General features: G+C 39.4%; 1 protein-coding gene across 2 annotated transcripts; it reads right to left on the minus strand.

Annotated features, from left to right (window-relative positions):
* Positions 1–20,786: 20,786 nt before the first annotated feature.
* Positions 20,787–47,821, minus strand: LOC148646978 (interferon-induced protein 44-like). 2 transcript variants are annotated; one of them, XM_088608528.1, is made up of 8 exons: positions 47,762–47,821; positions 47,210–47,238; positions 44,923–44,962; positions 43,428–43,623; positions 42,104–42,256; positions 28,170–28,341; positions 22,815–22,915; positions 20,788–21,120 (listed from the first exon to the last, which is right to left on the minus strand). In XM_088608528.1, the coding sequence occupies exons 2-8, from the start codon at positions 47,229–47,231 to the stop codon at positions 20,941–20,943; spliced, it is 864 nt and encodes a 287-aa protein (XP_088464654.1). In that variant the 5' UTR covers positions 47,232–47,238; positions 47,762–47,821; the 3' UTR covers positions 20,788–20,940. The 2 variants fall into 2 exon arrangements, with proteins under 2 accessions (XP_088464655.1, XP_088464654.1); XM_088608529.1 differs by lacking the exon at positions 42,104–42,256 and having other exon boundaries at positions 20,787–21,120.
* Between the last annotated feature and the right edge of the window lie 22,392 nt (positions 47,822–70,213).

Here is a 70,213-nt window from a genome sequence, read left to right on the forward strand (position 1 = left end):
GTATAGGTATATAGTCTACTTCTCAAATCATGCTTGGTACATGGATGCTGCACATTGGTGGTGTGGAGGGGAGTCCCCATTACCTATAAAGTGCTTTGAATGGAGTGTCCAGAAAAGCACTATATAAGTGTAAGGAATTATTATTATTATTATTATTACATTGCTAGTTACTATAGTACTGTAGAGATTTGCCCTAGGGACTGAACCAGCAGTACTGCCACTCTGACCCCCTCTGCTCCACCACTCCTCCCTCTCCTTCACTAGAAAAAGAGGGCTGGGCATTTTGTGACTTTAGTCATTAGTGGTGGCTCAAGCTAATAAATGCTATAATTTTTAATACCTTCTGTGACAAAAAACTTTTGTTTTCATGAACATTTAAACCAGCTTTTCTTCCCCACTTCTATCGAAAGGGACATTTGCCTTTTATAAATTTGGGGTTTTACGATTGGGCTCTTAACCCCTGTGTCCTGGTCAAATGCCTCCCTGGCCTTTACCGGTCATGGCCTCCTAATAATCCCCATCTCTGAATTGGTTCCATCACTCTGAGAGCTGGTATGTGGTGGTGTGAGAGCTAGGCGGGGCTGCACACTGGATAAACCATGTCAGTTTATGCATGAGCTTTGCTTTTTTCATGTACAGCACTTTATCGTTGATCATACCTTTTGAGTTGGAAATGGTGTTATGTCATTCGCATCACGCCCCCGGAGGTCTCATCGCCCTCAATCAACTCCATCACATTCTAGTGCAGTCTCTAATTAAATAATCAGACACACCCTCTCTACTTCAACCAGCCTGACATACCACTCCTTGCTCAGTATTATGTTTTTCCTAGCCAGAGGTACATCGTTTCTGTGCTTCTCTACAAGACTCCTAGTTTTATGGATTCTGACCTCAGCTTGTTTACTGACTACTGTAAGTCTCTTAGTTCTTGATTTGATTGTAGTGTATTTTTCTGCCTTTTGACTCTGGCCTGCATTTTGGACTCACGAATTTGGATTTGTGTCTACAACAAAATTTACGTTCAGAGGATTCTGCATAGGGTCCTTAGACACTAGATCGTTACAGATGGTGCAGTTTTCAAGAGCTGCTAAGGCTGTTCCTACTAACCCTCTTCACCCTTGAATTGAAATACAATCGCATTGTTTTTTAACTCGATACATTCTTAAATTACAGTGAAACACCTGTGTTAAATGTGTAGATAATGTGGGGTTTTGAAATTGAAATACATCCAGAAATTGTAATAGTACATTGTGAGAACACTTGACAACTTTTATGAATCAATCAAACATTATAATTTACAATCTTGCACATAGATTCTAAATATATGACAAATAACAATGTAATAGACTATATTTGTGAAACAATCTGCTGTCTGCAATAGCTGATTCTAAACCTTGTTTAGAAGGGCTTTTGCTTAACTGGCTCTGTTTATACCCCTTTGTTCCAACTTTTCGCCTTTTGGTTTCATTTATATATACATCCTAAATATAGTTGAACATAATATATGGAATGTGTCTAACTTAACTTTTTATTTGAAGGATTATTAAACACTTTGTTCGTAGGTCAGCCATCTTCAAACTCACACTAGCTTACTCTAGGGAGTGTCTCACAATTTCTAGACTAACTAGAGCACAAGGGAGTGTGTTAAAATTACCTATCATGACACATCTGTATTCAGTAACCCCATCTACTGTCTCCTCTGCTGTGTATTTTCATATGGTTGAAGTGCATTCTAAAAGGGCAGAGCAGCAGTGGTCTAATGCTAAACTGCTCATCCTGCTCTGTCATAACACACAGCACCAAGTCTGTGTTACAGGTGCTGCTGAACCCAGGAAGACAATTTGCATAGAAGAGACACTTTGCATTGGCAGCACATGCTTCAGTGCTCTGGGAGTGTTTATAGCCCTGTGAGTTTAACATTTCATGACCGAGAGCTGCCCTTCATAGCAACAAAACCCACAGCAACAATGACCTTCATCACCATCTTCATCTGGACTCTCTTCATCTCTGCTCAGGGTACAATTGAATACTTGGTTGGATGTTGACCTAAAAATGTTTTTTTAATTAATGAAGGAGGATATGGCTTTTAGCATATTATGTTAAGAAGCTTTACAGAAAAGTATAAAATAGCTGAAAGAAACTGAAGAAAGATGTGAAGTCGGGGGTTTGAATTTAATCCTTTCTGTAGGGGGTTTAGACTTCTAAGTCACAAGCTGGGGTTTATGGCAGGAAAGGGGGTTAACTGATAAGGATTGCAGATGCAAGCTAGGAACCCCCCTGGGTTTAATCTTAAACTGACCATTTGTCCAGAACATCGTAAACTGGCCAAATACCATGAACCCCCCTCTTTACCATCAGACTGAGTGACGTCAGAAACGGAGAAGAAGACACTATATAACCCAAAAGTTTGTAACAGTACGGGGAACAATACTTCTGTTTTGTTGTTTCTTGCGGGAAACAAGACTTCGGCTTTATTGTTCCTTGCATGCAATAAACTAATCTGTTTTACTTCATCTCGGGATCAAGAACCTTATCCGTTCTGTTACAACAAAACTAAAGCATTCACATGATTAAATTCCTGCATTTCCTGTATTCTGTCTTATTTTCAGAAGCAAGTGGACAGGTTACTGTAACTCAGACTCCAGCAGTGAAATCTGTTCTCTCTGGACAGACAGTCACTGTGAGCTGTAAGACCAGTCCTGCAGTGTATAATAACGACTTCCTAGCCTGGTACCAACAGAAAGCTGGAGAAGCTCCTAAGCTCCTGATCTATAGAGCAACTACCCGTCAGACTGGGATCCCAGAGCGTTTCAGTGGCAGTGGATCTGGGACTGACTTCACTCTGACCATCACAGGAGTCCAGGCTGAAGATGCTGCAGATTATTACTGTCAGAGTGGTCACTACCTCAGCAGTAACTGGGTGTCCACACAGTGTTACACAGCCGTACAAAAACCTCCCTCAGCAGGGATGTACAGTAACTGTACTGCAGGTGCACTTACATGTTTATTTTGCTTTTATAAGAGATCATTTAACACAGTCACAGTATACAAAGAACTGTGATTAAGTTATTTCTCATTACAATCATACTGACTGCGAGACAGGACAGAGAGATAACAATCACATATGCCACCATATTCAACCAAAAAGTCCATCCGTCCATTTTCTTGCCACTGTATCCAGTACAGGGGCGCAAAGTCAAAGTAAATCTTATTGCCATTTTTGGGGTTTTGAGGAATTTTTGTGGTGTGCTTGAAATAACAGAGATACAAAAAAAGATAAAAGAAAATAAAGAAATTCATAAATTGCACATACTGTACATAGATAATACAATATACAGTACAGTGGGCTCACGTCTTATGTGAGTTTGAAATATGTTTTTTTAAAACAATATACCCTTAAGTATATTTTTGTTTGAATTATGTAGTGCGAGTCAAAATAACGAGCACCGCATAGTTACTCCATTGGCTGCCCGATGCGAGTGTCTCATTGGTGCATTGGGAATGCTGGTACACAGTGATGCTATTGTTGAGAATTTTTTTCTCTCTCGCATTTTCTCTCACTCTCTCTCAAATTCCCTTTACAGTAATCATAACTGATGCTTACTAATATTTTCAATTTGGTTTGTCCCAGCTACAGCCCGTAACTGAACATGTTTAGATATTCAGAATGCTGACAAAGAGTCCAACTTTCACAGTTTCAATGATCAGTCAAAATAAAATTGGTTCATGAAATAGAAGATTTAGTTTGTTGCAGTAACAATATCTCGGGCAGAATTCAGTTCTTCACCGACTCACTCTCTGGGTCTGGCATGTTAACAAAGTAAAGCCTTGATTTGGACTGCTTGCAGTCACCTGGTTGGTAAAGTCAGAATTGCCAAGTTAGTTGGAGAGAGAAGGTAAGCCAGTGAATTTACCAATGAAATAATCTAGGTGCTAACCGTTAAGGTACAAAATCACAGCTGAGGATTGATTAGGATGTTATCAGGTCCATCAGTGAATGATCATGCTGAGGTGTCTGAATGTCTTGGGCAGAAGGGCAATAGCAAACTGAGGGGAGCCCGGATGTGATAGAGCTCTAATGTCAGAATACCGATCTAGCAGTACATTCACTACAGATGCAGCCATTCAAAGTGCGTGGTACAGACACGTACCGCAGGTAATTGGCTGCGGTGTCGCGTATCATGACGCAAGATGACGTTGGGTATCGCGGTACGTGACTGTAAACGTCTTTACTGTGCCCGTTGTAGATATTGAATTTTACCACTGAAGGGAAATCTTAGTAGCTGAGCATAAAAAGAATAGGAGCATACTGTAACGCGTGTGAAGGCCATAAACGATATTAATTTTGGAACATAAACATACAGTATATAGCTGGTCTTGGTACTTTAAAGAAAAAAATACACACCAGTATTCCATTTCTCCCTAAACATTTTAAGCATCGAAGTCTTTAACTAACGTGATACCGGAGTCAACAAGCATACTTTTAGAATTTGATTAATAGGGAATATAATATGGAATCGCGTATCTAAAGAATTTAATAACGGTATGATTATATTCGTGTACTGCGATAGGGCTGTGTAGGGCTGTTTTGCCTCCCTGTTCATGCGAGCTCTCTTGTAGCTTACCGGTCTACGTGCCTGACTAACAACTGGCAGGTTGTGTGTCCGAATCCAGCTGGTGCTGGACTTTTCTTTTAACAAACATTTCTTCGAAAAAATAGAATAGCGATATTATTTCAAAATATCGCAACATGATCGATTCTAAGTCATTTTTGATAACAATGAATAGTCACCTTCTTCCCTTCTGACAACGGTCCCTGCTTCTGCTTCCTGCTTCTATTGTGTGTGTGTGTGTGCAACAGAGTAAATTTTTATAGAGAAATGGAGGCTGGACAGTATGCGTTACAATATAAACATTTATATTGATTTAAATCGTGTTCTGATTTAAATCGCAAATGCGTGTTTAATTATATGTGTTTTTTAATCATAATCAGGCTAATGCAACATAAATTGATACAGTATCTTTGTCTTCTAAGTATCTTAATAAACTTTCAGCATAGCTTTCTACCAGTCAAGATTTATATTTCTTGGGATTTTGGGATCAAACGTGGAAGGATTAGATTGTAATCGTTTTTATTTGTCAAATACGTGATTGTATTTCTGAATGTTATGTGACACCTACAGTAGTTCACTGCTTTAAATACATCGAATTAAGAAAGTTATGTGTAGCACTTTAGATCTTTTTTCTGAACCAGGGAAAATCTGATCATGTTTCTCTATAACAATAATAAAAAACTTTATTTTACATATCGCCTTTAAAAGTGGCATCTCAAAGCAATACAGTAGACCAAATTAAATACCAGACAATCGTAAACGCGTTTTCAATAAAATTATTTTATTCATTCAGCAGTCTAACAGGAATGTTTTGTTTGCGGACAGACTGTTAGAGGAAGAGGAAAGGACCGCCTCCTCCTACGAAGCATTAATCGCGTATCTAAGGAAAATTGCAGTATACCTTTGTTCATGCACATCATTATACAGTATCTCATTTTGTATTTCGATAAAAAAAATCGTTTGCCCAGCCACTATTGTTGTTATTGTTTTTATGTTGTTATGTTACATTATAAGTTGGGTGTCTCCTCTTGCCAGAAAGCTCTAAATTGCAACGTAAATTGCAAAATGCACTTGGAATCTGTCCAAGCCCTCCTACGAAAATTATTTAAACTGCGACACTGATCATTCATCTCTTAATAAACTTTATTTTATATAGCGTTTTAAGCGAATAGGTAATTAGATTGCTCATAAACCTAATTGCTTTTTCTACATAAACACAGCGTGATTGCTCTCTGAAAATGCTTTTCCTTTATATTTAGGCTCAGATTTCAACTATAGATCGTATTATTATTAACTTTCTTGGAAAAATGTATTTTATGTAAACCATGTTTGCTATTAATTCATTTAGGGCTAAAATACGTTCATTGTCTTCCAATTGAGTCAAGTTGACATTGGAAGCTTGCCACTCCCGGACTGTTAAACCAACGCATTAGCATGTTAAAGCGATTCTATTGAGGGAGGAACCCAGCTACCACTTAACACTGTACTTCCTACTTTGAAAATACCTGTAAAACCGGTTTAATTCGTCACAGCCAGCACTCCGGCAGAGAGGGGGTTGAGTAAAGTGGAAGCAGGCGAGATTTCCAGCGAAAGACACCTCCCCCCCCCCAAAAAAAAACCCCAGTAAGCAGTAATGCTTTAAGTTGAAAATCGAGGTAGATTTTGAGGATGATAAAGAGGATAAACTGGGATGTGAGGAGGGTTTGGTTTTGCATAAGGGGCGGGATTATGATAATTGGAGGAATTTGCGAGAGTATAATGGTTTAATATATTTGATTTTGTATTGTGGTCGTTATCTATGTTTTTGGTTGGTATTATGTTTATATGGTTGTTTTTGTTGGTTGGTTGTTATTATGGTTATTAATAATACGATCTATAGTTGAAATCTGAGCCTAAATAAAAAGAAAAAGCAAGTGATTAGGTTTATGAGCAATCTAATTACTTATTCGTTTAAAACGCTATATAAAATAAAGTTTATTATTAATTTGCTAGACAGAGCGGTGAACATTATTATGCATAAGAAAAAGATGACGAAATCTGTGTACGCTGTAAGGTTTTTACTTCTTAAACTTTTAAAATACACGTTTCGAACAGAAACAAATCCTCTTCCTGGTACAGTACTGTATGTATAGCAAACCAGCACGTCTTTTTTCTCCAATCAGAGGGGTGTCAGATGGTGTCAGCCAATCACCGTTCTGAAGCCCTACCATAATCTCTGGTATGGGGAGACTCCAGAATTCTGTCCCATAGTTTAGACAGATGATAGATACTTTTATTGATCCCGTGAGGGAAATAAAGTAAATCATTTTCATTTTAGGAAATTATTAAACGCTCGGTTAAAAGCAAAGGAGATTGTCTGTTATAGTGGACATAAAAACAAGAGTTCGCTGGCATTATATCCTTGAAGACACAGACCAGGAGAATACCCACAGCGTAAAAGAAAATGCCTGATGAACTAGGGATTGGACAGTTTCCAAGTGCTTGTACAATCGATGGAAATGTTCAAATAAATGTGCAAAAGAAATAAACAAAACAATCATTTATTTCTTTATCATATTGGCTAGCTAATGTCCTCTCTTTGTTAGTTAGTGGCTGTGTTTCTGCGTTGGGTAGCAACGGGTGACTGTTCTCAGGCGGAAGATGTAAACAGCTTAATTTTCGTGTTAAATAATTTTTAAAAATTAAAATTCATTCTATACAACAATCACATATTTGGGTACCGTTTCATAAAACTTTCATGCTTAAAATGTTTAGGGAGAAATGGAAGACTGGTGTGTATTTTTTCTTTAAACTATCAAGACCAGCCATACACAGTACAGTTTATGTACATACAGTAATGTTTATGTTCCTAAATTAATATCGTTTATGACCTTCAGATGCGTTATGCTACTCTTCTTTTTATGCTCAGCTACTAAAATTTCCCTTTAGTGGTAAAATTCCATATAAATATTCAAAACTAAGCGGATTAAAATGTGCACAGTAAAGACATTAAATGATTAAATCTTTTCACTACCAACCAATGCACCACGAGTGCCCCTGTCGGTCATTTTGGCCAGCCAATCACTTACCGCAGTGCCCTGCGGGTAGGTTACTGTACCGCGGGTTTTTACCGCGCATTTTGAATGGCTGCATCTGTACGCTAAGAAGTAGTCTTTAAAATTTCTTTATCACACAGTAAAAAGTCAAAATTCCTGGATGTGCGTATATCATAGAATATGGCACGGCAAGTGTGTCAGCCAATCAGATTTCAGGACCAGAATTATCCATTTTATAATATGGAATATAATATGGAATCACGTATCTAAAGAAATCAATAATTATATTAATTTAAGGATCTAAATATCTTAATATATGTATCTGTATAGCTGGTAGTATTACTGTATTCCACTTTCTTTCTAAACACATTTTATTAATCGCAGCAGGTGAGAGACAGAAAAAAGTGGATTTTGTTTTTTGTTATGGTCTGTAGCTCAAATCCTGCTTAACTAAAAATTAGACACAAGAAGAGTATTATCGTACAATGTTGTGAGGCTCTGGCGGAATTTTTCTGTAAACTGAAGAGTTATAGAGGAGACGTTGTGTATCGCCTCTTTTTACACTTGTAACATTCCAGTTTATGTTGTGTTTGTACTTGCAAGAATAGTGATTACAAACATTAAAAAACATATTTGCTTTATACTGTCCAACTAAGCAATCTTGCTTTTATAAAATATACAGACGTTTTTATGTTTAATGTGTAAGATGCTGTAATACAGTTTAAAATTATTAAAAGTCTAAACAGTATCAACTTACAGTATCTATTGCATATCTATATCTCTATTAATATGACTATCAAGTAGTATTAAATAAATACAGCTTTTTAGAATAGATGACACTTTTCTAAAGGTTATTTAAAAAATAAAAACAATTACAATCTAATCTTTCAATGTTTGATCCCAAGAGGAGGTACAATACGCTCCTGCTTTGTTTACCGATGGTATGAAAAATAAATCTAAATGGTGAGAAAGCTATGCTTAAAGTTAATTAAAATACTTAAAAGACAAAGATAACGATTTACATTGCATTGTCAAATTGTGAATCAATAAAGGTATTTAAACACGCATTTGTGATTTGACATGTTCCTTGTAACTACACTGCTGTCAATATTGTAGCAATAGACAAAATGAAACACTTGGAAACTTGGATTTCTATACGTCTTTATCTAGTGGTTTCATTAGTGACAAAGGCTAAACCGACCTGCCTGCCACACACACACATGCCACAGGACGATGATTTCACTGCCTTTCATATGAATCCTTTCATATGGAAACATTTTGACACTATGCCTAAGAATCTTAGGAAGATCACAAAACAAGCCTGTTAGCCTGGTTTTTGCCTAAAAAAATCACTCCCGAGAAAGTAAGGTAGCATTAACTAGCAAAGGTAATTCAGGCTTTATGAACTTAACTTATGAATTAATAATCCTAATTAATCGAATCCCAGGTGTGAGTTCATAAAGCCTGAATTACGTACTATGCCTACGTATGCGAAACACCTGATCATCTACTCTAAAGATTTCAGTGCTTTGTGTATATTCTAATCGCAGTGGGGGCAGGGTGTGTAGTGACAGGTTTAGGCTGAAATTGCATTGGGGATCTGTATTCTTCACACCTGAAACATTATTCTCTGAAAGCGTTTTCTTCCCAGTTTAGCTGATCTTTTGCTGCTTACGCATGCTTAAACAGCTCCCTAGGTAAATTATCATACTTGACTGAGAAAGCTTTAGAGAACTTAACATTTTTATTATCAACAAATTGTAAATACGACGTTTACATTGGCGTTATTAATTTTTCACTTGAGTGTATGGGGGAGTGTCATCTGTCAATGAGAGCAGACACCCCCCTTAGGCTGGGCAAATGATTTTTTTAATATTTAAAAAAGAAATAAAAAATTTGATATAACGATGTGTTCCCACTTAACTTAGACACTGTATGACTTTAAAAGCTATAAAAGCAAGTTTCGATAGTTAATAACCACTTCTTATGTGCAAAAAACGGGTGATTTTTCTTCCTCTTTTTTGGAAAAATGTCTTTTATGTGTTGTAAAAAACTGACTTGCCTTCACAAAATATATTTACAAATCCTTTCGCCTGGCAATCTACCTGAATGCCCAACTATCTGAGAGGCCCTTCGTGACTCCGTTCGTTATCAGAGTAAACAAAAGCATACTTTTAAAATTTGATTAATAGGGAATGTAATATATATATAATATAATATATAATATATTGTAGTATTTTCGGGTTCAGCGAGGACGGGCACAGTGATTCAGACACTACTTCTCGTGTCTAATCTTTAGTTTAGCAGAATTTGCACGATAAGCACATTGTTTAATGGGGATGACATTACCCACGTCTATTATCACCATACAGCACTGTAACGCGACTTGATAGTAGTGAGAAGGATCCGATGCAGATGCAGGAGTCCTTAGGAGGTGAGTAACCAAACAGAGCAAAACCAGGAGCTAAGTCGTAGTCCGAAGGCGTAAGGTAGGTCAAGATCCGGTAAAGGCACTGGTGGCGAACAATCCAGAATGTAAGATAGGTTTGTGGTCAAAACAAAAGCGGCAGGGTCAATTCCAAAAATAGACACAGGTAGCAAACAATCCAAGGGGCGAGACAAGAACCGAAGTCCGAAGGCAAAAGGTGAAGTCAGAATTCCAGTAAGGTGAAAGGAAAAGAAACGCTAGGTAGAGCAATAAGAAGTGAACTCAATACCGAACAGCGATACGCGGGTAAGGGAGGCTTAAATAATGCAGCCTGCCGCACGATAAGGCGTCTGATGAGAAATTGACACGTGCGGCAGCGTTTTTAATTACCACCCTGCTGCTGGAACTGATTAGTCCTATTGGGAGCTGGTCTGGGCCGGTTAGTGGTCGTGACAAGCACTTGAGTCAGAGTGTCTGTTAATAAAACAGAGCGTCTTGCAATACATTTACTGCAATACATTTACTTTGGTGGGTAGCTGCGTCAGCCTGCGTAGTCTGCAAAGGAACAAGTAATAGGTTTAGTCTATGCTGAAAAGAGAAGAGAGAAAACTTAACGTTTCAGCTGTGAATCCTTCTTCAGGTGTAAAGGTCTTCAGCTCAAAATGAAACGCTTGGAGTTTGTAATGTAGGGCGCTCTGAACGAGTTAAACTTTGATGCAGGAAAAATGTATTTCCTATAAGCTATACAGATTCTCTCCAATGCGGTGCAGTTAAAAATATATCTCTTTTGCTGTTCCTAAATTAATATTGTTTATGACCTACAAACGCTTTATGCCCCTTTCTGTTTTCAATGGATTGAACAGGGAGAGGCATTTCATGATGTACTTTTCAATGAAGAAACAAGTGGCTCTGGAACAGTTTTCAACCATGTCGTTTTATAAAAAAGGGAAATATGTGAACAAGCAAAACCCAAAACATCCACTGAAGGTTCATGTCTGGGGGGTATATCTAGAAGAGGACCACTTCTAATTTTAAAAGGAATTATGGATCGTGAATTCTTCGAGGAAGTCGTGGTCAAACAGCATGCTGTCCCATACATCGGGAGCACTTTGGATCAAGGCACCGTTTCTTTCAGGACAATGATCCGAAACACACAGCAGCAAAGGCACGGCTTAAAGCAGAGGGAGTGAACTGGCTGAAAACTCCAGCTGAATCACCAGATTTAAATCCAATAGAGATGGTATGGCATTCCCTGAAAGACTATATTCGGAAAACGGCTAAACCTAGCACAAAGCAAGAACTGATCAATGCAATTTACAAGTTCTGGGAGGAAGAACTGACAGAACAAAATTGCAACAATTTTATCAACAGCCTGTTTCGTGTTCTTCCTAAGATTGTTGAAAAGAGGTGTGTGGGGGGGGGGGGGGCATTTGGGAATGTGAGTTCGGTGAGTCAGATTGTGAATAGAAAAAAGCATTTTATTAAAAACGCGTTTGCGATTTTAATCAAGATGGGGGTAATGGGGACTTTATTATATTGTAGCACATTCACCTTGCGCTGCGGCTGAAGAGCGCCTGGCTAGGGAACGCATCGAGGGGCAGGACGGGAGTAGTAGTGGTCAGGGCGAGGACTAGGAGAGCCGCTGCACCATTGCAAAATGGCATACAGTTTGGTGAGATTGCCTGGATTATATTTGTACCCCTGTTGTACTTGTACCTAATTGCCACCCTATCCCTGTGTAGCTACCTGAATAGACCTCTGTGTGCTCCTCTCTCTCTCGCTCTCACTCTCTCAGTTCAATTCAATTCAAGGTGCTTTATTAGCGTGACTGATGGGTACAATCAGCTTAACTTTTTTTATAAGTTATAAAAGCAGCTTTCGATAGTTAATAACCACTTTTTATGTGCTAAAAACGGTTGATTTTTCTTCCTCGTCATCAGATCTTTCTTGGAAAATTGTCTTTTATGTGTTCCACTTTCTCCCTAAACATTTTAAGCAACAAAGTCTTACATGTGGTTATTTTGGAAACGTTTTTACGTGCTCCTTCTCACCATATTAAGTTTAAGTGCCAGGGCACTTTTCCTGTCCGTGGCGGGAAGGGGGACTGTCTTTTATTGGAAGGTTAGCTTATTCTACTCTGAGAATGTAGAGGGGGAGGAAAAGTGCCTGCAGTCATTTAATTAGTATTAAAATTCGCACTGATTCCCTTCCGAAGATATGGACATAAGAATATTCATGCGTGGTCCAAAAAATGACATAAAAATGACAAAGTGAAGGCTGTAAAAACATTCATAATGTACTTTATACACAAAGTAAGTGTTCTAACAACTCTAGGAAGTTTCATGAAAATGCTACAGGCGTGCCAAAATCCTTTTATGAACTTCAATCTAACTTTACCCTGGTTTGCATTGTCAGATTGTGAATCAAAAAAGACATTTAATGAAACACGCGTTTGCGATTTTAATCAAAATGGGGTTAGACCATTAGACATGCAATACACTTCGTTATCGTTATCATCTTAGAATCTTTGTGTAAGCTTTATGTTTTTTTTAACTTTTTAATAATACACTTTAAACACTTTAATTTTGTAAACGCAACACACATTCAGTACAGATACAGTACAATCACATTCTCTTGTCTTCCCATGGTGTAAAACGAATTAGCAGGTGATTGAGATAACAATGCATCGCCCACCCACTGAGTGGAATGTTCTCATTTACAAGTGTAAAAAGAGAAGGTTTTTACACTTGATGAGATATGGAGATATGTGTCTCCTCTATAGCTCTTCGGTTTACAGAGAAATTCCGGCAGACCCTCACAACATTGTTCAATAATACTGTAGCGCATTCGCCTGGCGCTAATGCCGAAGAGTGCCTGGCTGGGGTATGCGGCGGGTGGCAGGAGGGGAGTAGTAGTGGTCAGGGGGGGGGCAAGGAAAGCCACTGACCAGTGCAGCTGACCCACTGCGAAACGGGCGTACAGTGTGATGAGATCGCCCTCATTCTTGTAAATAGTTCCCTGGTTTCACACCCCTGTTATACTTGTATCCAATTGCCATCCTATCCCTGTGTAGCTACCAGAATAGATCCCAGTTTGTTACTCTCTCTTGTCTCACTCTGGCACTTGCTCGTTCTCTCTCATTTTCAGTCTCTCTTATTCTCTGCTGGCGTGCGGGCGCATGAATGCTATGCTAGCTGTACTGAAGTTCAATAAAAGCGCTGTTTTCTTTACTCCACAAGTGTCTGAGTCCATCCTAGCCGAACCCGAAACTAATACAATACTCTTCTTGTGTCTAATTTTTAGTTTAGCAGGATTTGTGTGATAAGCAAATTGTTTAATGGGGATGACATTATCCACGTCTATTATCACTGTACAACACTTGAGTCGGAGTGTCAATAAACAGAGCGCCTTGCAATACATTTACTTTGGTGGGTAGCCACGTCAGCCTGCATAGTCTGCAAAGGAACAAGTAATAGGTTTATTCCATGCTGAAAAAAGAAGAGAGAAAATGCAACTTTTCAGCTGTTAATCCTTCTTCAGGTGTGAGGGTCTTCAGCTCAAAATGAAACGCTTGGAGTTTGTAATTTAGGGTGCTCTGAATGAGTTAGGCTTTGATGCAGGAAAACTGTGAGTCCTAAATTGTTTGGAGCAGTGAGGGCACAGGTATGCCAAGCTCCTTCCTGTATACAAATCCTGTCACAGAGTTAGAAAAGGCTTGAGCTGGAAGAACAGGTGCAATCTGTCAGGGTTTGGCTATTTACTTTAATGTGTGTTGCATTCAAAGCTCAATTAATTAGTGCTCTAAAGCAGTACTATTAACAGTTTGTCCCTAAATCACTTAAAAGCTTGAACATTCTTACACTTTACTAAGTTTTCTGTATATAGCATTCAAGCAAGTATTTGACGTGGAATCCTCTTTTTTTTAAAAAGTAGATTTACTCATTTTAAACTCACTTCAGTTATGAAGTGTAAAGTTGAGATGAGCACATCCTTGTGGCCATTGTTGTGTCCTGGAAGCCAGCAGGGTCTCTGGACTCTCAGGGTTCTGTGAGATCTGGAGGCTCTTTTTTTTTTTCTCTGGATTTCTTTGGAGCTCATTTATACAAATTGCACCTGTGCTAATGACACACCTGTTTAAATATCAAATAAGTAGTTTTACAAAGGAATGTGTTTTAAACCTCTAGCTCTTACAGATCACACACTGAAGCAGTTCCCTACTCGAACATTTATTATTCCTGACTGGGATACTGAACCCACAATGCTTGGGATATTGCCTGGGATACTGAACCCACAAAACTGTAGCCGACTATGCCACCTAGCAATTAAAGGTGCCTCATCCTCACACAGGCTGTCAGATCTTCCAGAGTCAACAGTGTAGCACAGACAGCACAGGATTCAATACAGAATATTTATTCTTCAATCTCCCTCTCGATTACTAGAGAGTGATCACAGCTCACTACTCTGTACAGCAAGTAAGGCTCTGAATAAAGTCAACAAGACACTGGTGAGTAAATCAGCTCTCGGGAACAGGCTGAAGCATGAGTGCATCACAAGGATGTAGGTGATGTCAACTGTTCTGGATGATTGTGTCCACTGGTGATTCTTAGTAATGTTAACACCTTTAGTCTTTGAGTCTGAACAGCAGATGTTGATGTGTTGGACACGGACAGATAGATTTTACAGCTGGTCATCCTCTTGGAGAGCTACAGTATCAGAGACCAGGTTGTTGTTTTTTTTTTCAGCACTGGGGTATTCAAATAATTGCTATTGTATGTCACCAAAGAAGTGCATTTAAAACTCTTTAGGAAATATATTTTACACTGTAATATAGATACAAAATGTCAAGTTTATGTTGCATTTGTACTATGTATTATTGATTTCCTAATTAACCCAACAGTGTTCAGTTCACCTGTAGCAGCTTAGTGGCTGTTCTCAACCTCAGTCATCTGTGGATCCTATTGATGAAAAAGAGCAGCTCCTGTAGGTGTTTTTTGTGCAGATGTGTGTCACTGTGTTATGAGATGCTACTCTGCCGACACTAATAATCTCCTGCATCTTCAGTCTGGACTCCAGTGATTGTCAGTATAAAGGCTGTTCCAGACCCACTGCCAGTAAATCGATCAGGAACTCCAGGATACCGGTTTTTTGTGTAATAAACCAGGAGCTGTGGAGCCTGACCTGGTTTCTGCAGGTACCAGTGCAAGAGGTTGATACTGCCAATAGTATGAGAGGTGCTGGTTGTACAGCTGATAGAGACAGTTTCTCCTGGGAGAACAGTCTGAGCTGGAGACTGAGTCAACAGCTCCCCACTGGACTCTGGAGGTGAAATAGCAACAGTAATGAATTAATTCTTCCTGTACACATTCGTGTAGTGAATTGCCTGAGAAAACACATTTGATACATTTCTGCTTATTTCATTTTTTTTAATTTACCAATTGTGATTAAGATTTATGTTAGTATTAAGATAGTAGAACTAAAGTCAAACAATGTTAGATTGATTTTTTGTTTCAATGCTTCATTGATCAAATTGCCCCAGTGTCTCCAGCAGTAGAATCAGTGACATCTGTCACGATCGTAAGCCTCTCCTCTTAAGGGCACTCCAGCTCTGTCTTGTTTCTGTTCCTTTTTTTGCACCTGCCTCCTGTTCCAGCCCCTCCGTATAAAAGCCAGACACTCCTACCATTCTTGGCTGCCGGAAGCGTGATACTCTCCACTGGAGGAGGCGGAGACCCACCCCCTCTCCCTCCCTCAGTCTATCTGATTGAGCGGAAGGGTTCCTGCCTGGATGAGGTCAGCCACTCCCAAGCGAGTGCTGACTCCACCCCTGAAGTCACAGAGCAGGCAGTAAAACACAGAGGAAAAGCAAGAAGCTTTTACCTCAAGACTGCCATGGGAGATGTCTTACAAAGTGAGACACTGATTAACATTGATGTTGAGAGGTGTTTGAGGTCACATGGCGAGCTCAAACGGGTAGAAAAAGAAAAGGGCATGCAACTCAGAGAGGAACCTTTGGTGGATCGCCCACCTGGCGATGAAAAGGAGCTTTCCCTGTGCACCCTGGCACCCAAGAGGGGTCAGGACCACCACCCCGCAGTGGTGGAAGGGATCCAGATGGCAGGAGAGCAGGTTGGTGATGTAGCCCTCACCTTAGCCCTGAGAGGTCCTCTATTAGTGAAGATCTGCTTGAGCAGAAGTCACAGGGCCACTGCCAGGAGCCCCTGGTGCAACATTCACAGGTTAGACAGGAGGTCCAGCTGGACACTGGGACTACTGCGCTGTGGACACACCTGATCCCAGATGCCGATTCCCTCTGCAGTCCTCTGCAGACTGCAGTCTCCAGGGAAACTGCAGTCAGGTAACCTTATTTCTCACAACTACCAAGTAGTGAGTGAGATTGACCTGATTGTTCCTGCCTCAACCGCAGGGATTCCAACACACCCAGTCCCCAAGAAGGCCACCAGGTCAGTCTGTCAGTCTGAGTCTGACCAAAAGTGGTTCAGCCAGACTGGAGCTGGATGGTCAAGCCACCTGCCTGTTAGTGCAGAACATGGAAAAGGGGGGTGTCAGAATCCCCGCCTGCACTGACATGGGCCTGGTGAGTGATAGCGAGTTCAAAGTCTGTGAACTAGCTATCCCAGTGATGGGGCAGCTCCCTGAACCCCTAGCGAGAGAAGGGGGGAACGAGCAGGTGTCCTACACCCATACCCAGCGAATGATTGTAAACATGCCGATAGAGGGATTCCTCAATCAAGAAGTGCGCAGGGTGGACCTGAACAGTGAGAATGGGGTAACAATCCCAGATCACTCAGGTGCTCCAGATGACCACTCAGCCGAGGGTCAGGCATGCTCCACTGCTGCACCGCCCCCTGGAGGGTTCCTAGAGCACAGGCATGAAAAAATTGAAAAAGTAGATGCCCTGGAAATGGAGGAACAACATCAGCAGCTGCGCCAGATCTCCCCAGATTTCCAGGATGTTGTTGCCCAGGATGCGACATGGCATACTGAGAAAGACACCATGTACACGCTGCGCCAGCTTAGAAAGGTGACAGTCACTCAGAAGGAGATGACTGGGATCAGCCACCCTAAAAGACTTTTGGGAGGACTGATTGCCACCACCACTGTTGTGCATTTGCTATTTTTGGTAGGTTTGTTTGCTACTGGCACTCTCACCGTGACTGCCACAAGAAGGCAGGTGTCAGAGAGGCCAGAGGGTAGTGACAGACTGTATCAACAGCAGCAAAAGTTGGAAAGCCTAGGGAAAATCCTACAGGCAACTTCCTATGCAACAGGGTTAAACTTTATCCCCCAACCAGTGAACATGATTGTCGGTGTTATACAGTGGGTTTATGCTTGTGTGCAACAGGCCAGAATGTTGACACAAGACCTGTTAAGGGAGCTTAGTGCCACTGTAGCCAGTCTAGCCATGGCACAATTCCCAACCCACTTGATTCCACTTTTCTCAGTAGAGGAGTATGTGACGTTAACCACCCCATTGCTCGTAGCTCACCCAGAAGGCGATCCAAGATTGAATTTGTTTCTAAATCTTGAGATGGGTATGGCTACCAAAGCTATCCGTTGGCTGTGTCTAAATGATCCACCAATGAAGGGTGTATGGCTACTAACGAGCAGAGGGAGGTTAATGAACCCCATGGAGAGCAGGTGGGAAGTAAATGGCTGGTCAGCACACCACATTTAACTGTCACTATGACTTATGACAGGCATGATACAGCTACTATAATGTAGCTGCCTAATCAAACAGTTTTCCTGCAAGTTCCCAAGGAGGCCATAGTACAGCTTGGTGACTTAACACTGTACTGTCTAGAACCAGACACATAAGACCAAACTTGAGGTCGTGGATGCCTTCAGGTGCCACACTATTGAATTGGATAGAAATCCAAGGAACAGTAAGCCCTGAAGAGGTACAGGTAGTGAGTTTGCTTTTAATGGAACAAACCTCCAAACCACCCTGACAGGTGCCCAACACAGTGTTGTGGTTCATCAGGGGGGGCTGGGAAAAGGAACCGCTGTTAGTGTAACACTGCTGCTGGGTAGCTCGATCATGACTGGCAGAGTACTCTGGATGCTGTACTCTCATTCAGGATGTACTCCAGGTAGCATGAATGAGTCAAAGGTGGCATGTCAAAAGAAAGGAAGTGAACTCTTCCCAAATATCTGCCTACTACAGAGGTATCAGATATTGACAGTGAACTTCCTGATGTGTAATGCCTAGACTGAGATGATGTATCGTACATTGTTTATACATACTCCAGATGTTGTTCATCATGTTTGTATCCAATGCTGGTTCCATTATGAATTCTTGAGAAGTAATGTGGACATTTAAGGTTAATGTTCTAATGACAAGGGACATCACTTAACACAGTTTTGGTTTGAAGACAACAACGTCTCAGGACCTCGTGCCCTTCAAAAAAGGGGGAATATTTAGCGGCGAGGCTTATTAAAATACAGGAAATAAGTTTTCTGTTCCCTTGCCAGTCCTTCTCTCCTTCATCTCAGTGGTGCTGGGTACAGAGAGGCCATTCCAAAAAGTTTTTTTCTAGCTGATGGAGTGTCCTGATAAGGAGCAACTCCCAAAAGCTGAGACGGCAAATGTTCAGTTTCTGACGCCTAAAAATCTGGGATTCCAAGGGGGAGCCTCATCTCAAGTGGTTTACAACCCCAAGGTCAGAGTGCATGGTTACTCATCATCAGCCAATCAGGAACTGGTAGGGCAGAGTAACTCACATGGGTCTCCGATGCCCATTAAACTTTCAACCAATGAGTGACCTGCAGTCTCTCCAGCTAAAACAGACAACACTGAGCCCCTCGGCGCCTGCTAGACTATTCAAACAGTTCACAACTGCTGGACATTCAGACTCAGAGCACTTCCTGACAATCCTCTGACTCAGCCCGGACCACCACGTAACGGCCAGTGTGTCCGAGTGCAAGACTTTCCTTTGTTCTAAGAGTCGAGAGCAGAGGTTGCCAGCGCGTAACCAGAGGATCCACACGAGGTTAGCACCAGCAGCAGGCCTCGTGAACAGGTCGGAACTGTGGACAGCTGAACCAGTATTCAGAACTAGCTTCATCAGAACAAACCGGTCTTCTGCCTGACCTGCTTGGACCCGCAGTTACTTTTCTCCTGTACACAAACTCTGCTAGTTAGAGCCAACACTAACTAGCTGGACTTCAGAGCGCATCAGCAGCAGAAGTCCCTCTCCCACACCGCCAGCCGCACCAGCCACTGCTTGGCACTGGGCCAGAGGACGCTGATTGGATGCAGCAGCCTGCCACCGCTGTTTGTGTCTGCAGGAGATCTGAATCCCCACAGATGGATGAGTATTCAACATTCTGCATTACCGTTCGAGAATTCAATTGTTACCTCAACCCAAGTTGATATCAATTTAATTCCTAAGAGTGATGTACTTGTTTGAGTGTTTAGTGTAGAAGTTGTAACCAAGTTAATTTACGAAACGGTATAAATGAATGATATACTGAATGTATGTCCCTCTTGGTATTTGTAACTCTTCGTGATTGAATATATACCTTTTGTATTCTGCTAACCCTCACTATAAGATCTGTTATGTTTATATGCACATTTAATGTATTAATAAATGTATTCTCGTGTATTGAATCCACGTGTGTGCGTGTGTGTTGGTTGTTCTGACGATTGATTGTCTAAAAGCCATGACAAACCACCTTGTGATTACGGCCACAATTAAAAATTGGCTCAGTAAAATAACAAAAGCCACTACGCTGTCAACAAGAGAATCCCCATTCTTCACAGGGCAGAGGGAGGGGCAGGTGGCACAGGTTTACAGATAGAGCTGCTCCGGCCCCAGGCAGAGAAATCAGAGATCGTGGAAGAGAGTGAAGGAATGGAGAATGCATGTGATCTGTGTTAAGGCAGCCAGAATAGAAATAAGGGATATTAACAATAGCATTTGAATAAGAATCTGATGTAATATGGTGGTGAGTTTCCCAAAATGCATCTGTTTGGGGGGGGCTTTATGTTAAGTTTTGAAGTAGCCTCAGGAGACAAGTTACACTGGAATTATAAAGGAATTGTAAAGACCTGAGCACCACCGATGTAAGTATTATAAGTGGAATGTTATGAAAAGATCTTGAACACTGACGAAATGGGTACTTTTTTTTAATCACATGGGACCCTAATTAATGTTTTCAAGGGGTACATGGTTCCAAGGGGTCAAATTCTGACCTCCTCCATTTCAGTGTGCGAATAACATAATTGCTTTTACATTACATGCAGTAATTAATACAGTGAGGGGGTGCCAGTAGGCTCACCACACACCAGCTCTCAGTGGGGAGGAGAGCAGAGTGATAAAGCCAGTTAAGAGATTGGGGTTATTAGGAGGCCATGATTAGTAAAGGCCAGGGGGAAATTTGGACAGGACCTCAGTTTTACATCTCTTTTGAATGATAGTGCCTTTCTACAGTGTAGTAAAAAAACATTGTGCACATCACTGTACTGGGGCATTAGGACCCACATAGACTGCAGGAACAATGCTCTCTACTGGTCCCATTAACACCTCTTCCAGCAGCAGCCATAGCTTTCTGAGATCCAGGTACTGGCCAGGCCAGCTTCAGTGGACTGCTTAATATAGTGATATACAGTATCTGCTACTTCATATCTTGCAATAAAGCAGAACCTAATAAAAGATTTAATTTGAATTATTATTCTTATTTATTATTCATATTTTTATAAAGATACATTTTTAGCTTACATTGTCAAATTTCTAATCAATATATGAGAATATCAGATAAACAAGAAACAAAATTGAATTAATTAAGCTGTTCAGATATGTCTCAGTGAAATGTTAAAATGTAATCCATAGTTATTAGTATTTTACAACTCTCCCTTATTTTTCTTTTGAATCAAGTAGCCATTAGCAAATCTGAGTATCTGCAGCAGTGCTGTCAGGGCCAGGACATCAATGTCATCATTCAGGCTGATTTCCTCACTGTAGTTCTTCACGGGAAGAATGTAGCTTTTAGGAATGCCCAATATCTGATGAAACCTCTCTATCTAAAATATAAAGACAGGGTAGATTAATGAAAAATAAATATAATGTCCAAGTCAAAGGAATTTCACTTTATTTTAAACATTGTCAAGACTAATGGCCTGTCTAATGATAATGTGAATAAAACCATTTACATTAAAATCATGAAAACGTGAAAGAAATAACAAATATCTATATTTTCTTTTTTATCTATTTCCTGTCTCAGTGAATGACAGATATTCAGATCTCTTGATATGCAGGGTGATTAGTAAGTTCCGTGAAGTTGCCCCACCCTACAAACAGCACATATGCTAAAACCCACCTCATTCGTTAGTACTGCGTTTGTGCCGGTTTGTGCCGTTGAAAGTAGCATTTGTGCTGTTTTCTTTACAAAGACATAGCGCCTTGTTTTTCAGGGGATCACGTGACCATGCATGGTGACCTTGACCTCCAGTGACTCTGTCTGCCAAGTTCCAGCACTCTGTTACTGGTGCAAGAGTAACAATTCTGCAATGTTGTTTCTCTGTTTGCCCGGGTGGGGGGTGGTGGTGGAGTTTGCATTTAATACCAGTATCTTCTGTGTGTTTGTGTGAACAGGAAAATTAAATTTGTCATCAATATCATACCCTAATCAGAGGAGTTGCAGGTGTATCCTTAAAAAATGAACATAAGCAAACAATTGCATGTTCTTATCAAGAGGCTTTAAATAGCACATTTTAATACTTCATAGTGGTGTCCTTTTTAAAATCTGAAGAAGTAACCAGTTTTTCGCTGTCTCCTTCTTAATGAAACATGCGCACCAAGGGACGTGTAAAGATTCGACCCGTCTGTCGAGCCACTTATTTAAAAGGCTTGAATTTGCAACTTTATGAAAGACAAGACCACTGTTGTACTTTTTCTGCAAAGCACATTCTCAACGTGAAAAAGAACCAGGATGTTTTTTTTAAGGAGCATTGTGTATAAAGTTGACACAGGTAGTTCATAACACATCCAAGAAGCAACATTGTAAAGTCTACCGTCTCACACATGCAGACCGCAGCAATATTGGAAAAATATTTTTATTTTCATATAACAGAAATGAACATATATGCAAGTTCTTTAATACACTGTCAAGCTGGGAAGTTACGTTCAATGGCACAAACCGGCATAAATGCAGCACAATGAATGACATTGGTCCAGTTCCCCTACGACGTTGTAGGGAGGCTGAGTGATGTCACACCCCCAAGAAGGCACTATATCAATGAAATGAAAGCAGCACAAACGCTACTTTCAACGGCACAAACAAAAATGCAACACTAAGGAATGAGTTGGGTTTCATCATTTGTGCTGTTTGTAGGGGGGGTAACTTCACAGAGCTTGATTAGCTATAAACTCTGTGCTGTCTAGACTCTGATCTCCTTTCTGTTGTGAGAAAATACTCAATTTCTTCAAACCTACTGTGCCTCAATCAAAGGCTCAAAGGCCTGTTAGTCAACTCAGTCTGAATCTAACAAGAAGCCTTCACTTCAGAGCTCTCACTATCTCCTTCCAGCTGGAGTCTAGATGCAGACTGATTATGAAGCAAATCAGCAAAGTAATTTAAACTGATTACAATATTTTAATAAGGTACAAAACTTTTTTTTTAATATCTAGGTCAGGTTTTGCCTTCTCTCGACTCAAGTGTGACTTGAGAAGTTAATTATTTAATTTTAAAACCTACTGCAGCTGAATTTAAACTCACCTGTTCTTTGATGTATCTGCTCCAGTACACCTTCTTGAGATCTTTTCCTACCAATGGACAGCTTGCATCCACCTTAGTTAACAGCACAACCTGGGGAATATCTACATAAAAAAAACACATTAGCTTTTTTCTCAAACCTTCCTTATGCAGAAGTTAAGATTTCAGAGGCAGGAAAATGGCAAAAGTGGAGTTATTATTGAATATTATTTCTGATTTTCTTCAAGGCAATTGGATTGTATACACTGTGTTCTGGTACTTCACGTATTTAATTTTAGATTATTTCTTGGATCAGTCTATCAGGTGTAGTGGATCACAACTTGGCTGTGTAAGGTAGGGCTACACTTGTCATGCAATACTTGGAATTCATGGTACAAATATTTATCTTATTGGGACATTTGATACTTTTACACAATTTTAATTTGTTTTTCAGAAGTAGTGAAAGTTTTGTCAGTACCATTTAGATTGTATTGTGTTGTGTTTACTTTCATTATTTCACACTGATGGAGAAAGTTATCCATCATTTATATTACAGGTATCAAGAGCATTGACAACAGTTTTTCACAATTTTATTTGACAATGTTTTAGATGTTGTGAATCTGTGTTTTACCAAGCAGTTTAATAGTGCTGAATGGAAGTTTCCATTTTATTGCAGCATTGATCAGGTATAGAATTATTTGGTGCATGTGTGTAAATGATAGATGCTATGTTTTTAATATTGTAAGACCTAATGTCTTCACCACTGCTTTATTTCTTTTCTTGGCTACAAAACTGTCCATGGATCACTACAATTATTTCAGGTTTTTAAATTCAGTTTAGGTTAATGACCACAGCAAAGTAATTTTAAAGCTATCCTTTTAGACGGGACTCTTTGACTTTAACAGCGGTGATGACTATGAACAAGGTTCCTACCTCCAGGAGTGAGTAAGCCCCGAGGGCTGCTGGTGGTGGTCTAGGTGGATTCTGAACTATTGCTATGCAGTCTGACCCAAAACTTTATTCATTCCTTTCATAATTACAGAACACGTAAAGATCAGTCTTTTGTTCAGATTGTATATATGAGTCAGATTTAATGATATTCAAAAATACTCTCAAATTGTAATGCCTTGATGAGCTCCAGTGCACCTGCACTAAATTCTATTACACATTCCTCATGTGGAAGGAGCTCATCAGGGCCATCGCAAATAAAGATCAGGATGGGTTTATGTGATTAGGGAAGCCTCAATCCCCACAGTAGCTTGTGTAGCTGCTCCCTTTTCATAGGTTTTTCCCAGGATTTCACCTCCCAGGACACTCCCTGAACTCTTCTAAAACCCTCCTTGATCTCCTCCCTTTTCATTTCTCCTTATGAATTCATTAATTATTAAATATACCCATCTAACTTCCACTGCTGAAACTATTCTGGCAATCATTAAATCGCCGTGCCCTAATTACCATCTACGGGAACGGACTAACACTACGGAACCACATTGCACAAGGAAAAAAAATTGCCCCTTTATGTCGTAATTACGAGATACGTATTTCGTAATTACGACATAACAATGATTACGTCAATATATGTACAACCTGTTACATTGAGCACTGAACACATCTAGAAACTACTATGAACTTAGCTGGCACTTTTGGTTTAATGATTGTGTCAACGTCCAGTGCTGCAGAATTTGTACGATTTATTTTCAACTAGGCTTTAGTCTGTCATGTTTTGGGTTCTTTTACATATACATCTTGAACACAGTTAAACATAACACAAGTAACACTAATAACACTAAGTCGGAATAATGAGATAAGCACTGTATCTCGTAATTATAACATAAGCTTCTCATTATTACGACATAAGGGGTGCGATTTTTTTCCCTTGGTTGCAGCAATGTGCTTCCATAAAACACAAATTCTTTATTATGTTAAAACTGAAAAACTAGGTTTGAGAAAAATATACCAAGCGTCTTGCCCATGCTCTCCCATGTGCATGAAATAAAAACTTATTTTAACTTCTGAGATGGACTCCTGAAACAGAAATGGGGAAAAATGCAAGCTTGCAGATTGCTAAACCAGGTAAGCCCCACAATATTTGTGAAGAACTTTGTTTACTGTTGGCAAAGGAGCTGACACATATTATGTGTGGAGGAAAAGCTGCTAAAAAGCTCGACCTGCTGCCCCTTTCAAATGACACAGTCACTCGTAGAATTATTGATATGGCAGATGATGTCAAAAGTACGCTTATAGAGCACGTTAAGATGAGCAGATACTTTTCATTGCAATTAGATGAGTCTGTAGATGCTGTTGATTTGGCCAATTTGCTCATTTACATTAGATATGAGTTTGAGGGCATGTCCCATGAGGACTTTCTGTTTCGTAAGCCGCTACCAACAAAAACTACAGGAGAGCATATATTTCAGCTTCTGAATGAATTCAAAGAAAATGGCATTGACTGGAAAAAATGCGTCAGAGTTTGTACAGACGGTGCTAGAGTGATAACAGGCAGACACAGAGGTGTAGTTGCACAAATTAGAGAGGTTGCTCCAGATATGAAGTGGACACATTGCAGCATCCACTGCGAGGCCTTGGCAATTAAGAAAATGCCTGAGGATTTAAAATCTGTTAGACTATGTTGTCAAAGTTGTGAATTGTATCAAGGCTCGACCAATGAATTCACATCTGCTTTGCTCGATTAAACAGTCTCGCCCCTCTCACTGAAATGGTAAGTTCTTAGTGCTAATTTTATTATCTGTGTATGTGCGTGCGCTCATGTTGGTCATTGAGACTTTCTGTGGTTCCTACGAGAAGATGACTTGTAGGTGGTACTTGGATGCTTTGGTTTGATCAGGGGTGGTACTTGGTCCAAAAGTTTGAGAACCACTGGTCTACAGAGATCTGCATGGAGTACTGACATACAGAAGACGTGATGGATGGACTAAATACCTTTTTTTTTTTTTTTCCTTTTTTAAGTGTATAATGTTAGCATGCCCAAGGGAGTTGGGCAGCCAGTTGACCTTGGTACCCTAGAGGTTTTTTTTCCCCTTACTAAGGAGTTTTTGGTTTCTCTCCTCCGTTGTCTTCTGGCCTTTTCCATTTTGTATTTACAACATGTATGGACACTTGTTTTGTTAAGCACCCTGGGGCAACTTTGTTGTTAAAGGTGCTATATAAAAATACATTGAATTGAATACTGTATCTTCTGTGATACTAGAGGTTTCCATTAAATACACTGTAGTTTCTACAAATGAATGCCTTAAACAACAATTATTGTTATTCAAACCCTAAAAATGTATACTTGTACTTGGGTATCAATCTTTTAAAGAACGATCATTTATTATTTAAATTGAATAGACAGTTGCTGTTTTATGCCCAGTCAGATTAAATTTAATTGTCTGTTACTCAACTCAGTTTGCATGTACTCTCTATAATCTGGCACCTGCCTGTCAGATCTATACATCATGTGTCTTGTAATAAGCACTACAAGAGAACTAATACCAATCTGAGGGTGAGCTTGTCCCTCCTTAATGTTGCTGTGAGCATCTAGAGGTTACTGTTGAGCAATAAGACAAGGCAATTCTAGTAAGACATTCCATGGCAGAGATAAGTATGTGACAAAATGCAATTCATTGCTTGCAGTATATTATTCACAGGTAGCCAAATACAAGTTTTCTTTACTTATAATTTATTACTTATAAATATACTTATTTTAAAAATTTAATTATTTGAGAAATATAATGTTTGCTTAAGTCCAATCAATTAGAAATACATAGAATACATGTTCAGAATTTGAATGCTACTCAAAATTATTTAGAAGGCTGTGTGTTCATTGAGTCCTTGAGTGTTTTTACAATGAGTCTAGGCTGTCAGCCAGTCTGAGAAGACATAGCTGTTGTGAATTGAGGGTTTTGCGAGCTACAGCTGTGGTGGTCCCTTTATACAGTATATGGCCTGTCTGACTTCACTAGAGAGACTTACAGATGCAGCCATTCAAAACAAGCAGGCGATACTGCATTATTTTGCAGTGCGTTTAATGCAGTGTACCGCAAGTTACCGTATTAATACCGTAATTTCTCACATAGTACCGCAAGTAAAATAGTATCTGGAATTTCTGCAAGGTTGAGCTAATAAACGTCAACCTCTCATGTTTGAGCTGTTGCCATCAAAGTCGTTAAAAAATATAATTACTGGTAGTATTTATAATGAATGACCTTAGACAAGCTGTAAACTCAAAATATTGCCCTGGTCCACATTCTTTTTTTCCCCCCATTGACCGTCTTCGTAAAAGTAACACCACAGCATTTCGTTGATCCAATCACGCATGTTTCTTAGTAGCTGAGCATAAAAAGAATAGGAGCAAAACATGTGTGAAGGCCATAAACGATAATTTTGGTATTACAGTATATGGCTGGTCTCGGTACTTTAAAGAAAAAATACACACCAGTATTCCACTTCTCCCTAAACATTTTAAACATCGAAGTCTTTAACTAACATGTGAAATAACTTGTGTATAAAACGAAAGTATTAATGGTTTTTAATCACCGTTGCAGGAAGTTAAAAAACACTTGAATTACTCATCTAGTCACTAAAAAAAATTGAGAAAAACACATTGCCCGACGTTAGAAAGCATCTTCCATTACATTGCTTGAAAAAAATGTATTTCAAGAGACTGGATAAGTAATTCAAGTGTTTTTTAAACTTCCTGAAAAACAAGTAATAATTTAACAATATATGCAACACATGTAATCAAGGGCCACCTATATGTGTGGCATTTGGTTAGACTGGACAGCAAGAGATTCAGTGAACGTCTTTCTGCCTAGATAGATGAGAAGTGAAGAGCTAATCTTGCTCTTGTTTGACAATGAACCAGAGCGAAATCCAGAGAGCAGGGGGTGTGGCCAGAAAAACCCTGGCTGTGTTTCAGAAGAGTGATGTTGGGTGTGTCTGCACTGCAGGGACAGAGAAGGACCCTGGAAGAGGGGGTACACTGGAAGAACTCTTAGTGTGCAGAGTCAATGAATGAAAAAAAGAGACAGGGAACAGCAGTAAGTGGAGAAAAGATCATGTACAGATGGGTCCAATTAGTTCACACAGTGGTGTGGGGTCTGATATGTCCTCAATGGAATGTAGCATAGATTTAAAATATTTTAAATAAATATTAATCAGTAACATTTAGTATGAAAACTATCACATTTTAGAAACATTTGAACAAAATAACTAGTGTATAGTACTTTGTGGTGTCCCTGAATGCTCTAGACTCACTGGTAGATTGTTACTGTATTGGGTGACATCAATTTGAAAATTTTTCTTTTTTAATTTTAAACATTATATATTATTTTTTAAACATTAAACATTTCATAGCCTCTTACATGATAAATTCCTTACCAATGTCAGAGATGTTTGATCTAATTTGTTTCAGAAGCTTCAGAGCATGATCATTCATAATGCTCAGTTGATCTGCTGCCACAATGTAGACAAGACAGTGGGCCACATCATTCACAGTGGGATTCTTGTTGAACCATGGAGAGTCATCACTGAGAGGTTTTTTTGGATTGAACTGGTGGAGAGAAATATAATGAGCAATGTACAAGTGTTTAATAGCACTCTTTTAATTACTCTTAATACCTTATTTTTCTTTTAATTCTCTTGAGACCTTAGCTCCTCCTAAAACCTGAACCATCTCCTGTACTCTGTCACATGGTATACTGGCCATTTACAAATGAAGGCAGTCTCCTGCAAACTAGAACAGAGGTATTTCTGGTGTAAATGTGCATCTTCAGTCTTGTAGGAGCACCTGATTAAATCACAAGGTTGTAGTGGAGTCTGCTGCTTCTTCTGGATCCAGAACCTCTGGATCCAGCTACTTCTCCTATATCATTGAGAACAACCTTAATCCTAGATACCCGTTCACCATCAATAGACTGTTCAAGCCAAACATACCTACTACATTACCTGCTTCGTCCCAACTTTGTAACACTTTCTTAGACAATTTTTTAGTCACAAGATTGAGAACATCTGGCATCACAGTGGGTCCACCAGCGTTATACTGCTCCACCTCCTTCCTGCATGACTGTTGTTGCTGGTTCTCCCCTTTCTAGTTTTCACCCTATATTTAACTTGTTTCTCTGGCTAACGTGTGTTGCTGTTACTATTCAGTTATGGATCTCATTGCAAATAACCTCTTCATCACCTTCCAGTTTTGTTTCAGACTAATAGCACAGAAACTAACCTGGAAATCCTTGTTCCCGAAGGGCTCTGTACTGCTGCCCCCACTATTCTGAATGTTCCCAACTGGTCAGTTATTAACGTCACATGATTGGAATGATAATTTCTATTCAGATGATAATCAAATTTAAGACAATACTAAACCTCACACTGACGTAGTTGTGTCTGTACAGCTGTTTTGTTCTTACCTGGATTCCTATCATTACTAATGTCTATTGGCATGGGGGGCCCTGGGCCCTGCATGGTAGTGGTACAGGGCTGTTGGTCATCAGCACTTGGGATGAAGAAGGCACCACAGCAGAAACATTCCATTTCTTGTCTTTTCTGCATGGAATAAATGTTTCCTTATTTCTTTACTGCCTACACATGTTGACGAAGCTACAAATTTTAATTATAATATTGATATTGCTGATAAGTAAGACCAGATTGCTGGATCCATCAGGGAGAAAGGAGAAGGCTATGTTTGGTGTTGACTGCAATAAAAAATGCTTCCTCCTGAACCTCACAGAAATCTCTTTAAATCACTCTTTAATGCTTTTAAAAAAACAACTATATGACTCACATTGTTATATCTTGTGGTTTCTGCATAGATAATTATATACATGATCAAGAGATTTCTACTGGTATAAGCAAAGACTGTATGTCACTTTGCATCCCTGTAATTTGTTAGAAGCATGCCACTCTTAGTGCTTATACACAAACTCTTAAATCAAAGAATGAAGAATGTTGGGTGAAGCTGTCCTCCAAGTCCCAGAAAACAACAAGATCCTTCTACTTCAAAGCAAGAGTAGAGAGCAATACTGACAGTTAGAATGGGGTTGCCACCCCCCTAGTGCTTATGAACAAACTCAAAGAATGAAGAATGTTGGCTGCAAGAGTAGAGAACAATGGAATTGGTTCCTTTGGAAACCACAGCATAGAATATGCAAATGAAAAATGGATTGAAGTTGCTAAGTCTCTGCACTGAGCATAGAGTAATGAAGAAAGATACAAGAAGTGAAGAAGGGGTTAACTGAGTCCTTTCTGCGTGAGGACTGGACTTTTAAGCAACAGGCTAGAGTTATGGCAGGAAAGGGGGATAACTGATAAGGATTCCAGATGCCAGCTAGGAAACCCCCCAGGGAAGGAAACCTAGCACTGACCATTAAGAGTGACCAAAGTCTGTGAACTGGCCAGACACCGTGACCTCCCCCCATTACCATAGTAATGAGCTATGTCAGAAGCGGCAGAAAAGGGATATATAAACTGGAAGTTTTGTATTGGCACTTTGAACAATACTTGGGTTTTATTTTTCCTTGCATGCAATAAAACTCATCTGTTTAACTTCATCTCGGGATCCAGAACTTATTTGTCTGTTACAATAATTTTTGGTGTCATGACCAGGATTCTCCAGAAGGCGCAGAGCTTCCCATTGGCAGGAGAGAAGCTCAGTGCACATTTCTAAGAGGTAAGGACTCCTCTTATTAAAAGTCACGACTCTCTTGTCTGACTGATTGGGAAGTCTCTGCTGCCTGCGAGGATCGCCTGAGAATTAGTAAACGTGAGTTTCTGGATACCTCTGGCCCGGGGAAGAAGGTGTATGTAATGGGTGGTTGGCTGTAAGCCCAAAATTTGGTCTGGCAGGCAACAAGCCATGGTATTGTGCACAGGCGTTCAAAACTGGTGTATGCCTTAATTGCACGTGGAGTTTTTTGAAGGGGTTTGGACCTTTACCGCAAGATTCAGAACTGGTTTGGCCTTAATTGCACACAGGAGTTCTGAAGCTTGAGTGGTGCTTTAATTGCACATATAATTCAGGACTGGTTTGGGCCTTAATTGCTCACAGGGTCCTGAGATTAGCTATGCCTTGATCGTGCACGGATTGACGTGTTTTTTTGTTTTAAAGGGAACAGGAGAGACGGAGATTATATATATATATATTTGTTTTTATGCGTTTTCCTTGTTTGTGAACTGAAATGGAAATCTAATAAGTAAATTGATTCTTAAAGTGTAGAGAGCTTTGCAAAAAATATATTGGTGCTTTTAGAAAATATATTTCAAGGATGCAATTGCTGTGCTAAAGTAAGTGTGTCAAAGTACACTGTTTAGGTTACTTTGGAAGACAATGTACCAGAACAATATATGCTGTCTGGGTCGTTAGAATTGGCCAAAAGTAACCGATAAGCTTTGAATAACAAATCTAGTGGTGCTTCTTCTTTTGTTTTATGATATAACCCATTTTGTCTTAGGGAAAGGGGAAGTTTAAGTGCCAAAGTGCTGAGCTTTCTCTTAGAGCACAACATCTTATAAAAACCCTGTACTGCTTGTAACAAATTGAGGCTCTCATTGCACTTTGCGAAGTGGCAGCAGGGTCCCCAATATTGCAATATTGAAATAAAGACCTTACTCAGGTGAGAACTCTCTCTTGTGGCTTCCTTGATAGTTATATTTCCATGACAGAACATACACATATGCACAACACTAACATAAACACACCTCATAATAAAAGAGCAAAGCACTAGGTAGCAGGATTTAAAGGATGTTCAGATCCGAGAATAGCTCCGACTGGAGCCCAGTGCGTAAGTCCACTCCGGGGTAAAAGCAGCAATACTGGCGTTCTGGGGATGGTGAATTACGGATCCAGGAATGGAGTCCTCGAGATCTCGTTTCTTGCCTGTGAACAGTGCGGTGTAAGTCCTCTCTTAAGACTGAGAGGCATTTAGATCTGGAGGTAACAGTAGTGGAAGTGTCCGATTATGCATCGGACAAATGTATATTGACGGAAAAGGAGGAAAATATAGGAAGAAGCTGAGTTTGTCAGAGGGAGTTTTGGGCGAAGATGCCTGTAATAAAATGAATGAGTATTGGTATAAGCACAAGGATGTAGCTGAAGCCCTGGTGTGCGGCCGACACCAGTGGTGGCAGATAAATGCGAAAGAGAAATCGGGATGTGATGAAAAAGAAAGTGTTTACAGGAGAAAAAAACAAAAGAAAGAAATAAGAAAAGATACTATACTCGCTACAAAGAAGAGTTTGAACAAAAGCAAAAAGAGGCTGTGCAGGAGGATCGAAACCTGAAAAAGTGCTACAGACTGTCAGACGATGTTTGGTCTGAGCAGGACTAAAAAAAAAATAGACGGATAGTGGAATAATTGATGTTGAGTTAATGAGAAGTTACGCTGTTAAAAAAAAAAAGAGATGCATGTAGAAATTAAAATACAGCTCGTTGTAGCACAAAGAGAAAAAATATATTCTTGATGTGTATGTGTGTTTTATGAATTTGTGTGCCGGCATGTACGTACATGTGTGTGTGTGTGTTGTGGTGCCTCTCGGGGAGAGGTTTATGTAATAGAGACAAAAGTACTCACACCACACTTCTCTTCCTTACTTTTCGTGGAGTTTTTCTCCATTTCGTCCGTCTTCCAAGCCAGTCCATAATCCAGTCTGAGTTCCAAAGTCCGTAAAGTTCCACAAGTTCGCGCCGTATCCAGATCACAAACCGTAAACTGTAATCCTGTATTTCGTCCATTTTCCATTATGCTTAAATCTGTACCAACACCAACCGAATTCTATCTCCTCCAAAACACATTCACGTACTAGCTTCCGCGCTGGCTCACCGTTTCCAGGGCATATATATGTTTCCTGATGAGACACACTTGTGTCTCGTTGTTTTTCGGACTAAGCCCTTTCCATCTGGTCAGCTGGATTCTCTTAGCAGCCATCTTGGTCAGGTCTAAGTCGAGTATATTGAGCAGATCGAAATTTACCCTGTTGTCAGCAAGATGTATGCAGATAAAGAACAAAACTAAGAGAAGAGCCAAAGACTTCTATTGGGAAATTTGTAATGAACTTAAGAGGAGGATAAAGATGGATATTCAAATATGGAAGTAGCACGGTGCAAAAGATAAGTGGAAGGGGTTGATGGACTGACGAGAGTTAAAAATGTGTAAATGTGGTTATTTTCATGTATAGTAGAATGATTGTATTGTGATTTAAACTTTTATAAATAAAAAAAAATATTGAGCAGATTGGATTCCTAAAGCTGAAATTTTGCCCCAGCATTATGTTCATGCCAAGAGATGGCTAATGAAACACCCGGAGGGGAAGGAGGTGTCAGTATGTTGTCAACACAAAGCTCTATACAATCTCGTAAACGTAAAATCAGATTGTGCAGTGTTGGGGAAGAATAAGGAGCACTGGAAAAAGACTCAACCAAAGGGCTTAGATAATCATTTGAAAGATCTTAACTGGTTATGTGTGTGGAACAGACTACCAGTTAGGCAGACAATGTACAAGCATAAGCTAACTAAGGTTAAGACCTGTCCGTATGTGAGTTGTGAGAAGGATGAATCTGTTAAACATGTGTTTTGGGATTGTGTGACTGTGAGACAAGTGTGGCGTGAATGTGGACCTTTACTGACTGGGGTCCAGTCTGGTTTCATGTTGTCATATGACATTATTATGCATGCATGGAAGGGGACGGAGAGGAAACAGTCAGTAGACTGGATCCTCTAGCTAATAATAAGTATCATTAAATTTACCCTGTGGACAGCAAGTTGTATGCAGATGAAGAACAAAACTAAGAGAAGAGCCAAAGATTTCTATTGGGAAATTTGTAATGAACTTAAGAGGAGGATAAAGATGGATATTCAAAGATGGAAGTTGCACGGTGCAAAGGATAAGTGGAAGGGGTTGATGGTATTAGTGACTGACGAGAGTTAAAAATGTGTAAATCTGGTTATTTTTGTGTATAGTAGAATGATTGTATTGTGATTTATACTTTTATAAATAAAAAAAATAATATTGAGCAGATCGTTCCTGAAATACCTGCCCTGGATGACCCTTCCCCATGGTCATCTTACAGTGTGTAAAAGAGCGCAGTGCGTAACTGTGAGTTTTCAGATAGTAAATGGCGGTGTGAGTGTGTTTAGTCAGCCGGACTGGCTAGAGACTTAACTAAAGAGATTTGATGAAAGCAAATGATGAAAAGCAACTTAAAGAGACTGGGAAATATAAGACCGTCTGAAAAGTATAAGTATAGTACAGGTGGACCTAAATGAGTTAGATAAACAGTTTTTGTATTTATATATAATTGGTTGAAATAGTTGAAAACAAAAGCTGGATTTATTCGAATGTCTCGAAACCAGATATCACTGAAACACTGTAGATTTAGAATCATGACTGGTGGATAACATTGTGAAATTTGCAGAACTCGATAATCTCTACTGAAAATTTGGGAGAAATATGTACACAAAGGTGCGAGCAGTTCACATGGGGTGTATTCCACAGAAATTGGATAAATCTCAGAAACGAAAGAGACAGGCTGACTGGGGGAAATCTCTGGTTTACAATTAGTGTAAACAAAAATATACACGCATTTACAAGAGAAACTGCAGAAAGCGCATGCAGGATGAAGGAAGCAGGGACCTGCCCTGTGGTTCAACTGAGAGATCTGTTTACCTAAAAATTAGATTGGTAAATCCCTTGTAGCCTCCCTAAGTCTGTCCCAGTCCAGTGCGCAAAATGAGTTAAACCTAAAATGTACTGTTAATGGTGTGTCGGTTTCTCTGTTATGGGATACTGGAGCACTACTGTCATGCTTGTCTCACTTCACTGTTCAACAGTGTGCTATAGAGTACTATATATGGGGAGATGGCAGGAGGCCACAGGAGTATTGGGGCAGCAATTTTTACTTGCTGAGTACCAGAGTTTAACATTGATTTTAACATTTACGTGCATTTATCACCCGAATGTGGGTGGTTCCATCCCAGATCTATTGGGCTGGGCTGGGATGTTATGCAGCATTACAAGTGTAGCGGCGAGGCTCAATAATAAGGCAGAATTAAGTGTTTCTGAGCTTTCCCAAATTAGGCCTCATTTCTCTGTTCATTTCTGTGGCGCAGCCACAGAGAAACCATTCATGCAAGGTGATTTAAGGTCCAAGGACAGCTCCCAAAGGGGGATGCACTTAGCTAAGCCTGGCTATCATGATCAATGGTCATCCATTGGTGCCTATCTGTCTAGGGAGTGCGAGTTGGACATCTGGATTGCATTCCTAAGTGTCAGGACTAAGTGACTCATATCTCACCTTGATCAACCAATCAGGGACTGGTAGGGCCGAGTAACCCACGTGGGACTCTGATGCCCATGGAACTTTCAGCCAATCAATGAGCTGAAGTTCCTCCAGGTAAAAACAGGCAACACAGAGAGCCTGTGAGATTCAACAAGATTCAGACAAGATTCAGAAGGAATTCAAAGGAGAATCCCAAGGGCAGGACATTCTCGCAGCGCGCCTCCTGACCATCCTGAGACTCAGCCCGGACAACCACGGAACGGCCAGTGTGTCTGAGTGCCAGAACTTTCCTTTGTTCTAAGAGTCTAGAGTGGAGGTTGCCAGAGAGTAACCAGCAGCAGGCCTCCTGAACAGGTTGGAACTGTGGACAGCTGAATCACTATTCAGAACTAGCTCTTCATCATAAACGAACTGGTCCTCTTCCTGACTTGCTGGGACCCACAGTCATCTTTTCTCCTGTGCACAAACTTTGCTAGTTAATGCCAACAGTGAGCATCAGCAGCGCACCGTCGCAAGCCGCACAGCACAGCCTGGCACGGAGCCAGAGAGCGCGGATTGGACAGCAACAGCCTGCAACTGTTTCTTTGTGCCCGCAGGAGATCTGAATCCCCAGAGATTGGATGAGTATTCAACTTCAATGCATTACAGCTCGAGAATTCAATTGTTATCCCAACCAGTTGATATCAATTTAATTCCTAAGAGTTATGTACTTGTTTGAGTATCTAATGTAGAAGTTGTAACCAAGTTCACTTTACGAAACGGTCTTAATGAATGATATACTGAACGTATGTCCTCTTGATATGTGTAACACTTTGTAACTGATTGAATATATATCTTTTGTATTCTGATAACCCTCTCGATAAGATCTGTTAGGTTTATATGCATATTCTTTGTATTAATAAATGTATCCTCGTGTATTAGTACCTGTGTGTGCGCGTTGTTTGAGTTATGTCGCATGGTTGGATTCTAAAGCCACCAAAAGAATCAACTTTGTGATTTACTGCTACAATTAATAATTGTCTCAGTAAATGCCCAAACCCTACAGAACTGGTGCCTTCAGAGAGCCACTATGATTACATATTTGGCGTCCCTGAACCGGCATAATCTACACAAGGAATGACTATACAGAACAGGGTATCACGTGGCTTCAACTTACCTCTGTGATCACTCAGTATGTTGATGATATTCTGAGTGCTTCCTCTGACGAGGAAACCCTCAAGTCTGAGCTGCTTCAGGTTTTAGAGAGTTTCTAATATTAAGCAGTTATGATAAGGCCCTTTTGTGTCTAGGACTGTGTAACTTTAACAGGGCCTGAGTGGAATGTTTTTACGGGGTGAACACAACTTTTAACAGATCTGCTTAAGGGGGGAGTGCAGTCCAAGGACAAGATTGCCTTGGTTCCAGCATCAAAAGCTCCCTGTAATAATTTGAAACAAGCTCTTTTACAGGTGGTGAGACTGGGGTTTCCTCAGATGTATCAACCATTCCTTTGAATGTAAGTGTGGAAAATTCTGGGCAGCTGTGCTGACGCAGGAGCAAGGAGGTAGGTACCCCGGTGGGATACGATTCGGAACCATTAGATGCTGTAGCCAAAGGGTGGGGGACCGTGAAGATTTAAGAAGATGTAATACTCTTTACTGATGGGTCTCTCTGGTGCATGAGGGAGAACAGTGAACAGGCTGAGCTGTTACGACAGAATGTGACGTGCTAAAGACCGAAAAAATGTCCCTCCACTGCCTCAGCGCAGGAGGCCAATTTAGAGCACTGATTGAAGATTGCTAAAGTAAAAAGTGAACAATTAATATTTACAGTATGTACTGTATGTATTTGGCATATAAATGCCACAATTCTGGAGGGCTGTGGAGAAATAGGATTCTCTCACTATGGCAGGGACTCCAGTTAAGAATGCTGGGTTTGTCTCTGAACAGTTAGAAGTTTTTGCAGCTGCTGACTGAAGTAGCTGTGGTAAAGTGTAAATAACACAATAAAGAAATAATTCCAGTAATTTTGGGGAATAACTTAATCAGATGCAGCTGCCAGGCGAATAGCCCTGGGAGACAATGAGTCTGAGACCCCTGTGAAACCTCTGTTGGTGAAAAAGAGTCAGCTACAGGACATTCAGGCTGAGGCCTCTGAAGCAGAGAAATAGACATAGTTAGAAAAGAATGTGGGGGTACAAGGTCATGGAGTATTGGGGGTTGCAAGCACACCGGACACTCTGCATGCCCTCACAGCCTAATGCCCCTTGTAGCCCGACAAATTCATGTTGTCAGATACCCAGGTGTGAGTCAAATGGTGCGCCAGTTGTCCCGAAACTGGGTTGGGACTGTGTTTAAAGCAGCAGCCACTGATATTGTATTTCGATGTGATGCTTGGCAAAGGAACTCAACTACAGCTCAGATGCGGGTGTGATGGCTCAGAAAGCCAGCCCCTGAGGGACCTGTCATGTACTGGAAAATTGACTATTATAGCTTGCCAATATGTAAAGGGAACACTGGACTCTTAATGATGGTGAATCTCTTCTCCTGGTGGCCTGAGGCCACTACCTCTGTAACTCTCAAACATTTGATGACAAAGATAATTCCGTGGTGCAGACTGCACTGTCACTTGAATACTGATCTAGGGGCATACTACACTGGGAAGGTGTGTAAGGCTGTAATTGCCTCACTGGGAGTGAGGTGGAAGTTACATTATATCCGTCACCCGCAGTCTGCAGGCATGGTGAAACGAATGGATCTCTGAAAGACCGACTGATGAAATATCAACTGAAGGAGCACCGCGGGTAGATGCTTTACCTGCAGCCCTTTGCAGTCTATGGGTTGGATCAATCAGAACTGTGAGACTGAGCCCATTTGAGATCATCATGGGCAACCAAAGAAACTCCCTGGAAGGCCAAATTTGGTGTAACGGATTGCTGAGTTTGCTAATTCGCTGTTACAGTATTATGGGTTGTTATCTGAAACAGTGCACAGGGCTTGTGAACAGGTGCTGGATATTTGGGGACCTCCAGTAGAGGGAAGACATGACCAGATACCTGGTGAGTGGGTGTGGGTGAAGAAGAGATAACCTGCCAGACGTTGCAACCCTGCTGGGGAGGGGCCATATCAATTGCTACTGACTACCGACCATCTGCCATCTACCATCTACTGACTGCCATCTGAGTGGCAGGATGAGATTGCTGGATCCACGCATCGCACTGTCACCGAGCCACTACACCAGAGACTGAGTGAACAGAAAGAATTATGTTGTTACCATTTCTGTGTCTGATGCTTCCTAAGGTGGACCAACAGCGTGCTTGTTAGGCTTGAGGAACATTACTGGGGAATATGGTATCAATACATTGCTGGAGTTGTCATATCTATCAGCCACAGATAATAATCAGAGTTGGGGATATATTGCTATTCTAATATTCTGATGATAGATCTACACATGGCTGAGGTCTGCGTTTGGGTCCTGGGGTGGAACTTTATTACAATATTAATTTTTAGGATTAGTATTGTTTATATGTAGAATTGTAACCATCACTTGTGCAAAGACATTAATCACATCTTGCTGTAACCGTGGAACTCACAATGTCATGGTAATGCATGCCTGTACACCTAGAAAGGAAAGATCTGCCCTGACATTGTTTGTGTAAAAAAAATAGGCAGCACTGAAGCATGCCATATTTTATAAGGGGTGAATGAAGAAAGATACAAGATGTGAAGAAGGGGTTAACTGAGTCCTTTCTGCGTGAGGACTGGACTCCTAAGTAACAGGCTAGAGTTATGGCAGGAAAGGGGGATAACTGATAAGGATTCCAGATGCCAGCTAGGAAAACCCTAAGGAAGGAAACCTAACACTGACCATTAAGAGTGACCAAAGTCTGTGAACTGGCCGAATACCGTGACCTCCCCCCATTACCATAGTAATGAGCTACATCAGACGTGGCAGAAAAGGGCTATTACCATAGTAATGAGCTATGTCAGAAGCAGCAGAAAAGAGCTACATAAACTGGATGTTTTGTACCGGCACTTTTTTACAATACTTGGGTTTTATTTTTCCTTGCATGTGTAGCGGCAATGCTTGTTAATAAGACAGAATTTGGTATGCTTTCCTAAAGGAGGCCCCATCTCACCCTCCATCTCTGTGGTGCAGCCACAGAGAAAGTATTCATGCAGGCTGATTTAAGATGTTTTCTTTTGATAAGGAACAAGCTCCCAGACGGGGATGCACTTAGCTAAGCCTGGCTATCATGATCAATGGTCATCCATTGGCGCCTATCAGTCTAGGGAGTGCCGAATGGACATCTGGACTCCATTCCTAAGTGTCAAGAGTAAGTGACTTATATCTCACCTTGACCAACCAATCAGGGACTGGCAGGGCGTGGTAATACCACATGGGTCTCCAATGCCCGCCAAACTCTCTACCAATCAGCACACATCTGGGTCTTGGTCAAAAAGGGAGCGCAAGCTCAGATCGGGGCTCTCCTTGGGCATTTTCGCGCATCTTCAGAGACAATCACGTGACAACTGCTGTTGTCTGCAAAAGGACTTGGACTTTGTTCTAAGCACGAGGCCGAGGATCCCGTACGGACTCAAAATTCTACCAATGTGAATGCTCCGCTTGATCAACGGCAGCCTGCAGTTGGACCCTCGTCGACAATGAATAGCTTATTCAGAAGCAGCGCTGGACCGGGAACAAACCAGTTTCTTCCCAGGCAAAAGAGTGACTTGTGAGGACTCGCAGTCACACTCTGTGCATAGAGACTTTCTACTAGCCAGCCGGACTGCTGGTAGATCCCCTCGGAGCAACGACTGCCCTGCGCGCCGCAGTCAGATTCCTCCGCCCGTCCTACTCCGAGCTGCACCTTGACTGGTTGGCCGGTAGCCAGAGGACACAACGCCCATTGGACAACCGCTGGAACAAAGGCTGCAACAGACCCTGTCAGCTGGTTTGGTGTTCGTGCCGGGAAATTCCAAATCCATACACAGTGGATAAGTAAACCCCATGTTCTACATTGCGTCTCGAGAATTCAATTGTACCTCAACACAAGTTGTTATCAATTTAATTCATGAGTAATGTATTTACTTCTGAGTTAGAGTAACAGTGGGTAATAACACTGATTAGCGATTTGGTAACCAAACGATATATATTGACATATATTCTCTGTTGTGTATCTCTTTGTGTTTGCATCTCTTCGAGATTATATACCTTGTATATTGATAACCCTCACAGAAAGGTCTGACGCTCGTATCCAGGCAGACTAGTATATGTTTGGTGCGCAATTTATATTAATAAATGTATCTCGTGTATTGAACCCGTGTGTGTGCGTTGTTAGTTGTTCTGACGATTGATTTTCTAAAAGCCCCAACGAACAACCTCGTGATTACTGCTACAATTAATAATTGTCTCAGTGAACCCATCAAACCACTACACATGCAATAAAACTCATCTGTTTAACTTCATCTCGGGATCCAGAACTTATTTGTCTGTTACAACAGTAACACAAAGCATCATCTTTCAAATGAAATATAAATACAAATGGATGCACCCATGCTATTTTATAGATTACATCATTGTTAGGCTCCCTGATATGAAACATGTTCTTTTCACACAAGCCATGAGAGGGGCAGAGTGCTAGATAGATCATAGGATGATCATAGCTAAGCTCAGAATGAAGGTTGGGACATCTGATCACCTAGGAAGAGCTCTTCCAAGAAAAAAACAACAACTACATTTTGCAGTGATTGTGTTTTTGTGGCATACAAGAAGTGGAGGTACGAACCAACATGCAGCATTCTTGAAAACCTCAACTGAAGAGGGCTCTATAGTAGAAAGAAACATCAAGACTGATTTGATGATAAGTCAAAGAACATCTTCAACCTACTAGGTGCCATGCACAAGGATTACAACCCACTTCTGAGGTTCTCAGAAAACAGTAAGAAGAACGGAGGAGAAATGTACAGAACGTACTGCAACAATTTCAAAATGAATATTGGATATCCAAGGCACATGAAATAAAGAAGCACGTGGACAAATATGACATGCTGACTTCTATAACACATTGAAGACCATCCATGGCCATCTCTCTCCTATTAGGAGCGCAGATTGACCTATTTTAATAAAGGTTGAAAGAAAAATAGTACAGAAGTAGAGCAAACATTTCCAAGCAGTCTTAAACAATCAAAACCTGGTCAACGTCTCAATTTTAGAAGATCTTCAAGTCCTGCCCACCATCCAGGGTCTTGATCTCCCACCAACCTTCTCTGAAGTCTACTCTGCCATCAAGTCTTACAAAAATTAAAAAAACTCCTGGATCTGACTTCATCCCATTTTAATTTTGAAAATTGGAGGTTATGTTTCCATCAGAACCCTTCATCACTTCATTGTGGAGACAAGGATGCATTCCACATCAATGGAGGGATGAAAACATCAGCTTTTATCAGAACAAGGGTGACAGATCAATTTGGGGCAACAGCAGGAAAATAGCTCTGCTTTCAGCTGCTGGCAAAGGTCTGGCAATGGTCATGCCTCACTGACTTATTGCCACCATCACTGAAGAGCTTCCTGAACATAGTGTGCTTGCACCAGTCCTATTTAACATCTTCTGCCTGTGAGTTACACAACCCCGGCAGGTATGATTGTAGAGAGTGGGGTATTTTTTAACTTTTGGTTGGACGAGACCATCTTTAATATCAGGAGATTCCAAACTGCCAATAAGCTAAAATCAGAATATGTACTTGAGCTCCAGTCTGTTAATGATTGTGCTGTTGTAGCACACACCCCAAAAGCACTGCAAGTTATGCTTACAGCAGTCGTACAAACATACAGTAGAATCGGACTGTTTGTCAATATTACAGAGGCAGAGTTTTGTGCCAGTGATCATCCAGAGCTCCACTTGAATTACCTGCTTTTTACCATTCTAGACTTGATACTCGCTAATGTGCCTCACTTCTGATTCCTCTCCAAGCCGTCTGTCTAAAGAGGTTAGTGTTTAAACTGAAGATTATCCGAAAGCAGTTATGGGGTGGAATTGTGATGCATTGTCAGTACAACTTACCTTGTATCCATCTTTTATATGGCCTTTCACTACACTGATGTAGTCATCAGGTTCACCCACAGTTCCATCTATTCCCATGATGTCATAGATAACAAAAGGGAGAAATTCATCTCCTTCTCCATTTGCATGGCGATCTACTCTGAATGGATCAAACTAAACAGAAAAGTCAGAAAAGCTAAATTATAATTTCTGAGAGAATTATCCCCACTACACAGATAAATGGGCATCAGTGTGTTGCACTTTTAAAGGTCCGTATAGTTAATACCATTGTACTAAAAGACTAGATCATCTCACTTCAGGTCTTCATGGACAGATGCCTTTGTTTTGGCTTCAATTTAACCATTATGGAGACTTATTGGAAACCTTAAACAGATTTCTACATTTGCTCTTTTCATATTCTCTCTTCAGGAACTGATTTAAAAAATAACATATCATAAACTGCTAAGTTTAGACTACTGCACAAATTAGCACTTGTACTTCAAGGTACTGGACTGTCTGCACTATGTCCTGTCTTGGCTGTATAATAACATCTAATGTCTAAATGTATTGTAATGTCCATTGTCTGTTTGTCATTTGTATCTATTTTTACATTTTTCTTTCACTGTTACTAGGTACAGCTGAATGAGTAAGCATCACAATACACTTCTATATGGCAAATAAAAAATCTTGAAATCTGAAACTCTATTTTGTTGTAGTGTTGTCAAAATACATAGTACTTCAAAGAGGTTTGCATCCTACTATTGACCAAGTCTGAAACTACACCTTTTCTTTGCTGTGGTGTAAGGAGGCACACCAGGCCACCAACCAGAGCTGGTTATGGAGAATAAAAATGCTGGACTGTTCTTTTGGGACATTTGGTTCTGGTAACTGGGGTCAATGGGGTTCTTGTACTTGATACTAGTTGTTTCATCTGTTCTGTATGTTGAGTAGGTAATCATAAAAATTGTTTTAGCTTTAGGAATACTTTTTATGTAGAGGGAAGACTGAAATACTGTAAATAACTGGGATATTATGCACATTAGGATAACTGTCCATGAGTGCACTGAAAAAAAGAGAAAAAAGATCCTGTTGCAAGAAAAAAAGGGTCCTAGCATCCTCATAATTGCTACATCGACACAAAAAAAGCAGTTCCTGCATTTTGACATCACAATCCATTATATTAACAGTCAGGAATAATTCAGACATTAATAGTGCCAAGTCACTGTAGAGTTTGCTATATACTATCATAAGTAAATTAACCTGTATGTTTATCAGGATTGAAAATAATTTATAAAGAATTTGAATATGTTATTCCATTCAATACACCCTCTAGATGGCTACTAACCTTCTTGGTAAAACTGTGTTCATCTTGTCCAGCCAAAGCAAGGCTTCTCCAATGACCTTGTAACGCAGAATCAATTGTATTGATGTAACTGGACTTTCCAGCGCTGATCGGCCCAGCCATCATGATTCTTAATTTTTTTACTTCTGTGTATCTTGGTGTTAAGGTCTTTATTTCTTTCATCAGTCTTTTTTTCTCCCTGCAAATAAGAAATAAGAGATCACACAATAAAGAAAAAATAATACATCCTAGAAGGGTGTATAACTGGGTTTCTACACTGTTCTGTGGGCAGATACTTATTGTCAAAAACAGCTTGACGTAGTGGCTTACATAAAATAATAGTAAATATCTAAATTTTGTATCTACAATTTCCTGTGATATTACTATTGTAAGTAGAGGTCACTCTACTTAACTCTACTTAATCATTTTCAGACCAAGGATTATGCTTTATAAAACCTTCCTGTTCACATTTTATTTTTTGCTTTTGCTACATAACTATGAACATCTCTGTTAATATATACAGATCCAGCCATTCAGAATGCACACAGGATAATGCAGCAATTTGCAGTGAACACACCTCAGTGCAACATAGCACACCACACTTTTTTATATTGTGTTCTAGGATAGCACTGTTTTGTAAAACGACCAGGTGGAGCACTGAAAGCTTAACATGGCATGTGGAAGCATTTGGACTGTTGCCAGAAAATGCCTGGTTTTGCATTCCACTCAATACTGAGCCCCTTGAGACAAACATTTTCCAATGATAGAATTTAAGTTGTATAGAGTTTAGACTTTTATTAATTTTCTACTGTATGTTACAGAATGTTAAACATTAAATTAATATAAAAAAGAAAGAAGGTCTATTTTACAAAACAAAATGACCATGTTGGGTACAGTAAATAAATAGTTTATTATTATATCTTGTGAGTGCAACATGCTTCTTTCTGTATATTTTCATTCTGTTTTACATGCACATAGTTTTAGAGAGCTACATTACTCTGCCAGATATACTCTATATAAGGAACAATTTTTTTATAATTTTATAATTTTGGCATATTGTAAACACATTGAACCTTTTTTAATCCACATTGAAATTATGAATATTTCTTTATAATGCTAAATTCAGGAACAAACAATTAGTAAGCAATTTTATTTGAGATTTTTATTATGAAAAATATATTTATATACATGGCTTCTTACTCCGATTACTGACAACCATGACTTCTTACCAGGCATTATGGAACCTGTGTTTTACACTATGGGTGTCAGGAGGTATGAGACAGGTAAAGGAATAATGTAGTTTTTCTTTCCAGCTCGACTATTAACAATTTTATACTCATTATTGTTCTTAACTGAACACCTTCAATCAGTTCTTCAGGGACATACAAACACAGCAGCTCTCCAGGACTGTATTGAACAGCCCTCATCTCATTCTTACAGCTCCACGTTGGAAGGTACAGTGTGATGTGGGTTTCATGCTGTGTTTTTAAATACTTACTGATTGCCCCATTTTATTTCCCTCCATGGTTCATCAAGTTCTAAAAAACAGAAATGACATCATGACAACCTTCATGTAACTTGAAATCATCACAGTTTCTTCAATCCTTTTTCCTTACCTGGGTCTGGTGAACTACAAATTGGCGGTAAAGTATCAGATTGTCTGAGACTGTTGCAATAACATGAATTTAGAGTTTGCACTGTATATTTTGACACCATACTAGAGTGATATGAAGAGGCTTGTTAATGCTCCTGTATACGTATCAGTCTGTATTTATGCCCTATATAAATGCAGATGAACATGAACCCCTTAGGCACTGGTCCCACTGCAGTTCCTCTCCCCACTTTGCTCTCCGTGTATTTTAGTAGTCCAGATTATTGAAAGTCAGATTGGGTCACAAGGTTTAACTTGTAGCCCTTGACAACATTATATACAATCTCAGAAATATTTAACAATTATTTAGCTACACATGATAATAATATTAATGAACACATTCAGATTTATAATTCTTCCTCTACTTTTTTATATGGAGTACGGCACAGAGGGAATCTTCTCCTGTTCACCACTAGAGGGCCCCTAACACCACCAAAGCAGCCCACTAAATTGTTTCTTCCTCCAAGATTGTCACCTGTCACCTTCATTCATCCCACAACCATGCTATCGGTTACACAGCTGAGGTGACCTTTTTTCTTCTCTAAAAACCTCAGAGAATTATTCTGTTTTTTTTTCCTCAAGGCTTAACACGGACCAGTACAAAGCTTTAGCCCTCTTTGAATGTCCCCACAAAGAAGACTTATTTGATGGGTTACACCATGACAGAAGACTCTCAGATGCTTCATTTGTCATGATTTAGGGCATCTGGCCTCTGACTGTCCGAATCAGCCAGAACCCAGGCAGGTAGATTCAAAAGATGGAAGAAATCCAACTGCCCTGTAGCCTTGACTCATAAAAGTAGAAAGGAAAACCATTGATGCCCTACTGGACTCCGGTTACTTGGCTAACCCCTACTGTTTTACCTGGAGGGACAGTTCTTAAAAATGGAATTGGAATTCATCTATATCCAAATATCCATATACCAAAATATATCCCACCACTGGTATTAACTTCCATACCTCTCAAGGTAAATATTGTGCTACCGTGGATGTGACCAAACTACTTCCCTATCCCATAGTATTAGGAAGATCGTCCAACATTACATGGCCCAGATAACAGTAAGAACACCTATTGATTAACATAAGATCGCTTTATTAGCCATATACAATTTCTTGCATTAGGAATTTGTATCTTTGCATACCCCAGCTTGCTCTCCATGAGACACACAGACAGGGAGAGAGAAGCTTGGGGTCAGAGCGCAAGGTCAGTCATTTATATGGCGCCTCTGGAGCAGCTGGGTTAAGGGCCTTGCTCAGGGGCCCACTGGAGTAGGATTCCTCTGCCAGCTGCGGGATTCAAACCAGCAACCTTCCAGCCACAGGCGCAGATCTTTAGCCACAGAGCCACCTACCACCCCAAAAGGGGCACATTATAATCATTCAACTCTGAAGTTATTAAGTCTGATCTTTTTGTGCAGCTGTAGGTATTTTCAAGTAAGATATCTTCCATTAAATTCACAGTCTGGAAATCGAAATCAAACTCAGCTAATGTACACAATGTCAGCTTGAATTTCAGGGAGGAAGAAAATAACTTGCTGGCTTCCTTAGGTCCTGGAAACTTGAGACAAGCACCATTGCCAATTGCAGGACAAAGAGTATAAAAATATTCTTTGTGTCTCTGAAGTATTCCTGTATGTTTTACCTGGAATTCTTTCCCCAAGGGAAAGCAGTTGGATCAAGCCGAGATGGAATTCCAAGAGTTTAGCTTGTGTTTGAGGGAATCAGAACATTCTCAGGGTACCGAGAAACCCATGGTGGTGGTTAATGCCACTTCCCTTTCCTCACTGTAGTTATATTGGCTGGGTAAGGGGGTGAGTATGATGTGCAGACAATTGTTTGACAGATCAAACTCATTCAAGACACTCTCACTTTCTCAAACAATTCAGACAGCCTTTTATATGATCCATGATAAAAGAGCAACATATCACAGAAATAGCATAACTAGCTTTTTTTGGATTAAATTCTATTTAAATTAGAAGCCTATCTTTCACTGCACAGGAAAGGTGCATTGTTTATTAAAGGAACAAGTAATAGTTAACTCAACATTGAAAAGCAAAAGAAATGCAATTTATTGTCCTTTCAGTCAACTTCTTGTTCTAATTTTTTGTACATTACGTATGAAAGAAGAATCTTACCTTTTGATTTGAAACCACCCATTTCTGTTCTGAAAAAACATTATATGTGTTACATTCAATCAGCATCAATTTTGTGAAACAATATTAATTTTAAAAGTCTATCATCCTGCAAACATATGGGAACAATGTCATTCTTTCCTGGAGTCCTTGCACTGGCTTCCTGTCAGGTTTCGTGTCGACTGTAAAATCCTCATGCTCACCTATAAGGCTCTGTATGGCTTGGTACATCAGTACCTGATTTACTACTCTTCTACCGATTCAGGTCTCCTCTCCCCCAAGCTCTTCTACATACTGTAGCATATAGTTTCATTCTCAAAGCCTTCTTCTTTAGAAGGTAAATTGGCTTTGTGTCTACCCATAGTTTATTCCAAATCCTTTGTATAAAATTAAATAAAGCATATTATTATTATATTATTATCATTATTGTTGATGTTGATGTTGTTGACAACTCTGTTATTCTGGTGTTGCAATACAATACAATAGTGCAAGTACAGCATTAATGCCAAAAAGTTAAATATTAGTTGGAAGTATAAAAATTATACTTTTTCTTACCAGTTTCAAAACAAAGGAGCAAAGGCCTTTTTCTGCTCTGCCAGAAATATCAAATCGAAAGGTTTCAGTGAACATATACTGTATGTACAGGAAACACAGAAGACCAATCAGGAGATGACTACTAAAAATGAAACTTAGTTTAAATTTAACTTTCAGTATTGTTTGTCATGTTGGAGAAGCTTTATTTTTTTCCAATTCCAGTACTGAACATTTGGTTTTATTCCGTATCTTTTACAATTTATGCCCACCCACAAAAGGTTTTATGCACTTATTGGTGTACAGTATGTTGGGGGATATGTCAATTATACCCATGTGGATTTTTACATAACTAACATTCTGTACCATTTAGCTGATACTAACTTGTGAACAATGAGTGCACAGATCACATCAAGCATTCCTGATAAGTGTACACAGTAACAATTCTGGGCCCAACACTGGGCCTGAAGCAGAAAGATGACCGGAGTTCTACACTAAATTATGTTAGTTCAATCATTTGTTAGAATTTGTATCTAACTGTGAAATCTGTTATGAGAAATAAAGAAATAAAGAAAAAAATATGTCTTTCTGATCAATAAAAGAGCACTTCCATTACCACTCATTTATTGATGATGTGACTATTGCCCACATTACAATATATTTATAGGAAACAGCACCAATCAGGAAATGATTGCTAAAAACAAAACTTTGTTTATTTTTCACTTTCAGTATTGAATGTCATATTTGCGTACAAGATGTTTAACCTTTAGGGGAACTGTCCTATGTGTCTCACTGTCACCACAGTCACTAGTTTTGGAGATACTTTATTTTTTTGGCCAGTTCCAGTACTGAACTTTTTGTTTGATTTCAGACTTTTTACATTCTATGTGTAACAACACTAGCAATTTTCACATTCTTCGAATACTCATTCGGCATTCCTAAAGTTTCTGCACTTCAATGTCTGTATTCAGTCCAGTCAGACAGACTGGACAAGGCTCACCCACAAAAGGTTTTATCCACATACTGTATTGTTGTACAATATGCTGGGGAAATGCTGATTATACCCATGTGGATTGTGACATAACTAACATTCTGTACCATTTAGCTGGTATTAACCAGTGAACAATCAGTGCGCAGATCGCATCAAGGTTTCCTGATAAGTGTACACAATAACAATTCTGTGTATTGTATGCATTTAAAAACAATTATACGAAACAAGGGATTGCCATTATAATAATATTATACAGTATTATAACTAATAGTTAATACAATGCATCTCATTTTGAATTTTGGTAACAATGTGTTTGCACCCTGTCTCAACAATGTAGCCACTGTGCAGTATTTGATTAAATTGTCACTCATGCAGTATGCACACAATATGACTAGTGCAGAAAAGCACTAATAGGTTAATAATCATCTAATACTGTACTGACTTGTCTGACAATCACAAGCACAGTCAGTGCCAGAATTCAATTCACCACCTGGCTGTTAACACAGAGTGTAGTTCTGAATCAGAAAGTTTGAAAAAATTATATTAAAAAGTTACACAAATATATTCTCTACTTCAGTATACCACCTGACACATCCTGTATTCTAGATAGATACATTTGTACATCCTGTCTAACTGTCACCACCCAGCCTGATTCTCTTTCACTTTCATGCTCCATTTCCAAGAAACAGCTTGTTTTCTTCTCAGTGTTACAGAATCTTCAAGGGCTGATTCGGCACTTTCAGCTTTATCGCAACCTAGAACATTGAAAATCATTATGTGCTCCATGAAAGATATAACTTTTTTTAAGGCATTTTTTTAGTGTTAATCCTTTCCAAGTGTGAAACAAAAAATAATTTCAATCTTAATTATGCCAGGTTTTCAATAAAAAAGCAAATGAAAAAAACACCCAGTCTAAAGCAGGTGGAGATTTGTGTAAAATGTTGTAAAAAGGTAGTGGAGGAACAACTGTCCATAACATCTAGCTGGTCACTGTCAGATGGACGACTGACTAGTATCAATTAATCAATCAATCAAAGTTTATTTATCAAATGCACAACAATACAGCGTGCAGCAGTAGTTGCTGGCAATGAAATGTCTTTTCTGCAAGCTCACCGGAGGGGGGTAAAAATCACAAAATTAAAGTTACAAAACAAGGTTATATAATAATAGATAATAATGCAATAGAAATTGTATAAAATAAACTCAGTACTTAATATACATAGAGCTGCAATGTGTCCTAGGTGTATGCGATACATTCTGTCCAGCTAAATGCTTCAATACCGTTTACCAGATGGTAGGAGGGAAAACAGTTTGTGACTAGGGTCCTTGAGAATGTATAGGTGGTGTAAGTGACATCATTGGAGTTGATGAGGTTAGTAGTGAAATGTTATGACACTGAATGTTAAGTAATACTATTCAATCAGCTGTCTTTTGGATGAGACGTTAAACGAGGTCCTGACTCTCAGTGGTCATTTCTCGAAAAGAGTAGGGAGTTATCCCAGTGTCTGGGCCAAATTTTCTCATTCAGCCTTTATTGTGGCCTCCAAATTGTCCCCATGTATGATTGGCTTGCACTTGCCCTGCGATGGACAGAGTGTACCCTGCCTTGTGCTTGTTGCTTGCCGGGTAGGCTCCAGCTTCCCGCGACACCGTATAGTATGAAGCGGTTTGGTAAATGACATCCCAGCAGATTTCTTCAGTTTGAACAGTGAAGCACCAACCAGGGGACACATGGAAAAATGCAGGCCTAAGAAGAGGCTGTGGGTTTTTCTGAAATCTCATCTCAAATCTTTCACCCAGATACTGAACCGAATGAACCTGGGATTCAGACAGTGTTAATTTAGTCAAAAACAATTATGATGAAAATGTTCATCAATGACCTGTTTTTCAATTTTGTCATTTCATAACAAAGACGAAACACTCACTAAAATAATCCATAATAACAATTACTAAGTCTAAATGGCTTTGCATTTTTGTTTAGTGCAGATGAGATCTGTCTGGCCAAAAGTCATACTGAAATGACTTTTGTCACATGAAGTTCATCATTTACATATTTATATTATGTATGAAAAATAGCAGAATTCTAATGACGTTCCAAGCATTAGTTCAAACACCTTGGCACCATGTTTAAGAAAAGGTCCATGTCAGTGCTCTTGTCGGTGTACCTACTGGCACCCTGCAAAGGGCAAAGGTGGTCAACTGTAAATGTTAATCTTGAAATTTGCAAAGACCAGAAGAAAATTAAATCATGAAAGCTTCAGCTTTCCTGAGCAGGAATACTTCCTCTGGTACAGCCATCTATACATACTTGATAGGTAATTTCATAGGTAAGATATACAGTGCACTCCAGTTGTACTGGAACAGTAAAGTCTAAGAACGTGCTGAAAATTCTTTTCAGCTGCAAAAGCTTTTAGCTTTTAGGGGTTCCTTGTTGGTTTGGTGTTTATTGCTGAATAATCAGACTCATACAAAAGCTGTGAACATCCTGTCAACCTAACTTGCTCTGACAGCTGTTTGGAGTCAATAGTTGAAAGTTAAAATTAAAAACAAAATAAAAAATAAATTATGTAACTAGTAAATGTTTATTAACCAGTTTTAAAGAAAATCTAATACACAAGTTACAAACAACAGCACAAATTTCACAAACCAAATATGTATTTTAACATTAGAGTAATAAATAGTATGTTATTAAGTAATTAATAACAATAAATAATGATAAACAGGGTCTCTATTACTTCAAAATAGTAGCAAATCAGAACTTACAAATCACTGCTGTGAAACCTTTGTGAAAGGAATTGCAGAAATAAATACTGTATGTAATTAAGTAAGAAATAAGGGCACTCAATAACGAGTGAGTGAAACAGGAAGGCTGGGCAGAAAGGAAGGTTTTATAAAAAAAACATTCTGTAAATATGTTTGTCTTGATTTTATGGAGGCAAAATCATCAATTGCATTTTGTAATTATAGTAGTTGACCCACAGCGTGATTGATACTCATGATGGCCAGTCCACTGAGCCAGTCTTATACCATGGCTGACCTCAGGCATGTTATAACTTGAGCTCTGAAAAGCTCCTCTCTGCTCCTGCCCCTGTTACTGGGAGAGTGACTGCATCCTCAAAGGCTATAGGTTGAATTTACAATACCCCCATTTAATGAAGCACTGGAGAAACCACTAGGAAAACAATTTGTTTTATATTTGATTACGTATAATCGCTGAACAGTCTTTTGTACTGTATATTCACTTTCACGCTTTTGTTTGGCAGGACAGCACCAATTTTTAGCCGTGTGACCCATAAGGCACATGTACAACTACAGGAAATGTGAATCTGTTAACTTCTAGTAAAACACCTCAAGTAGTCCATGTGTCTAGTTTGAACATGTGGCTTATCTACCATTCACTAGATACATGGATCTGATAGACTCAAAACCAAATGAAATACAAATTACATTATCATGCATATAATACATTATTACAATGACTTCAGCATACCTCAGTTTCCAGATTTCTTATTTTCTGCTTTTCAGAAAGATATTATCTACTCAATTATGATTGGTCATTTTTTGATCAGGCATCCATAAGGATGATCCACAGCAGCTACAGAAAGAGCCACTATAAGGAATTTTTTGCTCAGATTTGAACGTGCCAATTAATAATATGTTTTGTTGCACATTGAGGGGGCCCTCTTGCAGCTTTGTAGCTCTAGGCAGCCACTTAGTTCACTTATACTTGGGACCAGGCCTACTGGCAAGAAACGGGCATAGGGCAGAATACACCCTGGATGGGATGCCAGTCCATCCCTGGGCACACACAGACACTCATAAACACTCACACCAAGGCCAGTTTTCCCATAGGCCAATTATCCCACCAGTATATCTTTGGAGCTCTGGGATCTGACATGACCTGTTCCCTGATCACTGCAGGTACAGATGCAGCCAAAATGCGCGGCACAGACACGTACTGCGGGTAATTGGCTACGTCCTCGCGCATTGTGACGCTTGATGACGCGCAATACGACAGTACGTGATTGGTTGACCGACAGGGGCACTCGTGGTGTGTTGGTCGGTCGAAGAAAGATTTAAATGTCTTTACTGTGCCCGTTTTAGTATTGAATATTTATATGGAATTTTACCACTGAAGGGAAATCTTAGTAGCTGAGCATAAAAAGTAGAGGAGCATAACACGTGTGAAGGCCATAAATGATATTAATTTTGGAACATAAACATACAGTATTACAGTATATGGCTGGTCTCGGTACTTTAAAGAAAAAATACACACCAGTATACCATTTCTCCCTAAACATTTTAAACATCAAAGTCTTTAACTAACGTGAAATAACATGTATAAAAAGTGGTAGTTTTAACCTTTTCTGCTAATATAATATGGAATTGCGTATCTAAAGAAATTAATAACGATATAATTATATTCATATACTGCAACACAATAGTACACGCTGTACAATGTCTGTTGATACTGTTTGTGTAGGTCTTTTTCACCACTCCTCGTGTGGTGCTGTGGTCTAAGTTCCTGACTTATAAATCCTGGGTTTAGTGTTCAAATCCAGCCGGAGCCATGACTTCTTTTTTTTACAAACATTTGTAAAAAAATAGAATAGCAATATTATGGACAATCAATTGACAATAAATATAGAAAAGCACATATTAAATTTGGGAAAAAGTTTTAATATGTAAATAGTTCCCTGGTTCTACACCCCTGGGTGTTTCTCTCTCTCTGGTTCGTCGTGTGTCTCTCTCTGTTCTGGGCGCGCGAGAGCTCGCTGGGAGGTGGTGACGGAGAGGAAAAATAAAGGCAGCTTTTAACTCCGCAAGTCTGAGTTTTTGGGTCCGTCCTAACTAAACTCGAAATCGTTACACTATCATTCTGTCCATCGAAAACCTGTTTATATGTGACCTTTCAGAACACCTGTTTTCTTTCTAGCACAATTTATGAGCACTCTGTGATTAAATTCTCATTACATTATCATTCTCACTGTGCATAACAAGGAAGATTAATAAACATACTGTAAGGTTGTTTAATGACAATATAATGTTTACAATATAAACATTTACTGTTAAACTTTAAATCAACAATTTATTTAAAGACGATCTGTCAAAGTGCAATGAAATACAATATTATTGTTGTTGTTATTGTTTTTATCCTGTAAACGTTTTGAGAAGCCACCTTTAAAGGCACTATATAAAGGCGCTGATTCTTATGGAATGTGTTTTCTTTTTTCTTTTTTCCAGCATGGAATAAACCTATTATTTGATTCTTATGGATGCCCGCTTCTGCTGGGGATTAAAAAAAAAACATGGAATCGCGTGTCTAAGGAAATAGCAGTGTAACTATATTCATGCACAAACAGTAGCATGTTACATTATTAATTTGGGTGTCTCCTCTTGCCAGAAAGCTCTAAATTGCATTTCGAGTGCGGTTTTTGACTTTTTAAAAATTACAACCCAAAAATCTTAATTCCGTCTTAATTAAATGTTTAAAATACAAGTTTCGAATAGAAAGAAATCCTCTTCCTAGTATGTAGAATGCTGGTCTTGGTACTGTATTTCACAGAAAAAATACACACCTGTATTCCATTTCTCCCGTGTCCTGTCACAGTGCAGTAGGAAGTGCACCTCTGTCTCTATTTCTCCCTGCTGGCAGTGGGAGCACAGCCGTTCCTCTCTGGGCAACCAGGTGTTTCGCACATAAAAAGTGGTTATTAACAATCGAAACCTGTTTTATTTATTTTATTTTTATTTAGATTAAGAGTTCCAATCACCCCAATTTCCATTTAAATCGCAAACCCGTGTTTAATTAAATGTCTTTATTGATTCACAATCTGGCAAGGCAACGTAAATCCTTATCTTTGTCTTCTGCATCATAATAATAATAATACAAATAATTGCTTACACTTATATAGCACCTTTCTGGACACTCCACTCAAAGCACTTTACAGGTAATGGGGACTCCCCTCCACCAAGCCAATGTGCAGCATCCACCTGGATGATGCGACAGCAGCCATAGTGCGCCAGAACGCTCACCACAGATCAGCTATTAGTGGGGAGGATAGCAGAGTAATGAAGCCAATTCATAGATGGGGATTATTTGGAGGCCATGATTGAAAAGAGCCAATGGAAAATTTGGCAAGGACACGGGGGTTACACCCCTACTCTTTTTTAGAAACACCCTGGGATTTTTAATGACCACAGAGAGTCAGGACCTCGGTTTTACATCTCAGCCGAAGGACGGCATCTGTTTACAGTATAGTGTCCCCGTCACCATACTGGGGCATTAGGACTCACATGCACCACAGGTGAGTGCCCCCTGCTGGCCCCACTAACACCTCTTCCAGCAGCAACCTTAGTTTTTCCCAGGAGGTCTCCTATCCAGGTACTGACCAGGCTCACACCTGCTTAGCTTCGGTGGGTTGCCAGTTGTGAGTTGCAGGGTGATATGGCTCCTAATGTTCACCTCTCTGTCCAGCAAATTAATAATAAACTTTATTTTACATAGCACCTTTAAAGGTGGCTTCTCAAAATGCTTTACAGGATAAAAACAACAACAAAGGTTTTATGATTTGTCGCAGTTGTGAATGTCTGTTGAGTGTATCTTATTTTTAGTTTTGGAGCCAAAGGGTCTTGCAGATCATAATATCAAGGAACGAAGCAATTACCATTCTTTTCCAAATAAAAGACGGGTTCCTTTCGCCGTAGTCGGGAGACATTAGAAGCTTGTCACGCCCGGACTGTTACACCAACGCATTAGCATCTTAAAGCGATTCCATTGAGGAGCCGGGCGCGATAATTGATAAAAGCCATTTGGCTGCAGCAAATGTGAATTCTGTCTGGCATTGTGAAAAAATAAAGGTATTTAAATCAAGATGGGGGGTAAGGGAGTTGTCTCTATGACACTCTCCCTTATAAACAAAACAAAAACTAAAAATAAGATACAATCTACAGACATTCACAACATACAGATGCAGCCATTCAAAGTGCGTGGCACAGACACGTACCGGAGGTAATTGGCTACGGCCTCGTGCGTCACGATACAAAATACCAAAGTACGTGATTGGTTGACCGACAGGGGCTTTCGTGGTTCGTTGGTCTGTCGTAGAAAGATTTAAATGTCTTTACTGTGCCCATTTTAGTATTGAATATTTATATGGAATTTTACCACTGAAGGGAAATCTTAGTACCTGAGCATAAAAAGAATAGGGGCATACTGTAACTGTGTGAAGGCCATAAACGATATTAATTTTGGAACTTAAACATACAGTATATGGCTGGTCTCGGTACTTTAAAGAAAACATATACACCAGTATTCCATTTCTCCCTAAACATTTTAAGCATCGAAGTCTTTAACTAATGTGATACCGGAGTCAACAAGCAAACTTTTAGAACTTGATTAAAAGGGAATATAATATGGAATCGTGTATCTAAAGAAATTAATAACGATATAATTATATTCATGTACCGCAACACAAGAATAGTACACGCTGTACATTGTCTGTTGATAATGTTTCTGTAGTGCTTTTTCAGCACCCTGCATGCGACCTTGCTGGTGGCGCTGTAGGTCAGGTTCCCAAGTCCCATGGCATGGCCATGGTTTGAATCCTGCTGGAACTCTTTTTTTTTTACAAACATTTCTTTGAAAAAATAAAATGTTTCCTTGGCTCAGAGATTAAATAAAACTTCACTCGCACCAAACAAATTTGTATTTCTAAATATCACAACATGATCGAATTTAAGTCATTTTAATAACAATGAATAGTCACCTAGGCGTTACAATTTAAACATTTATATTGATTTAAATTATGTTTAAATCGCCTTTATTTAAAACACATAAATAAAGCTGATACTGTTTAGACTTTTAATTATTTAAAACTGTATTACAGCAGCACAATGCACAATGCAACGTAAATCGCTATCTTTGTCTTCTGCGTAATAATGTTCACCTCTCTTTCCAGCAAATTAACAATAGTAATAATAATGAACTTTATTGTATATAGCGCCTTTAAAGGTGGCTCCTCAAAGCGCTTTACAGGATAAAAACAATAATAACAATACTGTTAGGATGGGCAAACGATTTTTTTTTAAAGAAATACAAAATGAGATATAATGAGGTGTTCCGGCTTAGACATTAAGGAAGAGCTTAACATGTGGGCGGCCAGCGGGAGTGCTGCTGTGACGAATTAAACCGGTCTCACAGGCATTTTCAAAGTAGAAGGGGGCGAGATTTCCAGCGAAAGACACCCCCCCCCCTCCAAAACCAAGGAAGTACAGTGCTTACTAGTTAAGAAAGCTAGGCTCCTCAATGAAAATCGCTTTAACATGCTAATGCGTTGGTGTAACAGTCCAGGCGTGGCAAGCTTCTAATGTCAACCTGACTACGGCGAAAGGAACCCTTCTTTCATTGGAAGACAATGAACATATTCTAGCACTAAATGAATTAATAACAAACATGGTTTACATAAAAGACATTTTTCCAAGAAAGTTTAGCCTTTCTCACTAATGAAACGACTAAATAAAGACATAAATAAAGAAATCTTAAGATTTTTAAAATACATGACTTTGCTAAAATTTATTTAAAAATAAAAACGATTACAAACGCCAGCGGAGAGAGAGAACAGGGGAGGGATGTTGGTTTTGCATAAGAGGCCGGGCTATGGAAATGAGGTCTATTTGGGAATGTGGAGTTACATGTTCTGGCTGTTTGTGAATTATCGTTGTTGAGTATGGAGTGTTGAGGCAAAATGCAATTTAGCGCTTTCTGACAAGAGGAGACCCCCAAATTAATAATGTAACATGCTATTGTTTGTGCATGAACATAGTTACTGTATACTGTTATTTCTTTAGATATGCGATTCCATGTTATTTTTTAATCCCTGGCGGGACTGGGAGTCTATAAGAATCGAGTAATAGGTTTCATTGTGCTTTGACAGATCGTCTTTAAATCAATTGTTGATTTAAAGGTTGACAGTAACTGTTTATATTGTAACGCATACTGTATAGCCTCTATTTCTCTATAAAACTCTAAAAGATTGTTTGCGCAGCCTAAGAGGGGGGCGAATGCACTAAAATTGATTAGCATACTGTAGAGGAACACAGTATACTGTAGGCATCGTTGATATGAGGACTTTTGAAACCAAATTTCCCAAATTTAATATGTGCTTTTCTATGTTTATTGTCAATTAATTGTCCATAATATTGCTATTCTAAGCAAGGAGCGCTTCACCCTGCCTGCTGTGGGAAGAGTTGGCTTCTTCCTTCCCTGTCTCACCGAGGGCAGACCCTGCCAGGCCCTTGTTGACACCGGTTCGACCATCACCCTGCTGTGGCCTGTTGTTTACACAATTTTATTATAACATTTATACTGATTTAAATCGCGTTTTGATTTAAATCGCAAACGCGTGTTTAATTATATGTTTTTTTAATTGTAATCAGACAAATGCAACATAAATTGATACAGTATCTTTGTCTTCTAAGTATCTTAATAAACTTTCAGCATAGCTTTCTCCCCGTTTAGATTTATCTTTCTTGGGATTTTGGGATCAAACGTGGAAGGATTAGATTGTAATCATTTTTATTTTTTAAATACGTTTTAGAAAAGTGTAATCTATACTAAAAAGCTGTACACCACCTGCTATACAGATACATATTGTATTACTTTCGGGCTGGGATAGGACGGACACAAGAACTCAGACTTGTGGAGTTAAAGCAAATTAAAGCCTTTATTTTTCTTCTCCATCACCACCTGCTAGCCCGGCTCTCCCGCGCCCCTGCCCGCCAACAGCGCGAACCAACACACTGCCCGCGCGCCCGAGAGAGAGAGAAAAGAGAGAGAGAGTAAGACCCAGGGGTGCAGAAGCAGGGAACTATTCCAAGGAAAACTGATTCCTCCCCAGACTGTACGCCCGCTTCACTGTGGGACAGCAGCACTGGTCGGCGGCCTTCCTAAACCCCGCCCTGACCACTTTCACTAATGTCCTGCTCTTCCCCGCGCACCTCAGCCGGGCGCTCTTCGGCCTCTGCCCGGGGCGAATGTATATTTAGATATTTAGACCTGGCGCGGCACCGAGAGAGCGTCTGCATTTATAACTTAGTTTTTAAAATTAGTCAAGCAGTATGAAGCTTCTCCTTTTACTTTAAAGTCCCTTAATTATCATTGAGCACAGCTTTCTCACCACTTAGATTACTTTTTGATACCATCTTAACACAAAGCAGAAACTTCTTGTATTTTCCGATGACATACAAGTGGAAAGATTACAGATTTTAATCGTCTTTAATTTTGTTACATTATACGTTTTAGGAATGTTTCATCTATACAAACACCACAAAACTATTCTCGATTGTATTTCTGAATGTTATGTTACACCTACAGTAATTCACTGTTTTAAATACATCTAATTAAGAAAGTTAGGTGTAAGCACTGTAGTGTGCTCTCACGAGGCAGCAGTTCTGTAGGGTTTGGGCATTTACTGGGACAATTATTAATTGTAGCAGTAAATCACAAAACTGATTCTTTTGATGGCTTTAGAATCCAACCATGCGATATAACTCAAACAACGCACACACACAGGTACTAATACACGAGGATACATTTATTAATACATAGAATATGCATATAAACCTAACAGATCTTATCGAGAGGGTTATCAGAATACAAAAGATATATATTCAGTCAGTTAACAAGAGTTACATATATCAAGAGGACATACGTTCAGTATATCATTCATTTAGACCGTTTCGTAAATGAACTTGGTTAAACTTGGTTATAACTTCTACATTAGATACTCAAAACAAGTACATAACTCTTAGGAATTAAATTGATATCAACTGGTTGGGATAACAATTGAATTCGAGCTGTAATGCACTGAAGTTGAATGCTCATCCAATTTCTGGGGATTCAGATCTCCCTCGGGCTCTCTGGCTCCGTGCCAGGCTGTGCTGTGTTGCTTGTGACGGTGCGCTGCTGATGCTCACTGACCGGCTAGTTAGTGTTGGCTTTTACTAGCAAAATTTGTGCACAGGAGAAAAGATGACTGTGGGCCCCAGCAGGTCAGGAAGAAGACCGGTTCGTTCCTGATGAAGCGCTAGTTCTGAATAGTGATTCAGCTGTCCACAGTTCCGACCTGTTCACGAGGCTTGCTGCTGATGCTAACCTCGGGTGGATCATCTGGTTACTCTCTGGCAACCTCCGCTCTAGACTCTTAGAACAGAGGCAAGTTCTGGCACTCGGACACACTGGCTGTTCTGTGGTTGTCCGGGCTGAGTCTCAGGATGGTCAGGAGACGCGCTGCGAGAATGTCCTGCCCTTGGGAGCCTTCTGCTCCTGGGCCATCCTGCCCTGGAATTCTCCTTTGAATTCCCTTTAGAAAAGTCCACAATAGTCCACTACAGGCTCTCTGTGTTGCCTGTTTTTACCTGGAGGAACTTCAGCTCATTCATTGGCTGAAAGTTCCATGGGTATCAGAGTCCCACGTGGGTTACTCGGCCCTACCAGTCCCTGATTGGTTGATTAAGGTGAGATATGAGTCACTTACTCCTGACACTTAGGAATGCAGTCCAGATGTCCATCTGGCACTCCCTAGACAGATAGGCGCCAATGGATGACCATTGATCATGATAGCCAGGCTTAGCTAAGTGCATCCCCCTTTGGGAGCTGTCCCTTATCAAAAGAAAACATCTTTAAATCAGCCTGCATGAATAGCTTCTCTGTGGCTGCACCACAGAGATGAACAGAGAGATGGGGCCTCATTTGGGAAAGAACAGCAACACTTAATTCTGTCTTATTAACAAGCATTGCCGCTGCAGCACTCTGAACCAGGGAAAATCTGATCATGTTTCTCTATAACAATAATAAAAAACTTTATTTTACATATCACATTTAAAAGTGGCATCTCAAAGCAATACAGTAGATGTAAACCACAGATTACAAAGTAAATACCCAGACAAATGTTTTTATTCATTCAGCAGAGAGAGAGCGTAAAACCTGGGTGTAACAGCTGTTCCTTTTTCTGATCACTCGCTCTCTGGATACACATCTCACCTGTCCTGTTCTTTGTTTTCCTAATTTGCTGATTATGCCTGCTGCGATCCACTCCTGCCCTCACACATAAAGAAGACTATTTTAAATTTATTTGCGTGGTCCATTGTGCAATTAACCCTTTTATGTGCTGTCCTTAAGGTGATATCACATAAAGGTGATATGTAAAATAATGTTTTTTATTATTGTTATAGAGAAACATGATCAGATTTTCCCCGGTTCAGAAAAAAAGATCTAAAGTATAATAGTTTGTCACTAGTATACTTTTAATACAGTCTTTGCTGTGCTCTTGAGGATCCTTGTGATATTTCGAGCTCTGGTTGAATGATAAGTGTCGCATTTTAAATAACTTTCGTAGTTAGAAAGTATGAAACGCTCTGTTAAAAGCAAGGGAGTTTTTATGTCCGTTACAGTAAAAGAAAATGCCTGACAAAGTAGGGCTTGGACAGATTCCAAGTGCATTTTTGCAATTTACGTTGCATTGTGCATTGTGCTGCTTTAATACAGTTTAAAACAATTAAAAGTCTAAACAGTATCAGCTTTATTTATGGGATGCAATTTTAAAAAAGTCAAAAACCGCACTCAAAATGCAATTTAGAGCTTTCTGGCAAGAGGAGACACCCAAATTAATAATGTAACATGCCACTGTTTGTGCAGGAACAAGGTTATACTGCTATTTCCTTAGAAACGGGATTACATTTTTTTATTTTTTTTTTAATCCCCGGCGGAACAGGGCATCCATAAGAATCAAGTAATAGGTTTATTCCATGCTGAAAAAAAGAAGAAAGAAAACACATTCCATAAGAATCAGTGCTTTTATATATTGCCTTTAAAGGTGGCTTCCCAAACAAACACAAACGTGTTTTTAATAAAATGCTTTTATTCACTCATAAACTGACAATTTCAGAAAGACTAAGGAAGGACTATGGGAATTATCATCTGTTGTTGAAGCTCTGTGAACTCGGTGACTTTGAGACCACTTGTTATCCCAGGTTGTTTGAATCGCCACAATTCAAATAGAGAAAAAAGAGCCAAGATTTAAGATGTGGCTGTCAACGTTGGATTAAAAAAAATGTCGCCCGACGTTAGTTGCATTGCTTGAAAAATAATTTTATTTCGAGAGACAGGATAAGTAATTCAAGGGTTTTTTTAACTTCCTGAAAAACAAGTTATAATTTAAATATATGTGCAAACGTTTTATGATATGTCGCTGTTGTGAATGTCTGTGGAGTGTATCTTATTTGCCTGTTTGTCCTGGCTGTGCTCTCTCACTCGCCCTCTCTCTCTCTCTGTCACTCTCAATTCAATTCAATTCAAGGTGCTTTATTAGGATGATAGATGGGTACAATCAGTGTTGGGTATTTACTTTGCTTTGAGATGCCACTTTTAAAGGTGATATATAAAATCAAGGCTTTAACTTGCTTTAACTCCGCAAGTCTGAGTTCTTGTGTCTGTCCTATTCGAACCCGAAAGTATTACAATATGTATCTTTATAGCAGGTGGTGTAAAGCTTTTTAGTATAGATTACACTTTTCTAAAATGTATTTAAAAAATAAAAACGATTACAATCTAATCTTTCCACGTTTGATCCCAAGATCCCAAGAAAAATAAATCTAAACGGGGAGAAAGCTATGCTGAAAGTTTATTAAGATACTTAGAAGACAAAGATATCAATTTATGTTGCATTTGTCTAATTGTGAATCAAAAAACACATATATTTAAACCCGTGTTTGCGATTTAAATCAAAACGCGATTTAAATAAATAGAAATGTTTATATTGTAACGCATAGGTGACTATTCATTGTTATTAAAATGACTTAAATTCGATCATGTTGTGATATTTAGAAATATAAATTTGTTTGGTGTGAGTGAGGTTTTATTTAATCTCTGACCCAGGGAAAAGTTTTATTTTTTCAAAGAAATGTTTGTTAAAAAAAAAAAAGTCATAGTCATGGCTTCAGCTGGATTTGAACACTCACTATGTAATGTAGGAGTCAGAAACCTAACCCACGGCGCCACCAGCAAGGTCACATGCAGAAGGCTGAAAAAGCACTACAGAAACATTATCAACAGACAATGTACAGCGTGTACTATTCTTGTGTTGCGGTACATGAATATAATTATATCGTTATTAATTTCTTTAGATACGCGATTCCATATTATATTCCCTTTTAATCAAATTCTAAAAGTATGCTTGTTGACTCCGGTATCACGTTAGTTAAAGACTTCGATGCTTAAAATGTTTAGGGAGAAATGGAATACTGGTGTGTATTTTTTATTTAAAGTACTGAGACCAGCCATATACTGTATGTTTATGTTCCAAAATTAATATCATTTACACGCCTTCACACGCGTTACAGTATGCTCCTATTCTTTTTATGCTCTTTTTGTGTCACGATGCGCGAGGCTGTAGCCAATTACCTCCGGTACGTGTCTGTACCGCGCACTTTGAATGGCTGCATCTGTATGTCTTTATTTAGTGGTTTCATTAGTGACAAAGGCTAAACTTTCTTGGAAAAATATCTTTGCTGTCTTGCTGATAGGTTAAGCTTTCGAAACTCAGCCCCAAAGTCATGTGACTGATTTTTTAGAAAGAGAGGGCGCGCCAAAAAATTTCGATGCCGTCGTCTCCGCTTTAAAGGTACCCCCGTGCTGGAAGAATTTGACCTCAGAATGTTTGCCCAGCGTACATAGGCACATCCCAGAATTTTGACTTCACTGTGTAATGAAGAAATTTCAAGGACTACTTAGCGAAGATATAAAAGCTTGGATTCCCATGGACAGTATCTTATACACATATCTTTTTCTGTTGTCTTTGTTGATTGATCTCTTGAGAGTCCTAGTGATATTTTGAGCTCTCGTTGAATAAAATTGTCGCAGTTTAAATAATTTTGGTTGTTAGAAATTATGAAACGCTCTGGTAAAAGCAAGGGAGTTTTTCTGTCTGTTATAGGAAAAGAAAATGCCCGACGAACTAGGGATTGAACAGTTTTTCAGTGCTTGTACAATTGATGGAAATGTTCAAATAAATGTGCTAAAGAAATAAACAAAAAAGTAAGTTATTCCTTTATCATATTGGCTAGCTAATGTCCCATCCTTGTTAGTTAGATCAATGAAATGCTGTGGTGGGTGTTACTTTTTGTCAATGAAAAAATAAAGTCGTTACAAATAGTGTGGACCAGCGTAATACTTTGAGTTTTACTGGTGGAGCTCATACAGCTGTGTCTGGATATCTTGGTCAAGTATTCGGCTAGTGTGTATTGCCTGTTTGGGGTTCTGTAGCATTCCACACGGCTGGGCAGCTTGTTCCCCCCTCCCACTGTTTAGGGAGAAATTGAGTATTGGTGTGTATTTTTTCTTTTAAATACCAATAACAGCAACATACAGTTTACATAATATGTTTAAGTTCCTAAATTAATATCGTTTAAGACCTTTATGACCTTCGTTATGCTCCTCTGCGTTTTATGCTTAGCTACTAAAATTTCTCTTTCTTGACCGGGGCGGGGGACATTCGGGAATGTGAGTCTGATTAAGAATGAATAAAAGCATTTTATTAAAAAAGTGTTTGCGTTTGTCTGGGTGCTGACAAAGTAAAAAACAATTACTTTTTGACAATGAAAAACTGTGTGTGTCTCTCTCTCTCTCCGCTGGCGTTTGTAATCGTTTTTATTTTTAAATACATTTTAGCAAAGTCATGTACCATAAAAGTATGGTAATTAAAAACCATTAATACTTTCGCTGGAGTTTAAATAAAGTCAATGTTTTCTCTTTTTGGCTAGACTTGACTATTTAACCATGAGATCAATAGTTTGTCATTAATCAATAGTTTGTCATTAAACAACCTTATCATAAGGCGCATTTATGAGAAATCTAATTTCTTATTTCTGAACATTATTACGCAGAAGACAAAGGTAGCGATTTACGTTGCATTGTGCATTGTGCTGCTGTAATACAGTTTAAAATAATTAAAAGTCTAAACAGTATCAGCTTATGTATGGGTTGTAATTTTAAAAAAGTAAAAAACCGCACTCAAAATGCAATTTAGCACTTTCTGGGAATAGGAGACATCCAAATTAATAATGTAACATGCTACTGTTTGTGCATGAACATAGTTACTGTATACTGTTATTTCTTTAGGTACGTGATTCCATGTTTTTTTTTTTTAATCCCTGGCGGGACTGGGAGTCCATAAGATTCGAGTAATAGGTTTCATTGCACTTTGACAGATTGTCTTTAAATCAATTGTTGATTTAAAGGTTGACAGTAAATGTTTATATTGTAACGCATACTGTATAGCCTCTATTTCTCTATAAAAATCTAAAAGATTGTTTGCGCAGTCTAAGAGAGGGGCGAATGCACTACAATAGGCTGGACCAGGCGTCCATAAGAATCAAGTTATAGGTTTCATTGCGCTTTGACAGAAACCAAATTTCCCAAATTTGATATGTACTTTTCTATATTTATTGTCAATTAATTGTCCATAATATTGTTATTCTATTTTTTCAAAGAAATGTTTGTTAAAATAAAAGTCACGGCGCCAGCTGGATTTGAACATGCAACTTGTGGTTTAAAAGTCAGGCACGTAGACCACAGGACCACCCACAAGGTCACATGAGGATTTGGGAAACAGCCCTACACAAACAGTATCAAAAGACATTGTACAGCGTATACTATTCTTGTGTACTATATATAATTATATCGTTATTAATTTCTTTAGATACATGATTCCACATTATATTCCCTATTAATCAAATTCTAAAAGTATGCTTGTTGTTCTGCGTATTCGCAGAAAAGCTTAAAACTACCACTTTTTATACACGTTATTTCATATGTTAGTTAAAGACTTCGATGCTTAAAATGTTTAGGGAGAAATGGAATACTGGTGTGTATTTTTTCTTTAAAGTACCGAGACCAGCCATATACAGTTTACATACTGTAATACTGTATGTTTATGTTCCAAAACTAATATCGTTTATGGATTTCACACACGTTAATGTAAAATTCCATATAAATATTCAATACTTAAACGGGCACAGTAAAGACATTAAATATACATATACATACTGTATACAGTACAGTATACATGTTCCTAAATCAATATCTTTTTATGAGCATGTGAAAGGCATGGTGAATCGGAGATTCTCAAAAATTACTGTACTTTGCATGATTGGAAACAAATGCGTGATTGTATCAACAAAATGCTGTGGTGTTACTTTTACAAAGACAGTCAATGAAAAAAAGAATGTGGACCAGGGCAATACTTTGTGTTTACAGCTTGTCCAAGGTCATTCATTATAAATACTGTTAGTAATATCTTCGGTAAAGACTTTGATGGCGACAGCTCAAACATAAAAGGTTGAGCTTTATTAGCTCCACCTTGCGGAAATTCAGGATACTATTATTTTATTTGCGGTATCATGCGGTATCATGCGGCACTATGCGTGAATATACGATATTAATACCGTAACTTGTGGTAGCCTGCGTCAAGCATACCGCAAAATAATGCGGTATCGCCCCCTTATTTTGAATGGCTGCATCTGTATTAGTGAAATGAGGGTATGAAACCAGGAGCTGGTTATCGGCAGACAAGGAGAAGGGATAAGGTCCTTTTTAAATGCCTTGAACAGCAAGTAACCCTCAGGAGAGCCACTATACTGTGTGTGATTTAATAAAGGTCTTGAACTGTGTCAATGGGTTTGTTTTGAAGCTATTGACACGTCCTTCGTTGGAGAATCTCAATAAAGCCTACTGCAGGAGCAAGGCTCACGCTATCATCAAAGACCCACTCCACCCTAGCCATAGTCTGTTTATCTGGCGAGACACTAAACATAACCTTCTGTGTTATAGGCCAGAGAGCATTAAGACCTGAAGGAACAGGTTGATGAACAGTTTCTTCCCAGGAACAGAGCGCCTGATTGCTAAGGACATGCAGACCGGCATAACATATAGGAGGCCCATGTCTACCCCAGTTTCACAGGCACAATGTCTTTTATCATGTGTAACTTTCTTCTTATGTGATTTGTTTTGCGCAATAGTGTGTACAGGTTGTGTATAATCTTTTTATAGTTTGTGTATAGTATCTTGCACGTAGTCTGTGTGTTTACCCTTTTGTTATTATGTTTTCTGACTGAGATAAGCCGTGTGAGATTTTCAATGCACTGTTCATGCAAATGGCAATAAAAGTACTTGAACTTTAAGCTTAGTGGCAGCGATACCGAGGGAACTGAAACAGCTCAGAGTGAAATTGGCTTCTTTTGTGTTTTGTTCTGTTCCTCTACTCTTATTGCTTATTGCTTATTGTTCTTCTTTGTTTCTGAAGCCCCATCAATTTCACTGAGATCCCTAACCCCACTCTGCCCCTTGGTGTCTTGCCTGTAAGCAATTAATAACTTTCAGGTTTTATAGTGACTGACCTCCTTTATTAGCAGTTTGTATTTCTGTATTAGAACTTGACTGGTAAAAGCTCACAGTGTTCATGAGTGCTAAATATATAGATTATATTAAAGAGGTCCCAATATCTTTCCACAATATTGTTACAAAACTGGGGGGTGTCAGAAAAACGGAGATTGGGAAGTAATTCAATAACTTTTACTGGTGAAGACCCTTTTAACCAATGTCCGCCTGGAATTTCCTCCCCTTAAATATTTTGTTATATCTCTGCAGCAGAACATAGCAGGAGCCTGGTTCAGATCTTAAATTGAAGCTAGCCCCCTTGGTTTTGAGTGTGAACAGTCATTGTATTTCATGTGTCCACTCAGCAGACAAACATAAAAAACAAAACAAAAACAGCAGGCGCCATTTTTGTTTTGGTGTTCAGAGGTCAGGTTTTTCTATTCTAGGCCTGTTAAATGTCCTGGGAATGATTTGAAAACCTTGTTCAAGGTGCCTACTAGCTCGAATAGAAATCTGGGACAAATTGATCAATTTGAAAAAAATTCTACATAATGTTTGTGAAGACTGGACCTGGAATTAAATTTCTAGCATATAATAAATTATAAAACATATTTAAAGCAATACCAATAAAAAAACATTGCAAATGCTATAAAAACCTTCAGACACTGCTAGAGAGCCCTTTTCTGGCTGAAGGCTGTAGTTGGTGTGAAAAAAGGAGCACTGATAAGAAACTGATTGATTACCCCTTCTGAGTCAATGATTGACAGCTAGAAGCTGAGCAGAATGCAGCCTGTGACTTCTAGAGGTAGTCTCACCCCCTAAGGGCTCTGAATGGCTGAACATACAATGAATGATAGGGTTTTTTACCAATCAGATTGCCTTATTTCTGGGTGTCCTGCTTCTATCTATTCCAAAGTCAATAACGTTCAGTTTCCTCCAGGTCTGGAGGTGGGTTAGTCTAGCCTTTTGTGGATATATATCGTGCTTCAGAATAATGTAAAAACATAGGATATTTTTTTTTTCTGCTGGCTTATTGATTACCTTATCAATGCATTTTGGAAGTTTGGAAGTGCATCATCAGATAAAAAGTGACTTTGTGATCGATTGTCTTGTTTTTTAAGTAAACATTAATTTACACCATGGACGCTTGCGACTACGCCAAGCACATGACACATTTGATTAAATGAATGTTTTTTTTTTCAGTTCTGAAAACGGTTTTATGAAGCTCTAGTTGAACCTTTTTCGATTGATTAAAGGTTTTCTGTAAAGGTTTTGTGGTTTTGGTGATGTAAAATGATGAAGTGAGATGCTCCTTTTAAGACAAGGTTCTTAGACAGTAGGCACATGCGGCCACATTTGCACTAAAAGGATAGCCACATAGTGTCTTTACGCATATCTAGCATAGTTATCAGGAAAATTGCAGAGTGACCTCTCCTGGAACAAATGGTCTATTCAGCAGAAGGGGCTGCTTGTCGTGCAAGCCGGCAGAAAATATATGTACTGGTTAGCTTTCTAGAATGACCATATATAGCCACAATGTAAGCAGAGAGTCATGTGGGAGTGTATCTTGTAATGTTGATTTGCACTATAAGAGCACTGTAAGTGTTGTGTTTTGAATCTTGTGTCCAAAAGCAAGACTCCTATATGCATGTGAAATAAAGACGACTTTCAACACACAATCTCTCATTTGATGCTCTTTGTTTGGCACAACAAGTGGAAGTCATGTCTGATCTAGATTTTAATCAAATGATATTGCGTTTTATAATCTTCTTATTGAAGACCTTAGTGTTTTGAATGGCCTTAGTGCTTTGTCTTTGTGAACAGCAGAGCTCCTTCACAGGCTGTGTCTCTGCCTTCCCCCTCAGCACCTGCAGCAGATCCCAGCTGCAGCAGTGCAGTCGCTATTCAGTCCCGCTGAGGGAGGTTTTTGTATGGATGTGTAGTCCTGTGTGAATAGCCAATTACTGTTGAGGTAGTGTTAACCATGATGGTATTATTCTGCTGCATCTTCAGCCTGGACTCCTGTGATGGTGAAGTCAGTCCCAGATCCACTGCCACTGAAACACTCTGTGATCCCAGGCTGACGGGTAATTGCTCCATAGATCAGGAGTTTAGAAGATTCTTCAGCTTTATGTTGGTACAAGGCTAGTCTGTGCTTAGATTCATGAACATACACTGCAGGATTGCTCTTACAGCTCATGGTGACTGTCTGTCCTGGGAGAAAAGATTTCACTGCTGGAGCTGGAACGAACTGGTCTTCTTCCCATCTAAAGAGTGTGACTTGTTTGGACCCGCAGTTGCTTTCCATGTGCACAAATTCTGCTAGTAAGCCAGGACTAACTAGCTGGTCTTCAGAGAGCATCAGCAGTGTGTCGCAGCAGGAATCTCTCCCTCCTTCTCCCACACCTCCAGCCGAACCAGCACTGCCTGGCACTGGGCCAGAGGACACGGATTGGACACAGCAACAGCCTGTTGCTGTTCCTTTGCATCCACAGGAGATCGTAATTCACACAGATTGGATGAGTATTCAACATTCTGCATTACAGCTCAAGAATTCAATTGTTACCTCAACCCCAGTTGATATCAATTTAATTCCTACGAGTGATGTACTTGCTTTGAGTATCTAGTGTAGAAGTTGTAATCAAAGTTCATTAACGAAACTGTATAAATGAACGGTATACTGAATGTATGTCCCTCTTGGTTTGTAACTCTTCGTGATTGAATATATACCTTTTGTATTCTGCTAACCCTTACTCTTAAGATCTGTTATGTTTATATGCACATTTTATGTATTGTCTTGCATTAGTATCCGTGTGTGTGCGTTGCTGAGTTATCCTTCAAGGTCGGTTTTCTAATAGCCATCAAAGAATCATTTTGTGAATTACTGCTACAATAAATAATTGTCCCAGTAAATGCACAAAACCCCTACACGGCCATGACCACTCAAATCTCTCCGTCTGTGTTCTCAAAGACAGTTTTCCAAACTCATACATCAGAAAGACTACAGAAACCAAAATTATCCTGCAGTTAGGATCACATCTTCCCCCTTCTC

Source organism: Lepisosteus platostomus, chromosome 16 (genome assembly GCF_059453375.1).
Source record: "Lepisosteus platostomus isolate fLepPlt1 chromosome 16, fLepPlt1.hap1, whole genome shotgun sequence".
NCBI lineage: Eukaryota > Metazoa > Chordata > Actinopteri > Semionotiformes > Lepisosteidae > Lepisosteus > Lepisosteus platostomus.

Bases quoted from the DNA above. Each gene is read 5' to 3' on its own strand.
- LOC148646978 (XM_088608528.1), bottom strand. From the start codon at position 47,231: ATGGGTGGTTTCAAATCAAAAG. The intron at 28,342-42,103 runs GTAAGTTGTACT...TCTCTCCACCAG, and splicing joins ATATAAAAGATGGATACAAG to TTCAATCCAAAAAAACCTCT. The intron at 22,916-28,169 runs GTAAGGAATTTA...TTTTTTATGTAG, and splicing joins ATCAAACATCTCTGACATTG to ATATTCCCCAGGTTGTGCTG.